The following is a 60,948-nucleotide window of genomic DNA, read 5'->3' as shown; positions in this document are numbered from 1 at the left end:
AAATTCATCATAAGCATTAGCATTGGGATCATACCTTGGCATCCTCCTTACCCATTTTCATTTGTTTTGGGAGAGATCACCAAGTACTTTGTGATTGTATCATATTTGTATTTTATCATTTTTACTAACCACAATATCAAAAAAAATGTATTTGTATTTGCTTAACTCTTTTGTAGGAAGGGCATGATCCCATTGATTCATCAAGTTCACATCTAGGGTTTGAGACCCTCATGAACAAAGAGCACAACCATTCGATTGATACAAGAATGGTTATGAGCATCATATATGAGTCCCAATGATTACTACATGTTATATTGATCAAGTTTTCTTCAATAGTTTGAGGGTGATTTGCATTGGAAACCCTAGTTTTACTGGGTATCTTGAGTAACTTCTCCAACAAGCTATCTCACCAATTGATCAAATTTATCAAGGTACACTTCAAATTTCATCATCTTATGCATATATGATCTACCATGAGCCTATAAAGTCAAGAGAATTGAATATTAGCAAGTTGGTTGATGGTGGTTGGCCAGATGAATTCATCTTATCAAAACTAGGTCTCCCTAGACTCTATCTCCTACAATTTTCACCATATGAAAATGATTCCAAGAGAAAACTTACTCTAAATGACATTCCAAACAACTTTCATGTTAAGACCTAGAGCTAGTTTTGCTTGGAAAATCATTTTCTATGTTGAAACATTATAGGTCATTTTGTCTAAACCCTAATTTGAAAATCAACTTCCCAAGGCCATAACTTGCTCAATTTTTATGAGATGAAAGATTTACAAGTTGCACAATCAAATTAAATGTGTCTACTTCAACTTTTATGTTTAAAGTGGGAGCTAATTCAACTTTTATGAGCATGTAATATGAGGTTACATTATAGGTCACTTTTGACCTATACCATTGATCAAGTGATTTTTCCAAACTTCAAAAATGCATAACTCTATCATTTCAAATCCAAATGACATTAAATTGGTGACCATTTTGAAGGTATTTGAGAGGGATACAACTTTGATGAAGACACTTTTCTCATTTGAAGCTCATATAAAAAGTTAACAAAGGTGGAATATTGAGACATATGTCTTGACACTTAGAAAAAATTTGATATGTCAAAATTTTCCAAACTTCCACCTCAAATTTCTTCAAGTTACAAACTCCAAATGGAAAAATGTTGAACATGAAAGTTATTCCTCTTGATCTCACCTTTCCAAAGAGCTCAAATTCATTCATCTTGGACAAGGAATGCATAGGCTGCGTATGGCATGAACATGGTGTCATCACTTGGCAAGGATCAAACTTCAAATCAAAATGTACAATTGCCTTGCAATCCAAGCTGAATTCAGACTATCTCACATTCATTTGTGGACTTATGGCAATGATTTTATGGGCCTATACACGCTCATGCACCCATGCATCATCAAAACCAAATTCGGAAAGTGGATTTCAAGTGTGCAAAAAGCAATGGATTTAGCTATAAATAGAGCCTCATATGCGCAACAATTGGGAGACATTGGCGCCAGCTTTGATCCTCTAACTCTAACCTTCATATTGCAAAGGATAAACCTGAGAAATTCACTTGAATTTGAGTTTGAATTTCCACTATTTTGAAATTCAAATCTCCAGGAATCCATAGCCTTTTGAGCATTCAATCCTTCCTCTGCAAGCATTTGGAGTGAGATCAAGCACGAGCAAGAACAAGATCAGTTGAATCCAGACCTCCATTGAAGGTATTTTCCAGAAATTTTGATCTCTTCGATTCTCTCTAATTCTTGCTCAATTCTATTGATTCTTTGGTTGTCTGAAGTCCTACCAATGTAGGCAAGAAGATTGAGTTGCTTAGAGGCCAAATCGAAGCAACTCAGTTCATGTACCTCAAATTTCAACTCCATGTATCTCTCCATATACTTGGAGTTAGAGTGAATTGAGGTCAGATTCGAACTCAGTGCCATTTTTACTTTGAAATCATGTCCTTGTTTTTAATTTTGATGATGGTTGAAGGTGGACCATTCCGGTGAGGTCCACCAGAGAAGAAGAGCGGAGCTACAGCTCCGGCCATGCACTGGCATGTCTCACAGCCACATGATCTTGTTATTTTGTTCTAATCTCACTCGTCCATTGTGATTACCAACTGTGTAACGCGCTGACTTGAGTCCATCGTGGATAGCGCGTTTCTGGCCACTTGATCTGCCACCTCAATTAATGAGGGAGATCAAGTGGTCCACGTTTTTTCTGATATTTTAATTTTCATTTTAATTGCTTTATTTTCAATAATTCATATTAAATTTAATATTGATCCAAAAAATATGGGACTTTCACCAAAAAAATTCAAATATTTTTCTCTTTCATATTCTGAATTAAAATTATTTTTTGGATCATTATTAATATTTTTCATGAATTAATTGATTTTGCATTTGTTTTTAATTGTTTAAAAATACTTTTAAGTGTTCAAAAATTATGAAATTTTTTTCTCCAAGGTCCCTTGACCTTGTTTGACCTATGATAAATCTCATGGTCATTTCTTTGGTGTTTTGATGAGATTTTAGGAATTGGACAAACCATAGTTAATTTAAATGCATTATTTTAGTATTTTAATTTGATAAATTCCAAATAAATTTGTTGACCAATTGTGATGACTTGTTTATGTTTGACTCTTGTTGTTGGGCCTTGGTCAAGGTTGATTTGACTATGTCAAATTAATATCATTGGATTTAGGGGATTGATGGGATGTACATTCCATCTCCCAAAATGAATGAATGATATTAATTTGGTAAAAGTCCTCCTTTGACCAATTTGTGATTTCATCCATTCCCCTCCCACTTCATCTTATTCCCCTTCTTCATTCATTCATCTCCTTTGGCCTATGATATCTCAAAGTCCTAATGCTAGTTGATTGAAAAATTAACATGAGTATGGATGAGATTAGGCCACACCTTTTGCATATTCTTTTTGTGTGTGGTATGTTTCATGAGCATAGTCCATTATATTATGTCTCTAACATGCATTAATACCAAAATTTTATTGCCCGGCCTCAAATAGTTGTGACTTCTACATAAGTCCAATTACGATTGCTTAACATAACGCTAAATTTGTGACATAAAAGGCATAAGCATTCTAGTTAGTGAGATTGTAAGTCTCCCATCTTTCATGATATTGTGTGGAAACTTGGCCTTTTTTCCTTCCTTTGGAAGATGTCTTGGTTCAAGGATCCATGCTTGTGATAAGTGGGTTGAGTGTTCTCCAAAGAATGACTTCAATTAAAAAGCAAAAACAAACACAACACTAACTTCTAATCAATTAACTACTAACTTTTATTTTCAAGTCATTTATTTTAATGTCATTTAATTCTTGTCTTTTATTCATTTGCCATTGTTTATATCATTCTAATTGTTTATGTTAATGCAATTTTCACTTTGTCCACTTGGACCATATTGTGTGATATATTTTGTTTGTGTATACTTTGCTTGTTTGTGTGGTCTTTGACCATTAATGTACATAATAATAACAAAAACCCTAAAAAACGTTTGTGTGAACTAGCTCACCGTTATACGCCTAAGCACACGAGCGGATCACACTCTCAATCCCTAAGAGAGAATAAATGTTTGTAAAATGTGAATGTATCCACTTTCAAGAAAGGTAAAGAATAGTAGTCACCCTATGATTTATTGACGATCTTTTTTGAAAAAATAATAATATTAATAGTGAACTTTAGATAGTCCAAATCACTGCATGTCATATCAAAATTAAACCTAAATCCACATCCTTACCCATACATAAACTCTCAAAAGCCTCGAACAAGTCTAAAACAACTAAATATAGTCATAATATACAAACAAGTGATCCACCGACTCAACATGCCCCAAACACAAAGTGCACCTCACTTAACCGATGATAACTAAAGTTATATGCCAAAAAAAGTTTTGTCTTGTTGGGATCCTATCTTGAAACATATGCATGGAGAAAGCAACCACTTTGGATGTCGTCCAAATTCTCTAGCCTCTATCCAGATCCTCAATCACTCGGTCAAACATATGTTCATCCCAACAACAAAATTTAAAAAAAAACTCATAAGCGGAACTCACCATAAAAACATATTGAGGTTCCAAACATAGGCATCCTCATTAACTAGTTTGACCACACTAGTGCAGGAACCAACTAAGCGATCCAAAATTTCTTCCTCTTATACAAACAAGTTATGCCACCACCTAAAATCCCAAACCCAATTGTTTTCAACTTCCAAGCACTAACCACTTGAGTTTTCTGCACAAAAATAAAAGACACCCTCTCAAAGGACACATTAAGCGAGCACATATATTTCTACACATCCTCCCAAAAACATGTTTGCACATCATTCTCCGCCACTATATAGGTGTTAATGTCAAGCCCATAATTTGGTTCCAACCTTGGATTTGAGAAGAGAAACATCTCTCCACCAGGGAGAAACCGTCCTAAGGCTCCCTTCACGACCACCCAGAGGGGACCTAACCATAGAGGATCCACACATAGCAGAATTAATATCACTCCACAAGGAAGGAATTTCGCAAGCATCCTCCAACTCCTCTTACTCATAAGGGTAAATTGTATTGTCTCAAATCCCTAACCCATAGTCCACCCAAAAAATTTCCTTGCACACATTCACCTACTTAACACAAGTTACTTTGACCCCTCATTTGTTACCTCTAAAGAAAAAGCCTTTGTAGCTATACAATCTTCTTCCACGCCATTATCAACATCTTCATGAAAGAGAGAAAGAAGCTTATATCAAGTCACTCTCTTAGCAAAAAATCTTAACCTAAGACTCTCGAGCTGCCTCCTCCTCGGATTTGCACCTACTGAAAGGCCTAACTGGTTAAAAGAAAAAGAATTCACTTTCTAATGTAGAAAATTCTCGGCCAACTCCAAAAAAGAACCGCCAACAATAATAACAAAATGACAACTCTTGAAAAAATCAGTTTTTAACATGATGTCACCTCAAAGCTTCTAAGGAATGACTTTATAGTTCAAAGATTCTTAACTAGCGCCTCACCCAAAAAGAACTGTATCATCAGGGTATTGAATGTGAGACACTATTAACCCTTCAGAGCCCACTTTGAATCCATAAAAGGCCTTAATCGTCACCGTCTTATTCAAAGTCACATTGAGCCCCTCTGCAACCAAAAGAAAAATAAAATGTGCCAAGGGGTCCCCTTGCATGAGATCGCGTTGAATATTAATCTCCTCAATCGTGCAGCCATTAACAAACACAAATAGGCTCCTCGAAAAAACACAAACTCCAATCAAAACCATCCACATCCTATCAAACTTAAACTTCCTTAGCATATAATCTAGGAACGGCCAACTAACTAAGTCGTAGGCCTTCTCAAAATTCACTTTGAAGATAAGACATTCCCACTTGGAACTCCTAGCTAAATAATGACTTTATTCCAATGTTGTCATATTAGGGTCATTCAGGCGCCATTGTGGATTGTGATTTCGAAAATTCAATATAGTATCATTGAAAAGTTGTAGTGTTGCGGATTTTGCATTGTGGGGGCCATGGCGGCCGCCACAAATTTAACGCTAAAGGCAGTATTGCGAAAATGGTAGGGTTTTTCTTAAATCGAAATATTTCTTGCCTGAGTATTTTTTTACCCGCCCCGTAGAATGTTAAGAAGAAGAATAATTATAATTAAATACTAATGATTTTATATATATATATATATATATATATATATATATATATATATATTATATATATATATATATATATATATATATATATATATATATATATATATATATATATAGAGAGAGAGAGAGAGAGAGAGAGAGATATTAATTGAAATACACTGACAGTGTAAAAGGATTTTACACCGTCAATTAATCATGGACGTTGGATATTAAAAGAAGTTTGACTTTTATTTTAAAAATCTATAAAGTAATACAAACGGGTGATGGTGATGAACCGACGGTATAAAACTTTTTACACTGACAATGCATAGTAATTAATCTTTATATATATATATATATATATATATATATATATATATATATATATATATATATATATATATATATATATATATGCTGCTAACATTTCTATTCTCCAAACTTTTTCTTTTTTTTCTTTTTTTTTCTGTTTATATTCTCTTTTGATGAATAGACTTTTCTTCTTCTCTTTGTATTTATTTTCTCTTCTCAAACAATTTTCAATTACTTTTCTTCTTAAGGGTTTTGTTTTTCTCTTGTCAAACAATTTTCAGTTATATTCTCTTTTATTTCTCCATGCTACTATATTTTTCTCTTTTTAAGGGTTTTGTTTTGAATTTATTTTCTACACTCTTTGTAGTTTTAGACAAACAGACAATGTCTAAAAATCAAGAAACCTGCATAACCTTTGGGGTTGGCGGTTATAAGAGAACTGACTTTGAATGAAAATATATGGAAATAGTACAGAGATACAGACTCCCCTTGCTGTATTTTTTGTTTATAGTTGATTAATGGAGGAATAATAAGAGACAATGATCATATAATGGGAAACAAGTCAAGCTTACACCAAATGTTCACTAGTGATTAAAGAAGAGACTATGGAGTCTACTTCAAGCAAAAGGAAGCAAAACAACATTGATGTTGATATGGCTATGATCACAAATATGGATTTTGGAAGCATTCAATATGATGATGAACCAAACGCTCCAAGAAGGATGAGAGTAAAAAGGGACCAATAGATCTATTTTTTAGAATGCTTAAGATATCAATTGGGAATAAAAGAAAGAGAAATTGAGACAAACGAGCACTAGAAAGTCTTGTGATAAAGAAGTTATAACTAGATTTCACCAATATATTGCTTGATTTTGGCGTCAAGCCAAATTATCACTGAACATTGTTAAGTTGAAGAGTTTTGGAGATATGATTCCAGCCATTGGTTATTATGGACCATATCTACCGGTTCCTATATATCATACTCTTAGAGTTCCACTCCTAAAGAATGAAGTGGAATATATTCACAAATTGATGAAAGGCATCATAAGGAGCAATGGAAGAATGGAAAAAGCATGGTTGTTCTATTATGTTAGATTTAAGGATTGATAGGAAACAATGATGCATTATTAAAATCTTGGTCAACTCCACTACTGGGACAATGTTTGTGAAGTCTGTAGATACCTCTGATTTTGTGAAAAAAATTATAAGACTTCAGAAATTCGAAAGCCTACAAAAACTACTAAACATCAAAGTAGGAAGAAAAAATTACAATTGCTAGAAGCACAAAGAAGAAAGTCAACCACAAACATCAATCTCTAAAGGAAAATGAAAGGAGGTTGTTAACGTGATTGATGAAAAAGAATTGTAATATATAAACGGTGATGATATAGCAACAAAACAAGAGGATGTGGAAGAATTTGCCAAAATAATGAAATTTGAAGATTCTGGAGAAGAGGGAGGACTAACCCCCACTTAATAATATTGTGTTGAAGTTAAAGAAGAGGATTGGAGATTTTATAACATCATACCCCCATCTATTATGTTTTTTATGACGTCTTTTATGAAGAAAAAAAACATTGTTACTATTTTTTGAGTATCTATTATGTTTTTTTGTTTGTTTTTTGATTTTTTTGGTGTTGTTATTATTATTTTTAGCATCTATTTTGTTTTTTGTTTGTCCTCCATGCATTTTCCGTTCTGCCATCCACCATAGCGAGATTTTTGCCATGCATTTTCTGTTCTGCCATCCACCATAGTCAGATTTTTGCCTCGCCTCCAACTTATACAGCAACCCAGGGAGAGAAATAAAACTAAAGTTCTCCAACTCCAAAGAAGAATCCACCTTCAGGATGAGATCAACAAAGAACAACGTGAAACTCATCAATAAAACTGCATTAAAAAAATTGATCAAACATAACATTCACCTCATTGTCGTTATTAAGTAAGCACAAACACCTCTTGCAAACAAAAATTGAACCCATCTGTCCCAGACTCTTCTATATTATGTTTAGTTTTGATAAGTATATGTTGTATTATCAATCTAATATAAATGCAAACATATCAATAGAAATAGAGGGCACAAAATATACACATCAAAAATTTGCAGAGATATACATTAAGCATACTTCGTGTAAATTATAAGATAGATATAATGTTACCATCGAAGTTAAATTATGCATGATCTTTGACATCAAAAGTATATTTGTCTACAATTACAGAGCTACAAAACTGTCATACAAGTTTCTAAGTGGCCTATGTATAATACAACCTCTATCCTAGAGCAATTACAACATCATCGTCGAAATAATATATACAACACATAGCAAATATAATTATACAATCACGGGTTACCAATATTTGCAACAAAAGGGACTAACTTCTTCTGGTCTTTTCTCTTGCCTAGTGCACTTCTGTCTAACACCCGACCAAGAAACAGACGAGTATTCTGTAAAGTTACCTCTCTCTGCGACTCGATTGACACACCCTGTCCTGGTGTAGAAACTGAGACCAGTGCTGAACTCATACCATATTGCAAGGGGCCGCTGCGAGCCTTGAATGAGGTCTGTGGAGCAAGAAACTTTTCTTCAGTTCCACTGATTCCATTTTCAAATGATACAATATCATGGGAGTGAGAACCAGTCAATGAGCTGCAACTTTGTAAAAGGGCTTCTAACACACTTAATGCCTCCCAACACAAAGTGCTTTCTACCAATTGGGATACAATTGCATAGATGTGTGGACTTTGGGCAGCATCCATTGGAGTGTGTTGGAGGAGAGCTTTAAGCATGAGCAGAATGACGCGTTGATACTCAACTGGTCCCTTTTCTAGTAGCTTTAACAAGTGCCCGAATGCTAAAGTCGAGTGTTTTGGAAACCATTCATTGCATAGCAGTGGTGAAACACATGCTAGAAAATTGTCGATGCTCTTGATCTCATCTCGAGAATAAATCATAAATACAGTAGCTAATTCATCCAAGGATTTTGCTCGGCACCAAATTGCAATATTAGCAGCAACAGAGCAGGCCTTTTGATATTGATGTTGGAGTGGAGAAACAGGACCTATCGCTGGGTCTTTGCTGAGTTGAAGACAGAGCCAAGGGAGTAACCCTATAATGTGCATCAGCAGTCTTGTCTCAGCATCACCAAATATAGAATCGCAAGAATGCACTGTGATACGGGAAAGGACATCGATAGAGACACTGTGACTGACATTCGACATAAGTCCTTTAAGAACAAGAGGCTGCACCCCTTCAAATACTGGCAAACTCCCCTCTTGTAGGGGTTCATAGCCACTTTTAGATTCTGTGCGTTGAAATTCTCCTATATAACTGGTGTCAAGTTCATCCCTAGGCATGCTTGAAAGGAGCACATTTTCTGTTGTGCGATCACGGAAAGATAAACGGTCAATCACTTGAGAGAAGAGCTCGAGAACCTGGCGGTAGACATGGACAAAATCTGTGTGCATCATAGCAACACACCCCCAAAATAGCTGAGGATAGAGTATCACCTTCTCTGGCTCCATATTCTCTACCATAACTTGCATTGTCATTAAAATTTCCATAACAAATCCTAAAACTTGGGGTACTGGATTTCCTAGGCATCTATGGAGACACCGAAGAAGGGATACACAAGCATCACTTGTTACACTTGGTCTAAGTGCTCGGTAGATCTGATGTGAACGACATGCAAGGTGTTTTGATGTGCACTCCATAGCCCATCTCAGTGCTTCTTCTCCCCAAGTCTCACGAAGGTCCCCTTGGAAGAAGATAGCATCCACCATGCTCTGAACTAGGGCAGATAGAAGTGCTGCACTTGGCAGCTCAGTTCTAACAACTGTTGGATCCTCATTTTCCCACATCATGCTTCCTCGCTTTGATTGTACATATTTAATCAGACTCACAACCTGTTGCTTGTTCTCCCTGTCGTTATTTTCCACCTCGTATTGCTCCAAGTGGCGGCCTGCGAGGGAATATAGCAGATTAACAAGCAAATGCTGACAATGCTCTAGGATAATGTCTTCTGAACTATCCATTGAAACAAAGATGACATGAAAGAGTAGAGGCAGGTATTGCCGAAAATCCTCATCATTCTCATACGCAATTTCAGCAAGGAGAATCAGCGCTATATCTGCATGTGTAAGTGAATGCTGCTGATGACCTTGTAAGGCTGACTGAAGTTCCTTAGCACTCACGCCATGCGCAGCACCCCCTGCAAGCAGTCCATCTTCACCAGAGTTTGGAGTATCAACAAAATAGTCTCCACTGTCCCGTGAAACGTGGCGGCTCCGCAAACTCCCTGTTGAGCTTCTAACACCCATCAAGGGTCCTGACATGTTAACCAAAGATGGAAGGAGCTGCCCTGATCGCGCAGTACTTACTGGAACAACATTTAACTCTGGAGGCATTGGACTTAATGGACCTGAGACACTTCGTCCAGTCATACCTGCTGTTCTCCAGCTCAAGCTCCCACTAACATTTCTTAGTGGACCCTCAAGAGAACCTCTTACAAGCAATGGAGACATGTGCGGTTGGTTATCCATAACTGATGTCATTTGGGCCATAGCAGGACCTTGTGAGAATTCTAAGACAAAATTTGCACTGACTTCACCCTTACTTGCACCTAGCCCAAGTGGCTCAATGCTGTCCTCTAATAGTCGCTGAGACAACTGGAAAACCAGGTGATCTATTGTTCGTTGAGGGCATATTCGTGCTAAATATAGACTTACCCGCTTTGCAACACTGAAGTATGTAGCAAATGCACCACTTATTTCAGTTGTTGTTGCACTTGAATCGCAGTCTTCAATTCCTTTTGTGATAAGGAAATCTAAAACGGGACTAATATTCCTATTTTTGCTAGCAATTGTGCTCCAAAGTTTCTCAATTTCATCCGGAAACTGGTCTCCATGTCGCCATGTTACATAGTAAAGACTTTTCAATAACCTATCACTCCAGCCTTCTTTGAGTTTCCAGAAATTAAGGTTCTCAATCCATGGAGCCATGCATGTTAAGACCTGATGCTGAGCAATGATATCAACAGCATCCAATTGCCTTTGCATAATCTCCTCACAAAGAAGCTGGCTTAGTTCAGGATGATCTTTTGCAAGTTTACAGGAAAGCTTGTACTGGAACTGTTGATAGGAATCAGGAAGGTTGCCAACAACAGCAGCTCGATAACCACCTGAGCCCTCAATGCCATCCTCAGCCCATTCCCGAACAGAAAGTGTCTCAAGCATCTGAAGGGCATCATCACGAATTTGTCTTGATGGGTCCACTACTTTATAAAGGATCAAACTCAATAGTCTTTGTACTTCACAGTTTGGTATCTCTTGTCGCATGTAGACCTCTGCCAGTACACTGAAATACCCATCGGCTACAGAAGAATTAGAGTAGTAGCACTGCAGAAAATAATAAAGAATTATAGTAGCACTGCAGAAAATAATTAAGAATTATAGTAGTAGCACTGCAGAAAATAATTAAGAATTAGAGTAGTAGCACTGCAGAAAATAATTAAGAATTATAGTAGCACTGGATAAGCATTAATGTCAATGAGAATAGGTAGAGCCACATAAGAAATAATACAAGGGAAGCAAGATCTGAAAATATAGGAAATTAATTGGTCAAAATTAATAGTATTACCAAGTGAAACATACCATCGGTTCGTAATCAACAGAAAGATATGGAGAGCTTGAATTGTGAGTTTATTTATTATATATTGGAGTAAAGAGACTGCTACTAATGCAGTCTTGAAATTCCCAACTTCAATTTAGGGATAAATACATTATCATGCTAAGCTAAGCACTCTGTAAAAAATACACTGACTTATGTTTTGCATTGTGATTTTCAGCAGAACTTCGAACCATGGACGATAAAATAGAAACTACCAAAATTTTAAATATAACAAAATTTAAGAATTAAGAATGATTGTGATCGAAATACAGTATTATAAACAAATTGATAAGTGAAAGCTCATGAATGACTTTTTCTATCATGTCCACAGATATTATTAGACAATTTACTTCTGATAATACCTTTTTTAAGATTGTAAAGTAGTATATAAACACCCACCCAGTGGATTTTAAACCGATACAACATTTCAATTTCTTCAGTAGGAGTCATACATAATAGGAAGTGAAATATTACCTGATCAATACATGCGGGAAATAGGTCCAAATTTGTAAGCAAAAGATTCTTCAAAGCCAATTTTGCTAGAGAAAGACGGTGATGGCCCCCCCTAACCCTATCTCGACCAGTTCCCCGGGCGCCTTCCCCTTGATATTTGGTATATGATGGAGTTCTTGGATCAGCTGGTGAGAAACCAAATGGAGCCCTCGGTGTAGGCTCCAAAAACAAAGCATTAATCCAAGATATCACACGGCCACTCATTTTCCTTGCATTGTCATCAAAACATGGTCCATATAAAAGTGATGCTATTGCATTCATGGATGCCCACTGGATTGCCTCAACCTGTTCATTTAATTCTTTGTCAAATGATATTTTATCCACAGAATCTTTTGACCGTGCATGTTGAGAAGATTTATAACGATCAACTTCACGTTTATAATCACTGACACCATCTTGAGCCCATGTACTGCCTGTGTCATCACACCAGGATAGAAGAAGATCAAATAGGCGTTTTCTAGTTCTAACGTCGAATTTCTCAGATTTTGAATCAACAAATTCAGGGGCCAAGGCTCTAATAACACAAGCATGTGCATAACGGAATGGTTGCATGTCTGAAAAGCTTTCAGGAGCTGTTGTAATAAGTCTGTTCGTCTCATCAATAAATTTAAGATAATGAAGGCGGAAAACTGGCTTGCGTGCAAGCATGCCAGGCCATATATTTTCTGCAACAGTGCGGTAAATATTTGCAATAGGGACACGGAGTTCTTCCCTGCGAGCCTTTTGACTCTGCATCCATATAATATACTAATCAGTGCCAAATTCCACTTTAAAAAATCAGAAAAGAAAAAAAACAATAATTAACAAAAGTTTTAATTAGATCATGCCTTTTAATTTGAAATATGATATAGTCTTTAACATGGTTCACTTATTATACGCTGAAAAGGTTTAAGACTTCAAAATTCTTTCATTGATTTCTTTTAATATAATATTAATCCCTATATCAATTAACATTACTCTATAAGTGTTCTATTGATTTCTTTTACAGATCTATAACAATACCTTCCACTTTGGTTTTCCTTCTGTCTCGGAAGAAACCTCGTCAATAAAAGAAGCCAGCTCGCTGAACATGATTTCACAAGCATCCAAGTGTGAACGGCCAAGAGCCATTGTGGCTGCATGCTGTACCATAAACCTCCTTAGTAATTAAATAGAGATCAAAAGTAGTGGGCAAATGATCGATAGCAAAAAATTTAAATGCCTTCACATCTATAAAACTGCAATAGTTAGTTATCAACCATCTGTCCACCAAATACCTTTCCCATTGAAGACAGGTGAAACAAGGATTAATATTTGATAGTGAGTAAAAAAGTTATTAAATTTGAGGGTACAACAAGTATATATTGTAAAATAAAGGAACACCGAGTAATGCAACATTTAGCATATAAAGTAACTCAATTATTTGAAATTTATTTTTTTAAGAGATTCAATTGGTTTTCTCGCCGTCCAATCAAAAATGGAACTAAAAATAGCTTTAATCACATGAAAGCAGGGTTAGAATACGGTAAAAAGAACAAAAGAACTCCCAGGTTGTCATATGCTTATTTAAGTTTGAAAATGTGGAAATAAAAACTAAACAACTTATCAATGATTGCATGCAACACTTCATCTTAAATACCTAGTAGTCATCCTGTGATGATAGACTTATAGATAAAGTCTAGTGAGTGAAGAGTACTTACAACATGTGCATCAGATCCAGATTTTAGTGACGGAAAAATAAGATGGTAAAGATCTTTGGTTGTGGCAGTTCCACTAGACTCTCGAACAACCGGTGGACATGAACAGACAAACATGGCATACATAAGCCACTGATCCAGTTTATTATCAACATCCTGTGACTGATGGCCTTTTCCACCCAATTCAACCGGCGTGATATGAGCAAGACGTTGCGTAACCTCTACCCTGCACAAAGTTTTAGTGATATTACAAAATTTTAGTTGGGACTAGAAACACTGAAGGGGACAGGGACGGGAGGCAGTATCAGTGAGTAACAATAAATATTTCTCCATAATAACCAAAAAAGCGCTCAAAGCAAGTCTTTTATAAAAGAAAAAAGAATGTACTTATCAGTACAAAAATAAAAACATCAGCTTAATAGTCAGTCTAGCACACTCAAGAACTTGATAGTTATACAACAATGAAGTATACAGGTAGAATGGAAATTTTAAAATTATATCAGAACCAGATCATTTTTCCCTCTAGGTAAAGTCGGCTACATGGATAAGTGATATTGTATTTTCTCATAAAGACATAAACCACCAAAATAAAAATATTACAAAATTAAAAAATCTAAGACAATATCCCTCGTGTTCATTACAGTAAAAGAAAGTAAGGCAACCTGCGTAGACACATACCGCAAGCAATTAAGGAAAAAGAGGGAATAAGTGTCTGGGATACTTTTCATGCCTTATTTCAACTTTATATTTGTCTCCGATTTGAATGGTAGTGGTAAGCTCTCAAGTAAATATTGGGAGGAACACATGGCAGGAGCTTGCTTGACAGAAGTTAACCCATATCTCTCATCTAACTTCAGTACATAGCTCTCTTATCACAATTTCAATAGCATTCGATATTATAATTTCCATGAAATTTCCACATTTCTCGTGATTTAAATGTCAGGAAAAGTTTTGAATTGGAGTGTTTTTGGGTTGCATTTATTCTTCTCATTTGACCCCATTTATAAACTGATAGGAATGTGAGGGAGGACTTGGGCCAATCATTGGTTAATGACGGGATGAGGCCCAGTTTACAATAGGAAACGTTACAAGGGAAGAAAAGTTGTTGATCTGACAAAGAACGTGGGTATGGCATGAGGAGTTAGATATATAGTGGGAAAGGGAGAGTGGGTGAGGTAGAAAATAACTTCTGTTATAGGAAGAGGGTGATCACCAAGATATTCCTGGTAAGGGAATAACACATTGTCACCCCCTCATATTTAAAGGATATTTCTTAGACAAAATTATTGATAGGAAACAAGATTCATTTATTGGTTTCATTTTGGTGCAAGGGTTCCTTTTTTTCCGGCTTAATTATTTTCCACTTTCGCTTCAGAGGATTATTGATCCTCCAGATTCTTTCTATTATTCTTCTCTTCAATTACTTAACTTTTTATTATGAAGAAAAGAGATGTATTTGAGGGTTGTGTTTTGTTACTTGTTAAGTTTCTATCCAATGTCAACGGATCTGACAAGTGTAACAAGATTATTGCTGAACGGTCAAACATATTGAAATTTAGTATCTCTTACTAGCCCTTTAACAGAAGACCAGCTTCCACTAAAATATATCTAGCTTTTCAGAGCTTAGGCTTCAGCAAAAGATGGAAAGAGAAACAAATACTTACTTTGCTTCCTGAACAGAACTTGGACAAAGCTCGGCAGCATATTTGACCAACTCACTGAGACACCGAGCCCACCTGTTTTTGTCAGGGCTCTCAAATATTATAGATTGGAGTGTCACTTCAGGAGGAATAGTATCAGGTTCTCGTTTGAAATCAAATGGTCGACCCGAGTCCCAGTAGCAGTTCTGAACAATCTCATCCTGTGTATATTTAAATTCTTACTCAAACCGAAAAATCTCAATATAGCATGATTGAACTTCAAAATAAATAAATGATAAAATGTAGCCCTAAGTAAAAGAAAATGAACATTCTAACAAAACTGGACCTTAACATGAAAAAAAAATATTAAGGCAAATGTATACCCCGTGTTCTTCTAGAACATCAATAATAAATATTGGTTCAGCTTCGAATTTCCAAGAATGATTTGGTTGCTCATGCATCCTCAGGTCCCTAATATCATTCCTCAATGCACGAACACAGCGCAACAATTCCAATGCTGTATGCCGAATTTGACTATCAACAGAACTAAGGAATATGAGGCCAACTGCATCAATTTCTGATGCACGGAATTCTATTGCTTCGCACGATTGTTGGAAGGAAGACTTTCTGAATCTCTCAGTTTCATGACCCAGAGATTTTGCATCTGCATCAAGTTGCATCCTATCATCTATCAGACAAGATCTCCAAAAGCGCATTAGTTCCAACAGGCGCCCTAAAGACGTTTGAATGAGAAGAGGAAATTCATCAGGAAGTCTTAATATGAAATTGGCCATTCCCTTCATTACTGCGAAACGACGGTGAGGTAGGTATTTCACAATCCGATTTAATACTTGAACAGCTTCCTCGCGAACACCTGGGTCAATACTTATGCCATGCTGTGGTATTATTTCAGTAATTTTATCATTTCTTCCAACTTCTTCTATTAGATATGGGATGCACTTTAGCACAGAGCGGAACAAATATCCTTGAGACTTTTCCTTTGTGACAGCATCTAAAAAATATCAATGTGTCACATGGCAGAAAACAATTCATAGATAGGGCAGATATAGACTATTCTAAGTAAATTCAACAACAAAAATTCAACCTAAAAGTAATTCCCGTATTATCAAACAAGTTCCACTTCCAATTTCTATCATTTTAATACAATGATTTTTGCAACAAGCATAATAAAAAAATGTTCTGAAAGGCAGACTTGGATAATTGAGATTTCCCTATAACTATTACTATAAATTTGTGTGAAAGAGTAATTACCCAAGACCACAAATAAATAAAAAATAAATTTCTTTAATCTATTTTATACATATATTTTTAGAATTAAGTATCAAATTTTCACTTTAAAAATTTTAAAAAGAAACCTATATTGAAAGTGGAAATGAAGTAATCTTTTCAAAGAAGAAATTTTATTTGCTCAATTTTTTTATATACATTTTTTGTTTGAAGAGGAGACGAAGCATAGACATAGTTAAGCTTGTGAGGAATGGGTGTCATTACGAAGAATATGATGACTACTTGCTTTTATGAAAGAATGTGGTACCAAGGTTTTAACTGAAACTGACAAGCTCCGCTTTTCATTCATAGATTCACTAATACCAACTACTTGATGACACAGACTTTCAAAACCATGTCAAGAAACCAACTCTCGTAAAAGTTTGACCTATTCAATCTCTGTTTTGTCATGAATATACTATTCGAATGCTAATTAAATAAACAAGGTCTTGAGGTCATAAACATATTTAAAAGTAAAATAATACATTTTGATTGAATTTATTTGATGAATCATATATTTTTGGATAATTATATTCATTACTTTCTGTCTCCACTTCTATATCACGGTTTTCATTCTTTGTATTGTATCCAATATCATCTCTAATTAATGCCTCCACTATCCTTTTATATATCCTTCAAAAGAAACTCATACGCAAACTTATCTGTATATAATAAAATAAAGAGAAAATGAAATAAACATGTTTTCCGCAACATAATTTGAAGTTTTCTGCAGTCTTTTTCTATTGCCATGCTTCTGCTTGGACTATAACTTCTATCGAACTAGCATATAATAGGAGAAGTGTTTACCTATTGTTGTACGTGACGATGTCAAAAGTGCTTGACTATAGGTTCTATGACATGACCTTAATATTGACTCGATTGCAGCTTTCACTTTTGGAATATAGTGGCCAATATCATGACCTGCTCATTCAACAAAATGTCAAGCTTTACTGCAGAGATAGACCACTAAACAATTATTTCTATTGAGTATAACTGTATAATTATTCTAGGCATATGACTAGCTGTACCTTTAAATATGTCCAAACCAAAATGCTGACTTGAAGGCAACATTACAATGGCAAGCAATGCACGAAGACCAATAACCTTTGCCTCACTGGGGCTATCTTGCTTTAGCAATTCTAGTATCATATGGTTCATGGTAAAATCAAGGTTATGTTCAGCTATAGTTACACAGAATTCAACAAGTTTATCATGCTGAACGTCCTGAGTAAGCAATCCTTTCCTTAGAACTGCTAAAAGTTGTAATGTTACGCTGTCTAGATAATCCCATATACGATTTTGGGCTTGATTTGCCGCATGGACACTCAAGTAAAACCTTAAAACTCGATGAAGACAATCCAAAGCCATGAAACGATGATTCTTATCCTGCATGATCCAACCAGGGAAAGAGTCTTCATATAATTAAAAAACATAATGGAGAGGTAATAAAGTGATTATGAATATGAACTTTAGTTGCATAATTATACAAATTAAGATCTTAAGACAAATTATATACAAGCTTTCAACAGGGGAAAGAAAAGGATAACTATACCCTTCTCCGCCTTGCCTGTTGAAAAGGATTATAACATATGGCCATTTTGGCCATTTCTTATTCCTATTTTTTTATCAAATCTTTTATAATTCATATTCCTATTTTATTTTTACTTTCATGTATCACAAATGCATTTAGTCCAGGGAAAAAGTATTATATCGTCTTGGCCATTTTGAAAGACTTGATACTTAAGTATCTGTTGACATCTCGGATGACTGTAAGCTTGTGAATATAGAAGAGTAGCTGTATACTTTGGTAGATGGTCTATACTTTTGATGACTTAAGATTAATTTTCATTAGTCGTCTCTCTTCTCCTTCTCCCCTTCTAAATCCTCCATCATACTCCCCTTCTAAATCCTCCATCAAACTAACTATTAAATGAACAAGAGGCCTTAATGCTGCTATATGTGAAGTAATTAATTCAAACCAAAATATTATGCAGTTATGCAACTAGGTGCAAACCTGGTTAGTTGTTTTTAGATGTCCTATAACGTTGAACTCTTTCTAGATGTCCAAGGAATCTTCGAATGATTCAACACTTAGCATAAAACATAGAAAGAAAATTTTCCTACGTGCAATCACCCAATTTAATTGCAATTTAAACAAAAATGGCAGCCCAATGCACGAGGCTTCTGCCGGGTGGGGTGGGGTCTAGGGAGGGTAGATATACATCACATTGAAAAAATAAAAGCAAAATTGTAGGGTTGACAAACGAAAGCATACAGTAAGGAAACAGATCAAGAGTAATTATGTTTTCTGTAAATCTATAATTTTTATTTTCTCTTGCAAAAATAAGTTTAACAATGATGAGTAATACTTACATAAAACGTGAGCATATATTTAACCATGCATACAATGTGAAATGATTTTTAATTGAAATTTTCAAGCTCAAATTTTATTTAACCTCCAACAAAGTAAACTAGGTAAAGTTTATTATTTGCAATGATTCAGATGTAAAGCTTATGGAAATTGAATTTAGCCTTACCCTAAGAAGTTTGTAAAGCTGCTCCATGTGAGGACTTAAGTTGTTGTGGAATATTTGAGGATCACCAAGACACAGAAGAAGAGTTACCAACGGGTACCCGACCTGGGTAACAACATGAAATAAAAATTTATCATACTTGACATTATAGTGGGCATGGGAAAATAACTAAGTTGACAAAGACCCGCTTACTGCAATGTGTTTGCTCTGTTTATCCATCCAATGCATGAGCTGAACTCTTATTCGGCCAACAGCTTCATACCATAAAGTAAGTGCAGGCTCTACACCAGAAGGTGGCCACTGGCTTTTCCCACTATCTGCAAGAGGTGCTAGGATATTTGACAACATATTACATAGGGCGTGGTGAAGCTCACTTTTCCGTTTATGAGGAGCGCGGTTTAAAGGATTTGCTTTTGCCACAAAGGAAGCAGATGCATTCAGACCACCCTCAGTTTTAACCTGTGAAGGAGCTTATAATTATACCAACATCATATAATGTTATCCAGTTTACACAAAACATTTAATTTGTATACATACCCCAAGCTTCAAGTAGCGCATTCCATTAATGATGCTAAGCGTTTCACTTCTAGCACCACTGGTGTCAATCCGACGGGTATTGAGTTCCATGAAAAACCGCTCAGTAACAGAACTAAACCTACAAATTTAAGATTGTAATGCCATGAAAAGAAAAAGACTCCGTAGCTGCAAGACAAAGCAACACAACAATGGCTCAACTTCATATTCTTGGCCATGACTAAACTGAACCATAATCAAAATAGGCACAAGCAGAAGCACCCCTTCCATTTTAAAAATTAATACTCACACAAACACACAAAAAGGTAGCCATGTAAAACTACAAAACTTCAATATTCAGGGAGAGCGTAATTGCAGCATTCATAAACGTACCAGTATGGGTGTAAATTTATGTGATTGTAGTATATGGTTAATAACTGTAGTACCAGAGAGCTTATTTTATGTTAGTTAAAAATCAGTTACTCCGAGCTTCTAAAGACTCAACCTCCAAATAATTCAACGGTGTACCTTACTGAAAGTTTAAGCGAATCATTTCATCAGTTTCACACAAAAGAGACTCTTATGTTTTGGCCTCTGGTTTATCATTCTCTCTCTTTCCTATACTTTTCTTCACTTTCCCTCAACCTAGCAGAACAGAGAGAAAACATGAATAACATCACATCACATCAGAACTGGAGAACTTATGAACACAATTCATTTCTTCTAAATTAGTAAATAAATGGATTTTATGTTCTAACCTAAAACAAAGGCAACCCACAACCTATACCAAACTTACCATTCTCCCTGGAACTGTTCTCCCCCTGCATACATTCTAGCTCCCTGTCCACCCCCAATTCTCAAATAGTCAAATCTACCGACTAATTCATCATATGACACCAGTCCACATTTTGTTGTTTTCATCCGTCTCCCTTCTAACAGACTCCCTCACTTCTGTAACCATTATCATTCTTTATTTTCCTCTCAATAACACACAGCCTCTTGTTGTTAGCTTGTCCTACTTTCTTCTTCAACTACATATGTGTCACACATAATGTGTGGCATTGGCGTCTCATAATCGCTCAGACATCTAGGTGTGACCTTACCAATACACTATTTCTTTCTTGTACAGATTCTATCACCATTTCTCCATTCATAATTGGCATTAATGAACCAACTACATAATCGGAGCAAACAAATAAAAATACCATGAACAGTACAGGCTATGATTTACCAATTGTCTGTACTACAATTCCCTTGAGGATAAATTATAAAAAAATTGAACTCCCCCTACAAAAAGTTAATTAAATGGTGAAAATACAGTACCTACCCTTAAAAAGTGAGATCATCAAACTTAAAAATTGTAAAGAAAACTGCATAATCAAAATAAATGTTTAAAACCAGAACAGTTCAATTTATAGTTCATCTAGAATTCAAAAATCACGGAAAAACTCTGCATGAGCATAAAAAACAAATGAATTTGATTAAAATGATTGTCTTAACAAATAAGTGTCAAGTACAATTCAGTGATAAAACAGATACCTGATACGAGATAAAGCACCCAAGAGTTGAGCAACTAAGTCCAGAAGAAGCCCCCTCAGATCAACCAGTGAGGGATATTCAATCTGACTAACAACCCTGCAACAAGAGTTCATTGTGTTAAAACCAAATTTTTATATAAGAATAAGATGATAAAAATAAAAAATAAAAAGCCAATGGAAATTTATAATGAATCATTATTTTCATTTCTGAAGCAACATAATCGAGTCTGAAATGTGACCAATAATTCTTTCAATTTAAATGGCATTTGTGGTAAGAACCAATATATTGAATTGGAAGAAAGATAGAAGCTTTTAGAATTTGGGTTTTAGGTCTTAGTCAGCCCCCAAAGCTAGCTTAAAAAGTGAAGATTGTCCAAGCCATATAGGGAGGGACTACATTGGCCATATATCTCTAGTCAATATAGGGATCTCAAGTTCTCCGCACATCCCCTCACGACTAAGACTGCTCGTCTGGCCTGGAGCATAGACTAATGCATGTGGAATGGAATAACTTATAACTCGTCCAATAATAGTTGTATCAATAATGAGTCTCTAATACCACCGTAGAGTTTGGGATTTAGTCTTAACTGAACCTCAAAAAATAGATCAAGAAGTGGGGATTCCCCAACTTTATAAGGAATGATTTGGCAATATCTCTAGTCGATATGGAACTTCAACAAAAGCCCTCAAAAGAAAATAGTGTATTACTAGTCCAATAGTAGTTCTAGGATAAACATTGAGCCTCTGATACCACCATAGAGTTTGGGATCTAGTCTTAACTAAACCTCAAAAAATAGATCAAGAAGTGGGGATTGCACAACTTCATAAGTAATGCTTTGGCAATATCCCTAGTCAATTTGGGATCTCAACAGAACACTCAAAAGAAAAACAGTGTATCACTGAAAAACTAAGCAAAAGATGGGAATAGAACTCACCCGAGGATTTTTCTTCATAAAGGACAAAATCAAATGTACAAAATGCCTCCTTATATTTATTTATTTTAAATACTCCCTCAAACTTAAGTTCCTCGACTGTTCTCTAACTGCCCCTATTTCCTAACAGAAACACATCCAATGTTGAGCACCCTAAAATCATACTTACAACGAGAGTCACTTTAGAGGATTATACAACTATTCAATAGTTGAATATTCCCGAGGTTATTTCAACTATGTTTAAGTTAGAGTACCGGGACAAATAGTTAAACTCCGTTGTTGTTCTTAAGTTGCAAGGGAGCCTTGTTATTGGATTTCAGCAACAAAAAAAAATGCAGTGGATCCGGACAACATTGTTTAAGTGTAAGATCCTTCGGAGCAGTATGCTTCTTTTTGAGCTTATGGTCTTATTAGCTACCTGCATTGAAATGCCAGTTTTTAATCACAATTTTCTTTCTTCGCATCTTTCATTGGAAGAAGTTGTCCTTTTGGGTTATACATGAAATTCAACTCGTGTATTTTTAAGGTGTTTATCCAATGCACGTATAGAAGAAAGCACGGCCTCTCAAAAGCATAGTTGACAACACATGGTGATTTTAGGCTAAGATAGCATTATTAGAGGGTTCTAGATTCTAGAGTGATTTTAACTATTAATAATTACTAATGCTAGGAAACTTCCCAGCAACTACTATTAACAGAGGTTTGTATTATTAGACTTTTCTTTCTTTCATATAGCTGAAGCAATCATTCTACTTGAAATTGAGTAACAATACAGAAGAAGTTTGGAACTGTTAATTGTTAATATTACAAAAAGAAGTAATCCAGACTGGTGACAAGTTTATGCAAGTAAGAACCTGACATTAATTTCCAAAGACTGAACTGTAAAAAGGTGAACCAGTGTTTGAACAGTGAATCAAAAAGACATAGGAATCAAAAAGACCAATTTCTCTATGACAGATTATAGTTTTTTCAGGAAAAACAAATATTTTTTTAATTATGAGCATGATACAGAATTTCCATTATCATCTACAAAAGGCTTAATTTACCTGTCAGCATTTATTAGCCAGTCAAAAACAAAATTTTCCAGTCCAGACCACAGCTTCTCTGCAGCATAGAACAAATGACAATTATAAGGGGACTAAAAACTAATGAAAAATGAACATAATGTATATATACAGTTAGAAACAAAGTACAAACCAGTAAGCCCCTCTTGTGGACAACACTCCACAAACCGAATGCAAGCTGAGCAAAAAATGCACTCCACTGCAAGCTGAATTCCACACACAAAAATGCTATCATATATCTTGGAATTAACTAACCAAGGCTTTGTAATCAAAACCAAAATTAGAAAACTTACGAGCATTTGAGATTTATTGAAAACACATTTTTATGCGCAAATGTTAATGTATATAAAAGGGAAGAAAAATGTGTAACCTTTCTTTGAAATGTAGATGCGTCGTTTGCACCCTTTGGAGATTCGCTACAATAGTTAAAAAGATTGTTATTATTTCACTACAGCAAACAGAAGACGTCCAGTTTCAAAATATAAGCTATGATTGGATTTAAAAGAGCGCATTTTCAGCTTTATTTAACATAAGCTATAAATGACGAAGCAGTCCAGTTTCAAAACAAAAGCTCTGGGTGCATTTGAAAGAACGCATTTTCAGCTTATTTAACATAAGCTATAAAGGACTGGGAGAGCTTAATAAATTTGCTTATCACATTAAGTCCAGTAGCTATGTTCAGCTTATATCAAAAAGCTCTTCCATATTGCTTATGAAAACAGCTTATTTCTCTTTTGATTATAGAAATAGCTTATTAAACACTTATAAGATAAGCACTTGATTTATTTGGGTATAGCTTAATTAAGCGCTTAAATATGTTATTTATTAATTATATTTCTATAATCAAAGAGTGAGTGTGGTTAAATTGTTTTCATATAGCTGCAAGCTATTTTTATGAACGGGATACAACTCAAAGATACAACATGACATAAATCATTTTAATAAGCTCTCCTGAAAACTTAAGTGATTGTGTCAAAAAATAAACCCAAATAAGATATAAATAAGTTCCTCCAAGCACACATACACTAGGCAATTAATTAAGCTATTTTCTTAAACGCGCGCTATATATTAAGTTATTTTTATAATCAAAAAGCGAGTGGGGTTAAACTGTTCTCATATAGTCGTTGTAAGTTGTTTTCATAAGTAAAGGTGTGGCTACATATATCTATAACTAATCCTCGAGACTTCTATCAAATTCTGACATGTATTGCACCTTATCTGATTGAGAAAATGAAACATTTTTACAACAACCGTAACAACAATGAAGCCTTATCCTTCTAAGTGGGATCGGCTACATAGGTCAAATTATACCATAATGTTCTATCAAAGACCATGTTTCTATCCAATTTGTTAATTTCGAGATTTCCTTAATAGTTTCTCTTATAATTTTTCTAGGTCTTCGTGTACCTGTAGTTGTTTGACTCCTCTCCATCTAATCTACTCTTCTAATAACATAATCTACAGGTCTACTCTCTACATGCCCAAACCACCTAAGCCTATTAAAATAGTTTTGTTTCAATAAAATAAAAGTTATTTTCGTAAGCTAAAGATAACTCCAGTGCCTATGTCATAAACTACTTTTGAAGATAGAATAAACTACTTTCATAAGCTCTTTATCAAACACCTGAGTGCCTGTGTCATAAAATAAGCCCAAATATGATGTAATAAGCTCTTCCAATTGCATATACATTAAGCACTTAATAATTAAGCTGTTTTCTCAAACACACCCAATAATATCCAAATTAAGTTAGTGACAATGACAATAACAATAACAATCATAAACGACTAATCGGTACCACCTGTGTTTCTTTTCAATTGTCTGCCAAGGTTAGTTCACTAATTAAGAGTATTATTAGCAAAACAATAGATAAACATTGCATTGAACTTTGATAACAATAATAAGCACAGTAGCACCGACTCCTCTGGAAAAATAGAAAAAATATGTGTCCATGTTAGAAACTGACACCGTCGCTCGTGATTAAGTTTAATTTACTCATTTTTTTAATTATTACTAATATCGACATGTCAGCGTCGATGTCAGCGTCGGTGTCGTGTTTCCGGTATCCGTGCTTGAAATATAATAAGTAAATAGTAACAAAGAGAACAAAAATCGTGAATAGGTTTAATGAGGAACCTCTCTCTCCATTTCAACAAAGATTCAAGAAGTGGAACAGGAGTGTGGCGTGCAACCATAGCAAGAGAATCGAGAACTTGCTCGTAGGCCGGATCAGATGGTCGCAGGTATTGCCCATCCTATCGTGAACCCGCAACAACAACAACAACAACAAATCAATAAATTGAAGAAATTAACCAGAAGAAGAAGAAGAATGATGAAGTGATAACGTACCTGAGCTTGAGCGGTTTCGATACGGCGTCGTGCGAGAGGGAGGAAGCGCTGAAGAAGAGCGTCGACGATCAACTTGGCAGCACTTCCTGCCTTCATTTCAATTTCAGAATTTATAAAACCATTCGATTTTTTATTATTCTCAAAACGATGACGAAATTTCAGTTTATTATTATCTTTTATTGTTTCAATTTGAAAAGAAAAATTGAATGAAGGTTTGATGAGGGTTTGGGAGTTGGAGAGTGGTGAAGAAAGAGGATCTAAATGGAAAGTAATTTTAAGCCTATTTTTTTTATTTTTCTTTCTTTCCAAATGGAAATTGGAAACCAGCTTCGGCTTTCAATCTACGTCTAAACTAAGTTAGTAATAATAAAATGAGGACTTTGTTTTCTACTAATAAAATTAGAATTTTGTTTTTTACTAAAACTAGTAACAAACCTATCATATCGTAGTAGGTTCGTCTAGCCTCGTCTGGATTCACATTACACGTATATATGTTAACTAAGAATGGATATTTAAGTTGGATTTCAAATGATAAGATAAAAAATGTTTACCAATTAACAAAGTGCTTCGAGCACCTTCTTGTACATAATATTTATACTAGTTGAATACGGTGCATTATCCTTGTCATGTATTAAGATTTCATACCATTTTTGTTCCTAACTCTTGAAATTGCAACATATAATTGGTTATGACTAAAAACAGAAGTAGGCCAATACAATCTGACATTATCAAGTGATTGACCTTGTGATTTATTAATTGTCACTGCGTATGAGACAATGATCGGAAATTGTCTCCTAATCAACTTGAATGACCCATATTAATCCATTTTGAGAATTCAACTACTACTGTAGAACTTGTATTTCATATTTCTTGTTGAAGTCTCATATTTTTTGTTAGTGTTAAAATTTAACAATAGTCTCATATATAAGATGAGCTAATTGGTGCATGGACAATATCTGAACGACCTGCTCTTAGAACAACAAATGAGGACACTTGACTTGGTTGAGGACAACCGTTTGTTCAATGAGGACACTTGACTTGGTTGAGGACAACCGTTTGTTCGCATGGATAGTGTGTTACACGCATTTGTCACCAGAGATAGTATAAACTTTTTAAAGGATATCAAATAAAAGTATTATCAAAGAAAACATATATTATAAAATGCATACATAGTATAAAATATTATTTTTAAAATGAAATATTAAATAAAGGGGAAAATTAAAATAACTTTATATAAATGATATTATTGAAAAGTATATGTTAAATTAGTTTACTGAAAAAATAATATAAAAATAACTTTATATAAATGATATTGTTTTTTTAATGCAATAATTTAAATGGGTATTTTATAAAACTAAGTATGACTATTGAAATTCAAAATTTTAATATTTAATGTAATGAAAACCAAATACTTAATATTTTATATTTTATAAAACCAAGTATGGCTGCAGCAAATCATTTCATGTTATATATTGGAAAAGTTCACATATGTTACACGTCTGACATTCCATTCCTTGTTTTCTTAAACCAACAGTCACAAGTAACTATAAATTCTTTGTCTTTCCAAAAAATTAGTAACAAAAAATTAACTTTATCAGTTGGGAGGTTGTTCCGAGCCTTTGACGACGGCGTTTTGTTTTCTTGTTGAATTACAGTTTCTTTTGCATGTTACTTCTGTCGCTACTTGGGTTAACGGCGTAACGAGTGAACTGGACGGACTGAACAAAACAACTGTCTTCCCAAAGAGGAGAAGGCAATATCAGGAGAGTCGCCACCGAATTTTATTTTATGTGGATCCATCGGAGAAGATGAGGGGAAATAATCGATAAAACCCTCAGAAAGATGAGTGCACGTGAAACGCTATAAAAAGGATAGGGTATCGGTCTCGCAACTGAGATTAGGGTTCGGGAGTTGGTTACGCAAGGGGAAGGTATTAGAACCCCTCGCGTCCATGGGAACCATTTGAGTTGTTTTTACGTACGTGGGTTTTATATGTCATTGTTTTATTCTTCAAAAGAATGTGTGAAAGAGGGGGTGTTTTTGTTATTATAGTGCTCGTCAAGGATTTTGCCCATTGTGCCTACGTATCACTCATTCGAGGATGAGGAATCAGAGCTTCGTAGTTCGGAGTAGAAAATATTTGTATGTTGGGTTGATTTTACCTTTGAGAAAAGGATTTTCGGAGTGGTGTTCCAAGGCACAAAAATAAGGTTTGATGAGTTGTGTTGATTTTACCTTGAACAAAGGTTTATGAAAAGGATTTGTGATTAGATTGCACTAAAATTTATGGTCAGAGGTGATTATTCTAGATAACAAGCCAAGTGTCTTGCATCCAGAATAATCAGAGTGAGGATAGGAACGCTTAATTCTCACTCATTATTCACCACTTAAGGCTCGTGACGCACAATATTAATCGTAGCTATTAAGTATTTTGAGTTTGATTATGAAAAAGTCGTTTGACGTTGGATCAAGGGTTTGTTTATTTGATTATGAAATTTGGATAATGCAACATGAATGCAAAGTAACCGACAAAGAAATAAAAGGTTATCATTGTAAGATAGCCCAAGAAAAAGTCTTGTGTGTGCAAGAGTGTGACGTATGTTAAACAAAGGACAATGGTCTTACAAACATGTCCCTTTAAGGTGGTGCCATGATGCCATTTTTACAACTGGAATGTAAGTTACATATGAAATCCAGGTGTTTTACAAAGTATCACAAAGAAAGTAATGAAAGGCCTCCAAGCTAAAGTCCTAAATGGGATCCTCTAAGTCCAAGTGATTAAGTGTTTTTGGTCTTTTAATTTTATCATGTTTTGGTAATTTTTGAATGATGACAATAATAAAGAGTAATAGTAAGTGTGTATGATAAATTTGTACAATGATAGTGATGATGGATACTTGAATGTAAATGACATAATAAGTAAAGAACAATAATAACAATGATAATAATAACAAAAGGTTAGTAGTGATCAGTATTAAAACAAGTCAAAGTTAAGGTTATGGACAAGTTTTGAGGATTATCTATCTCTAAGTCAATATATTCAAAATATGGTGCATCGAGGGATAACTTATCATTGATGCAAAGTAAGGAAGATGATCAATGGACCAATTTACCCTAAATTTGCAACAATGAAAGTTGTTCATCCTCAAGTCCATCTATCAATAGATTGACAAAGAGAAGACTATACAACTCAAAATTGAGGGATTAATTTTAGTTGTTAAGTTATATGAACCAGTTGAAATATTAACAAGATAAATGAACAGGGTATAATAGTAACAAGTTAGTGAACCAGATGAAATATTAACAAGTTAGATGGTTAATATAACCAAGTTAAAATGATAAATAAACAAAGTATAAAAGGGTTAGTGGGTTAGCATAAACAACCAAAGTGGTAAATGTATCAGATGAATTCATGAACATATGTATAAATAAGCCTCATCTATAAGTCAAATGACCCAAGTTAACTGGTATGGGGATAACCTATCCGTGATTCAAAGTCCCGTGGATGAACATTTGATCAACCATTAGGAGGTTTGAAACAAGGAAGGTTCAATCAACCCTCACAAAGCCAACATCATGACAAAAGAATGATTGCATTGGATCTTAACTTCAAGACCTCATAAATCCAAAAATAATTGCTCAAATGAAATAAATAAGGGCGCCATTAAATTCTAGAGGCAAAATCAAGGGGGGTTGATGTTCAATATTTTTCCAAAATAATAAAAATAAAAGGGTTAAAAAACAAATTAAAAGAGAAAAGTAAAAGGGAAAAATAAAATAAATAAAAATGACATAGAATGCAAAATAATGGTCAGGGTGCACTCCTCAGATTCGAACCCTTGACCTTGGGGTCATGGGGGAACCTAGCCCCTCACCCACTGGGTTAATGGCTCAGTTATGTCAACAATGCGTTTCCAACAAATAAATAATAAAAATGATAAATAAATGGGACACACGCGCAAACCAGCCAACCACAGTGTGACATGGATTCCATTTGAATTCAAAAAAACGTGTGAGGCAACGACCATTGTCGTCTTCAACTTCGGTCCATCAGAAATCAAAACTCCAAATTATGAGTTTTAAACCAATTTTAAGGGTCAAGACAGGTTGCATAAACATAAATAAAATGTTCTCCCCACTCAAGAGCCATTGATAGGCTCTGAATGGGGAGATTCGAACCCAAAAAAAGAAGAACTCAGTTAACCTAAAAATTAAATTAAATTCCAGAAACCAAACAATCAAAGCCAAAATGTAGGGGAAATGTTCTATGGATGGTTTCAAAGGGGTTAGGAACTTGTTTCAAAAGTGGGGATAAGTATTTTTACCTGATCAGAGTTTGCTCAGATGAGGATTACGATAACTGAGCTCAGGTCAGTTGAGGCTCAAGGAGGGTTGGTGGAGTGTTTGGAAAGTTCAAGTGAAGTGTGTATTGTGTTTCTATGTAAATATTTATGGTTGAAAAGCTTTGAAATAAAAAACCTGAAGGTTTGTTAATGGTGATTCAGCTCAAATGTTCAGAGTATGATGGAGGCCTTTTTCAGCATGCCTCAACATTGGGACACATTCACCTATTTATAGGGAAGGTGTCTGGATGGTTTTGGGGGGAAATGTTGGAGGTTTGAGCAGAATGGACATGTGAGTGGAAAGTGGCTTGGAGTTGACTTAGGGAACATTGAAACAACTATGTTATGTGGCAATTTACACTGTAAGCAGGTTGTCTTGGTCCCTAGCATGGATTTGGAACAAGCAAGAGCAAAGAATTGGCCTGCTGCAAAAGTTGCCTTTTACCATTTTGAGAAAATTATGTTTTTGCACATGGGTCGGGTTTGGCTTTGTGAGGAGTTTTTGCTTGCATTCTGACTTTGATTCATGCCTCAATATCATTTATGACATGTTTGTGGATCAAAGGGACCAAAAGAAATAAGTTTGGGGACTTGGCATGTTGAATTGCACATTCTGACTGGTATGGTCTACCATTGCACATCAGGATGAACCTCCATGTTTAGACCAAGGCCAAATGAAATTGGTTCGTGCACTTTGCTTCAATTTTGGGCCATTTGTTCTTTGCCATGAGCTTGATTTAATTCAAAAAGAACCAGGTCAAAAGTGTTTGTGGTTTGTAAATGACAACATGCCAAAGTAGGGGTCATGACATGATTTCGGGGCATGGTAGGCATGTTAGACCAGCTTGGCCAATAGAAAAATTAACCTCATTCCTCGACGAATTAAGTCTTGGAACTTAAAACAAAGTTAGAGAGGAAGTTATTTAGGATATTTTTCTGGAAGTGGAATTCAAAAATCTTGAAAAATGAAGAAGTTATGATCTTTAGAACTTCCCATAGGCCATTCTTACCAAAATATGACCAACCAACATGACCTAGTTTTAGGTTTTTTGTGTTTTCTTGATTTTCAAGCCACAATGATGAATGTTTTGACCTTAAATGATCATATCATGATGGGAAATGAAGTTTGGGCCTTTGTGGAATGGTTTTAGGTCAAATTGGTGGGTGGATCAAGTCATGGAAAGTTGAAAAATCAAGTGTGAACCAACTACTTACAACATGGATAGAATGTATGTTTAAATGGTTGTTTGGATTTAAATGGACATGAAATTATGTTTAATTAATGTTAGGGTGATTGGATGACCAAAAATGATCAAGCTCAAAGGTCAAGAAGCCCCAAAATTAGGGTTTCTTAAGCCACAAGTTTCACCAAGATCCACAGTCAGATGAATTAGGGTTTGAGTTGTAGGGGTCCAATTGAGATGTTAAAGGTCATGGGGCATGAAGAAACTTTGTATTTTAGGGGTATTTAATGGAGTGGCCAAGATCTATGGTGAATCATAACTTATGCAAGCCAAAAGGTATGTTTAGGGCTAGGGTTTGGTCCTTGGGTGACCAAATGAATCTTGAGGTTTCTTCTAAGGGGACTCACCACCCAAATTGGACTTGGGGGGTGAATGAGATGTATTTAATGATCATCTATGCTTTGTGGGATGCTTGAGGATGATATTAGGGTTAAGGTAGTTTGGCCACACCTCAACATGGCCAAATGATCCTAGGGCCTTGCAGATGACTCTCATGCCTTAGGTGTATGGAGTTTTGTGACCATTAAATATGGATACATATGAGATGATGTATGGGATGTATGCTTAGGTTTTAAGGCTTAATAAAATTATACGGGGTAGGGAAAATATGAGGGTATGATAACTTCTTAGCTTTGTTTGTTGATTTACAGTTTCTTTTGCATGTTGCTTCTTAGCTTTGCGAGTTGATTTGTTCATAACAATAAACCATCAATTTTTCGAGTTAATTTAGGTTTTCTCAGTTTTGCATGTTGATTTACCCATTGTTTTGATTGTTGTTTCATTTTTCCAGATCAGCTTCCAACATGGAAAAAGACGACGCATGGAGAAGATTTATGATGGATCTTGATTATTTGGAGTATGGGAAGACACATAAGTTGAATAAGATTAAGAAGAGAGAATGATGGGTTGAAGAAGTCAATGTTGGTAAAGGGAAAGGTAAAGTCACAGATTCATCACTTGGTGTAGCGAGGGATAAATCTGCTATTGTGGGAATGCATGCACCAACGGCTGATGAAGATAGTGGAAAAGGAAAAATCACGGAATCTGCTGATGTTGTTGGTGCGGTGTTAAAACCTAATGTTGAAAACCAATAATTGGATGGCACACGAGCAATCATTGTTCATCGGAAAAGTGATGAAATTATTATTCACACGTGAGCGTTGATGAGTGTGGTGTAGAATGCTCCATAATAAGTAGTTGTGGTCTCTCATCACATCTATCATATAAAAAACATTAACATATGCCTCATCACTATTTCTCTTACCTCTTGAAACCACAATTGTAGATTTGAAATGGAAAAGACTGGAATCCTTCTACACTCAACCATGATATACTATTTCTCAATTGTTAAACTGTCGACATAAGTAGGTAAATTATTTTAAGGTTAAAAATTGTCATGTTTTGACTCAATATACTATTTTAGGAATCATAAATTAACGTCTAAAAATCTCATTGAGCTGTAGTAATTTGCTGAAATTGAGCATTCTTTTATTGATCAATTTGAAAACGAGATAAAAAAACATGGACCATATGGAGTACCATAGCAGATTTTTCTTCCAAAAAGAGATATATGCTTTTGAAATTACTCTGACCCCTATAAGCATGGCAGCACATGAAGAGATATATTTTGGAGTTAGCACTTCATACGCCCCACACATCTAAGCAGTCTAAAAGTATATATGGATGACATATTATCCCTTATTTTACACATACAACAATAGTTATATAAAGTTATATTGATTAACCAAACATGCTCTGTAACATCCAGTTGACAGAAATTGAAACAGATAATAATAAGTAGCTATAAGCATGATAAAGATTAAAGGCATTCCATTAACGAAAAAAAATGAACTTGTTTTTAAAATAGATATATGGATCTAAAGTTACAAAACTAAAACTTGACATAAGCAATGGACTTCTTTGAATGAAAAGCTATGCGTAACTAAATAACTTTAAATTTATGGCTAACTAAAGAATCCAAAAGGAATTGTTATGCTTATTTTTCCTTTTGGACGTCTTTTGTTAAGTTGGTTGAAGATAGTTGAACACTTTCAAGATCTTCTACTGCATCAGCTAAAGGTCGCTTCGACGTAGTCAAACCTACATTTTCAAGAGCAGGATCATAGTATGCAGATGTAGACAGAGGTTATTATATTAAGATTTTTAAAAATCATCATTAATTAGAGTATACAACACTAACTGCAGTACTTATTGTGCTAATAGATAGAAGAATAGACTTACATAAAAACTGGTAACTTCTTCTTGTGGCAAAGGCTCGGATATTTGGAGTTTCGATGTATGCTACCAAGAAAATATGAAAGTAGGATTGGTTATGCCAACACAATTTAGTATATTGTTAATTGCGGTAAAGCAACAAGAAAAAGTAAGTATTTTTATTTTTATCGTCTCCACAGGGATTAGTGTGATATCAATATCGTTCAACGGTATCTACGATTTTAAGTTCGGGTCTGCAAAGTTTATTTTAAAAGCTAAACTATGTAAAACGAAAGAATAAATAAATAAAGTTTCGGAGAGATCTGAGAGATTTACATAATTGAATTTCATCCACCATACGAACATGTAATTTACCAACCGGTTTTGCATAATATAAACATTCATCAATATCATCATGTATCGCTCACAACAGGATTCATGTCTAAACTTTCGTTGAGAATTCTATCGTATTGTTTAATCAACGATCTCTCAACCTATCAAACAATACGGGGCATTAAGATTCGATACTCACGTGAATGTTAAATCTAAATCTATGTCTATAGTTTATTGTCTAACAGATGATTATCCTAGATCTAGATTCGAATAATATTTCTCAATAACGGTTCAAATCAATAGATAAACAAGTAAACAAGGATAACATCGATATAGATTCATGAATAGATTATACATAACGACATGATTAATAAAAATACATACTATAAAAGTTAACTTACGTACAATCCCAACAAGAAAGAGATTGCAAAGAAGAATGAAGATGAACAAACATCCATCGCGATTTCCCAACGATAGAGGCAAATCCAATTTCGGATCTTCAAGAAGCACCTTCACTTGTTGTTTTCTAAGTATCTACCTCTCCTAACTAAAAAATGGTAGCTGATGGGAATGAGGTTAATAGTTTTAAAAACCATACCTAAAAATCTGATTTGGTCATATTTATACAAATTTGGGAATTTACTGTCTCACCAGGTGAAAGTCACTTTAAGTGCCTTTTATCTGGCAGAAACGCAGCAAACCGCCTTCAACAAAATATCTTCACTCGTCCGACGACCAAGCCCTCGCCCGGAAAACTCAAAATCACAAGCTCTCGTCGAACGACCAAGGCAAGATTTTCCCCTGGATTTCATTTATTTGGCCTCGCCATAACTTACCCGGCGAGCCCATTTTTCCTTCGCCAGCTCTCGCCCGGCGAGCATGCTTAAACTTCCCATCTTGATTTTGTTCTTGTTCTTTTTCTTGTGTTTTTTCTATATATTCATACAACAATTACTGCACACTAACACACGTATCAAGGATACTAAAGCCAATTGCAATTTATATGACCTTTTTGGAAAACATAGGAAATTTATCAACGAAATCGCAAAATAGTTCGAAAAATGCCAAGTTTTTATATATTAATTATAACCCAATTTGGCACTAATCAAACTCTCCCCAACTTAAAACTTTATTTGTCCTCAAACAATGGTCAACCAAACCTAAAGAAACAAGAGCAAATACCATGAAATCATGATCAATAAGCTTTTAGAAACGAAAACAAATGTATGGTTCAAACTTTCAAAAAGTACAAGCAAAGTGATGCTTTCCACAATACTACAGTGACACCATGATTATGAAACAAATTCTAAGTATAAAACACATGTCAAAATTCTAATGCAACACAATTTCAAAAATAAATCACGCCTAATACACAACTTCATCGATGGATGAAGAACAAACATGAGGGACTTGACTCACACACAATAATTTTACTGACATCTAGATCAAATTATGCATTCATCCAAAAAAAATCATATCGAAAGCATAAAACACAAATCACAAGGACTTTCAAGGATTGTAATGTGGCTTGGTTAACAAAGAAAGGTCATATCTAAAATTAATTGAAACAAAAATATTGCTTAATCATATGAGAGATATCACTTCCCAAATTCTCAAGCATTCACAATTTCATTTATCTTTTTCTCTTTTCTCAATTGTTACACCATTACACGCAACTTATTAGCATAGTTTCTTTGCTTTTTTTCTTTTTCACGACTTTTTCTTTCTTTTTTCAAATTTTCCTTTTTCTTTTTCAACCTCATAACAACCAACCTTTTCTCCCCAACTTGAATGCAACCAATCATTGTAATGGGAACGCTCTCAAACTTTCTAAGGTAAGGGTAAAAATTCAAACCATAATTTATGGTTGAGGGCTCAAGAAAAAAGTTTAAAATTCAATCTAAAATCAATAATGAACTAATTAGTTATATACAAGTTCTAAAACTTAACATCAAAATGGATCCCGACACAAGTCTCAAAGAAGGTAAGCAAATTCTCACGCACTCACAAGGTAAGCTACTTTTTGGTCAAGTGGTTGTGCTCAAAATCAAACAAAATGCCTTGATGATTTTCATGTTTTCATACAATTCAACACAAATGAAAGATTAAACATAATAAAACCGATTTAAAACAAATATTGTTGGTATCCAGTGCATATAGTAAATAATGGTAGTTTCCTCACCTTTGGTTATGATCTAAAGTGATTCAAAGATGAACATGTATTGCAAAAGAATGAATGTCATGATATTTGTATAAATTACAAGTTTCATATTCATGTTATGTTCTAGAAAGTATTAAACATGTACCTTGACAATGTATCAAATTTTTAGCTCATATCATTATCATACAAAGGCAGGTTGAAACACTCAAACTTGAAATAATCACTCAATGCTTTTTCAAGCCATTCAAAAATAAACTTCGAGAACAAACACAAAAATTTCTAAAACTATTGAAATTAAACTAAACTACTATACTATCTACTTGAAACAAATTAAACTAAACAAGTATAAAGCAAGTATCTATACAATATAGACAAGTTTCTACAGAAGTATATATACACTATACATAAATGCATAAAGCTTAAAAAAGATAGAAACTATTGTGATGCTTTCAATATCTAAACATCAATCCCCGACAACAGTGTCATTTCATTTATTGCGGTAAAGCAGTAAGCAAAAGTAAGTATTTTGATTTTTATCGTCTCCTTAGGGATTGTGCGATATCAATGTCGTTCAACGGTCCTTATGATTTTAAGCTTGGGTTCGCAAAGTTTATTTTAAAAGCTAAACTATGTAAAACGAATGAATAAATAAATAAAGCTTCAGAGATATCTAAGAGGTTTACAGGATTGAACTCCATCCACCATACGAAGATGTAATTTACCAACCAGTTATGCACAATCTAAACATTCATCAATATCATCACGTATTGCTCACAACACGGTTCATTTCTAAACTTCCGTCGAGAGTTCTACCGTATTGTTTATTCGACGATCTCTCAGCCTATCAAACAATACAGAGCATTAAGATTCGATACTCACATGAATGTTAAATCTAAATCTATGTCTAGAGTTTAGCGTCTAACAAATAATTATCCTAGATCTATATTCGAAGAGTATTTCTCAATAACGATTCAAATTAATAGATAAACAAGTAAACAAGGATACCATCAATATAGATTCATGAATATATTATACATAACACCATGATTAATAAAAATACATATTATAAAAGTGAACTTACATATAATCCCAACAAGAAATAGATTACAAGAAGAAGAATGAAGATGCACAAACATCCACCGTGATTTTCCAACGATAGAGGCAAATCCAACTCCGGATCTTCAAGAAGTACTATCACTTGTTGTTTTCTAAGTATCTATCTCTCATAACTAAAAAATGGTAGCTGATGGAAATGAGGTCAAAAGTTCCCAAAACCATACCTTAAATTATGATATGGATCTATTTATACAAATTTGGGAATTTACTGTCTTTCCCGACGAAAGTCATATTAAGTGTCTTCCATCTGGCAAAAATGCAGCAAACCGCCTTCAGCAAAATATCTTCACTCGCCCAGCGATCAAGACCTCTCCCGACGAACTCAAAATCATAAGCCATCATCGAAGACCAAGGCAATATTTTCCCCTGTATTTCATTTATTTGGCCTCGCCGTAGCTCACCCGGCAAGCTCGTTTTTCCTTCGCCAGCTCTCGCCCGACAAGCATGTTGAAACTTCCCATATTGGCTTTATTCCTTGTTCTTTGTCTTGTGTCTTTTTCTATGGATTCATACAACAATTCCCGCACACTAACACACATATTAAGGATACCAAAGTCAATTGCAATTTATATGACATTTGTGGCAAATATAGGGAAATTAATCAACAAAACCGCATAATAGTTCAAAAAATTCCAAGTTTTATATATCAATTATAACCCAATTTGGAACTCATCATATATGATGTTATAAAACTAATAAGTCCACAAAGATTACCTCTTCACATTTGAAGTTGTCCCTTATTTTCCTACGTGATTCTTCATCGTCTTTGATGCCAATAACAGAAAGACTGCCATATTTTGGATGAAAAACAACTATAACTAGCAACTCTTTTATCAATATTGCATCAAGTTCATAAGGGAATTCCAGGGGATTATCTTCATCACGCTGAATTAATACTAACACCTTAATAAAAATTCAGATATAAATAGTACGTGTTGAACAAACAAAACAAACTACGTCTATCAACTCCCTTTTCATTTCAATGGAAAATTTTCCAATTAACATCACACAATTGTTGTCCTAAAATAAGAACTTGGCCTTGAGTTTTCCGCCCACAACCAATACTTCAATCAACTCCCTTTTCATTGAACAAACAGAATAAACTACGTCTATCAGAATAAAGTACGTGTTAAACAAACAGAATAAACTACGTCTATCAACTCCCTTTTCATTTCAATGGAAAATTTTCCAATTAACATCACACAATTGTTGTCCCAAAAGAAGTGATAACATGAAATAATATCACATTTTTGGACTCGATTTAATTAAATTATATTATTATTCACTTCAATTTATTTCATTTTATTCGATACTACTTGGTATTTTTCCTTCTATTTATCTCAGGTAGCTTATTTGAATGCACAAGTGAAAAAGGAAGAAAAGGAGGTGCAAAAAGAAATGAAGAGAAGCAATTTCACCAAACCAAAGCCCAGCCCAAAAGTACTAGCGCTGAGCCTGTGACGAGCGCCACACATGGTGTGACGAGCGTCACGCCCTGCTGCCTTGTGTTACGAGCGTAACACATGGTGTGACGGACGTCACACTATTCTCCTATATTTTTGGCTTCAGAAGCGCAACAGAGGCACGTTGAAGCCTATTGTTACGCTTGACCCTTGGAAACGTGAAGACCACTTTTACGAAAGGAGTTTTGGAAACCGTTACAAATTGGGATAATATAAATAGAGCCAAGGAGCAAACCCTGCAGCTCTCTCTTCTTGGTCCCTTTTTCTCTTCCGGCCGTGCAAGCATACTTTACAGCATTACCTTTTTACAGTTTTTACTTTATTTGCAATTTTTATTTCCTTTTCCAGCAAATCTTTTAACACTTAATTAATTTTTCACACAATAGTTTCTACACCGGAAACTATTGTGTATCTTTTACTGGATCTAACCTTACATTAGACTCTAGATTTTTATTCTTTCACTTTTATTTTCCTGTCCGATTGAAGAATTCAAGAACAAATCCAACCGGTCTGTGGTGGAGTGTTCAAGATTGCCATTAATTATTCAGGTTCTTTAATTATTGTTTTTTTTTATATATGCCCTGCATTATTGTTTATTTATATTGTTTGCCTGAGATGGATTTATTTAAGCATGACGATTGTTTAGATCTGTTTAGCATGTCCGACTAATTTATTTAGGTATCGGTATGTAAAGTAAGCGGAATGAAGGAATCGAAACTAAGTTGGCTTAATTACGTTTAAAAATAAAATCACTCTTTTTATGGTCTCAATTTACAGGTTTAATACCAAGGTTTTTGTACGAAAGTAAAAGACTAAAGAAGTTAAAATCAATAGAACGAAAGTTTGAATTTTTAACTGGACAGTGTAAATTGGACATTAATTCTAGATCAGGGCGAAAGCAGTTTTTAGAGTTAATCAAATTCTAACCTTTTTCAAAAAGTATTTTTAAAAGTTAAATGTGAGAACGAGAGTTAAGCATTTGAATTTAATTATATAATCTAAGTCAATAGAGCGAGAGTTTGAGACGAGGGTGTTTAAACGATTAGTATTTTCTTAAAAAGAGTTTCTATAAATTCTATTGTTTTCAAAAAGTGATTTTGGACTTAACTAATAAGTGACAACTACGTTAATTTAAAGTCATGGTCTATTCAACAGAGCAAGAGTTTGAGAAAAGGCTTTTAGTCAATAGTGTCTACTGAAAAGATTTATCTTAAAACCAAGAAACCAACGAAGACTTGATTTCCTAATTACAACGAACTACATACCGATATCCGCTTAATTAATATTTAATCTAGACCTTATTTTAGTTTTAACTTTTCCCCCAAATCACCATAGTATCATCCGCCTTAGCTTTACGAAGTAACCTTAGAAAACGGTATATTGATTCATAAGTCCCTGTGGGATCGATATCTTTTAAAACTACGCGATAGAACTGTGCACTTGCAGTTTGTACCCCAATTCGACTCATAAAGTCGCGATCAAGAAGAACTTGAATTTTCCGCCCACAACCAATACTTCAAGCTTGTATCTACATCAAATGTGGTTAATAAAATATGCATCCAGAAATGACATAATGGTTATAATTGTTCAATTAGTAATAAGAACATTTTGCTTTGCACCATACCTTGGGACCAGTTCAACTATTACGTGATTTACATAACACTTCAACTTTCCATCTTTAAGGGCAACACTTTTTGTACACTCACCACAGACATCAAAATATCTCCCTGTTTGGCCAACTTCAAATTTCTCCAACTTAGCAACGGTTACACAGGTTGTCTCATATGGTAGATTTAATCGAACCAAAGTTCAAACAGACGAAATTGATGCATAAAGTAACGATAAATAAAAAGTTGTCTTACATGTTGAAGACTCATGATTTCAACAAGACTTAGAATTTTAGCTTTCCATATAAACTTATCAAACTCATAATATTGTGAGTTTTGGGTCATTTCAACTTGCAGGCTAAACGAAGATAACAAAGGTAATTCCTCTCGAAGACTGTGATGTATAACAAAGAGAAAAATCATTAAAAGAGTTGGCACAAATTCGATTTTAACTGTAATCACACATATGGGATCATACAGTCTTACAAATAGACTACCTTTCTTTTAGATTCTAATATCAACTATGTTAATATTGTTGATAGTTAACTTAGTACTATTCCATGCGTTGGATATATTCAAGGAAAAACCTCCTTCAATATATGTACATTAGAAAATCATAGTTAATAATATATTGATAAATCTTTGCATGGGAAAATGACATACTATAGTAAATAATACAAATATCAAACAATAATACCTTGAGCCCCTTTATTCTTCCATTTTGCAAAAGTCCAATAACATTACCATCTTCCTTGTGACTTATAATAATTGTAAAATTGTAAAGCAAGCTAAACCCAAAGAGTACATTGAACCAAATATTTGTTGCAGCCAAAGACATGAGCAATCACATAATAAAGTAAATATATAATCAGAAATCAATCAAACTAAATAATTTGATTGTAACCATATAAAAACTAACAACACACCTCATATCAGTTACGGTAAAAGCAACATTATGTTTGTTGTTATCAGCATTCACTTGGGTCTGACTTATATCAGTAACTCCTCCAACAATATCTAACAAAAATAATATTCTAAAGTTGTGTAAGAATCAAAGACAGGTGTAGAATATATATAAAAAATAACATTAATTTGACGACTAACTTACCAACTAACAAATTATATTGAAATCTACCCTCAACTATGGATGCCAAACCAAGTATGTTGAGATGGTTTATAGGGATGTCGGGAAATTATGTTTTCTTTATTGAAGTTGATCCTTAAAATACCAACTTGAAAATATGAGTGGTTGATTTAAAAAAAAAATCATTATTGGAAACCTTGAAATTCTGCATGATGTAGGCATTTCCAACAACAAGTTCACACTTGTACTTCAAAACCAAATGTAGTGGGACAATCACTTGAATCATGTCGTGCTAAAAAATGAAATATAATACGTGACATTAGAGACTAAGACGTTTTGAATGCAACAAACAACTTTAATAAATGTATTAAAACTGACATATTATTAATACCTTTGCATCAAGCAAAACCTTCTCCAAGTGTTCTTTGTTGGATGCACTTGTAACAGACCATAAATCTTTACACATAACAACTATCGTTCATAAATCTTTTGAGTTGTTGATAACCCTGACAGCTTCTATTGGGCGAGCCATTAGATTGTTTTGTATGCTGAAACAACAAAAGGTATGTCCAAATGTTAAATAAAGATTGAAATAACAAAGAAACATGATTTAATCAAAGCAAGTATATAAGAAATAAATGTGGTCTATTGATGGTGTTAAAGAAGAAGGCGTCAACAAGTATAGAGTATAGAAGACGAAGGGTTTAGGGAAAGAAGAAGGAAGGCAAAGGGTTTACGGAAAGAAGAAAGAAGTAGTGTGTTGAAGATTTAAACATTGGTATGCATGGTGATGAATTAGAAGTATTGAAAGTTGCGTGACTCTTCAGTTTTTAAGTTACTTCAAATTAACCATTTTGTTGTTTCCCAAAGCTATATGAACAATGTCTTTTCAACTAACCAAATAATATAATTGATTCACAAATTGACACTTCAGCTGTCATAAATGCTAAATGCATAGGATTTTAGCAAGCATGTAATGAGACACTAATACCCTTGGATTAATGAAAAAATAGGCATGCAATGTTGAATTTGGAATTTACTGATACTTTAGTTTTTATAGATATATAATAGAATAATGGGATATTTGTCGCATGGGTATTAATGTGGTAAACACATTTTTTTCATAGATATAAAAAGTTGTTATTTTGTTAAAGTTGTACTAAAATAATTATATTTAGAAAATTAACGTCATTTAAATCAGCAATATATTTTTTCCGTATATAAATATCAATTTTGTTTAACATCCTTTATAAAAATATTTTAATCAATAATAAATTTATATCAACGATATATTTTGTCAGTTTATAAAAATATATGTATCAACAATATAACTTTTTCATTTATAAAAATATTTGTATCAATAATAAAATATTTCTCATTTATAAAAATAATTGTATCAACGATACATTTTTTCTATTTATAAAAATATTTGTATGAATAATACATCTTTTCCATTTATAAAATTGCTTATAATTTAAAAATAAAAACTAAACCCAAATTAGAAAGCATTTTATAGATGACAATGTGATAAAGTTGAAATTTATCACAATGTTTTATAAAATCGCTTATAATTTAAGATGAATTAAAAAATTATGCAAGTCTTTTAGAATAAAAACTCAAAAAATTATTAAACAATATTAAGGATGTATAATTACAAAAATAAATAGGGAACAAAAATAGAAATAATAAATATTTATGATACATCATATTAAAAAAAATTAGTTGCTCATGCGATCAATCATATATAGAGATATTAAAACCAATTAAATAATTCAAATCAAACCAAATAAAAAATTAATTATTTATGGTTTGATTCCAAAATCGAACCAAATAAATGTTGTGTTTCTTTTGTTAAACTTTCAAATTCATTCCCAAACTTCCAATTTCAAGTGTCAATTTTAATATTTATATCTAACTTATTTCATGGTGCAATTATGTCACTATTTACTATGGATGGAATAAAAAAATTATGTCATTCTTTTAGAATAAAACTTCAATAATTAGTTAGACGTGCCAAGGTTAACAACATTAACTAAAATACATTAAAAATATATATAAAATTTTATCTTTTAAAATTATGTTGGATTCAATCTTTAAATAATCAAATCAAAATTAATTTCAAATTTATAATAGTGTTGAAATCAAAATCTTTAAATAATAACGATTTGAAGGAAATTAATACAATTAAAAATTCAATAATATGAAAGACAATAATATAATATAAGAGGCAGTCTATTCAATTGGAAATAGAATATTTCAAGGTGCAATTAAAAATTGAAAACAAAAACAATAATACTATTTTAATTAAAAATTAATACAATTTAAAGTGTCATTATAGGAAAAACAATCATCTACATAGTTTATATGGAAGACAATCAACGCAATTTGATTTGAAATCGATTCAATTTAAGGTGCAATAAATACAAACATAAAATATTATATTTTAAGTGTTCCTATATAATATTTAATACTAATAAACAATATTTATTTTTTCTTATGAATAATTATACTATTAAATATATTAATATTAATTACATAATAATTGGTAGATATTTTAAAAAAATTAAAGATACTTTTATGTATATTATATTGGTAGATGAAAATTATTTGAATACGTTGTTATTTTTATTTATAATCCCCTTAAAAAATTGTCCTTAAATATAAATTGATAACACTATTTTGTTTTTAAATAAAAAAAAGCCAGTAATAAATATATTTAAACATAAATGATTATTTAATAATTTATTAATTACGCTATTTATTTGTTTAAAATATAAATGAAAAATGACATCTCCATTATTACATATTAAAAGGTGCAATTGTAACACCAAACCTAAATTAATGGAATTAATTATAAGAATTTCAACTTCTGTGAAAAGATGAGATCTCTTTATTTTTATATTAAAGATCATATTAAATTGCACCAATAAAAATATAATAACTAAAGGTACAACAAATAGAATAATGAAAGTTGCATTAACATAAAGAATAAATTTGTTATTTGCATTAATATTAATATGATATTGATTACAATCTAATAATTTTCAAATTCAAAAAGCTTAGCATTTTGAAAATTAAATTAAATCTTAAAAATGAAATCTAACTAAAATTACAATCTAAAATAGAAAAATATTTCATCCCTAAAATTGAAATTCAAAATTATAGCCTAATCTTCCCTAACAATTTTAAAGATTGAATTTGATTGGGTCAATCTTTTAAAATTGATAGTGAGTCAAAACTGGAGTAAAATAAAAAAATTAGATTAAAACTTCAAAAACCATTTGAACCAAAAAATCGAAGTCGATTTTATAAAAACCACCAAGTTCAAAAAATGTATCTAGTTTACCATTTTTTAATAATTTTTTTTTAAAATTTAATATGTCAATCTCAAAACTTAACATTTATTCTCCAATCACAAAAAAGAATTATGTGTTTTTTTAACCATACAAATTTCTAAGTTTTGTCAAACTCAATATGACGTATTCTCGAATTCACTTTTTGTTGTTTAATTAAGTATATTGTATCGTTTATTTTTAGTACTCTATCTTATTTAATTTAAATATTCTTAATTATTTGAATTTTATTTTAGTTACTATGTTCTATTTTTTAAATTTTTGTTTGAATTAGTTTAACTTATTTTATTGTAATTCTTTAACTTATTTAAATTATACTTAAATGAATGTTGAAATAAAGTATACAACTATGTATTATCGATATTGTTGTATTAAGTTTGTAAATGATTTTTAAAATATTTATTTTATTAAGTTGTGAATATATGATTATGTGTAACGTATCTATGAAATTTAATTTCATATTATTATTTTACTGGGTTTTACTCCACTCTAATTTAAATATGTTAATATACAGATCAGATTCATCAATTTGCTCCACTTTAAGATGGATCTTTTTCGGATTGATGTTTAGTTGCTTACTGAAAATAATTTTTTAGTACTATTGAATTTTGATATAATTTTAAGATGAATCAACTTTCAAAATATTTATAAAAAAGTAATTATTATTGACAAATCTTTATTATATTATCTTTTAAAAAAAGATTGAGATTCTATAGTTGCTAAAACAAATATAAATTGATTTTTATATATAGATTTATTCAACAAATAACTCATTGGGTTGGCTACCCAAGACTTTCTAATGTAGAAAAATACAAACTTATTTTAAATATGGGCGAAAAACCACATCATCTATAACACAAAAGCTGAATAATCAAAAACTGAATAAGGTGAAATTTGAAAGAAGAAGATGGTGAAATATGAAAAAACACAAAAGATGAAGAATCAAAAACTATAACATCAAAGTTTTAGCATTGCACACACACATATTTTGCTCATTGTTTTACCTTGAACACAATAAAATCGAAAATAGAAAGCATAACTTGTAACACAACAAAACATATAAAATAACAATGACAAGAGTGAATAAAGAAACCTGATAAATAGGAAGAAGATGAATGTTGATTTAAAATTCTATGATTTTCATATCAGATCCGGTGATTTCAATTTCAGATATGGTGATTTTGATTTCAGATTTGATGGTTTTGGTGGTTTCTATTTCAACGTGATTTTGATTTCAAATTTGATGGTTTTGGTGGTTTCTATTTCAGATCACAGTAACACAATCCAAAAAAAAAATATTAAAGTCAGCAAATAAATATTAATGAAATGGAACAAAGAACTTAATGATTTTCTTCTTACATGGTTTTGATGGAACAAACACACTAAAGGTTGAGGTTTTGATTTTACATGCTCTCATTTCATATCTGAAATTTTTTATTTCATCTCATTATAGTTTAGATCTATAAAAATCAATAAATAAATATTAATGAAATAAATAAAAAAAAGTTCACAAAACAAATACATTAAAGAGTGTATTTTAGAGTTTTTTTTTTAATATCCAGGTTTTTTAAAAAAATTTCAAAAATAAATATTTTTTCAAAAAAATTATAAAATTGGGCAATTTTTGCCCTAATTTTGTACATAGGCGCCACCCTAGTTGGCGCCTACCCTTAAAGGGTAGGGCAAGTCGCCACTAGGAGTGGCGCCTACACTCTATTTTTTTTTTATTTTTTTTGTTAATATTTTTTTTTTAATTTTTTTTAATTTATTAATTTAGATTTATTATAAATTATATAAATTTATATTAATACATATATATAAATAAAATTATTTACAAGATATATATATATATATATATATATATATATATATATATTAATTTATATATATATATTAATTAAATTTATAAGTAATTAATATTATTTATAAATTTTTAGGAAAATGAGGGTTAATCATGTTAAGGTTAATTTATCAAGTGCGACACTAATTAGGGTTAAGTAGATTGGTGTACAACCCAGATCTTTTCCTATAAATAAAGTGTTATTTCCTTGCATTTTCTTCACCACTGTTTCCTATCACTTTCTCTATCAAGTTGAGTTCATGGCATCCCCAAGACCGTCTTCATGGCAGCGAACATCATCAAGGCGCCCGGATCCTGAACAAGTAATCTTAAAAAGGGATGGGCATGTTATTTTCTCGCATTTGAAACCCCCAATGGAGATGAAATTTTGGAACATCCGTTCGTTGGACCAACTAAAAAGGTCCTTGATGTCTTGGTTAGAGGGAGATTACCAACCTGGTGAAGTCATCAGAAGGATTCAGAGGCTTAGAACAAGGTTCTCATTTGAAACTGGAGAAACGATACGTTGGTGGGTTGAAGTTGAAAGCGACATTGATTGCATCCAAATGATGCATGGATCAGACGACATAGTGTTAACTGTTGTAATTTCTTAGATTTTAATGGTTGTTTGTCATGTTGTTGTTGTATTTGTTATTGTTCTAGTACTTGTTCTTGTTTTAGTACTTGTTTTTGTTCCAGTATTTGTTTTTGTTTTAGTAATTGGTGTTGTAATGTTAGATGTTTGTGTTTGTTGTTCAAGTGTCATCTTCTATTTGGAATAAAAAGTAAACTTTAATGATAAATAGCATTGATACACAGATTTATGAATATGAAAACTAAGTTGTGGAACTAGATCCACGATATGGACATTTGTTCTTATTATGCCCTAGTTGTCTACATATGCTACACTTCCTCTGCATTTTCTCTGCGACGTCCATTTCAGTTCTAATGCACCTGCTATTTGGGCGACCACTTTTATTCCGCCGCATTGATTCGTTGTGCCAAACAATTTCCCCGTCATACTCTGGCCAATACGCCTCCAATGCTACCACTGGAAAGGGATTGTCGTATACATTGAGCAATGTTGCAACTTTGTAGATGGGAGACACTAGCGATAATGCATCGAAGTGGCTGTGTGAACACGCTGCAATGACATGGGAACAAGGCATACGATAGGCCTGAAATTGACCACAGTCGCACCAACGGTCTGGTATTAGGACCCTATACTCTTGTCTGGGCAGCCCTTGGTTGTGGTCAATTGTTTCCTTGACACTAAAAGTGTGGCCATGGCGGTCGAATTCCGTAACCCGATGGCTGCTGGCTTTGGCAGATTCCTGCCTCATAAACTTCATGCAGGCATCACTATATACCTGACTCGTCTGCAACACTTCATGCCAGCGCTTACCTCTTGTTACGAACAACGTTGCCATCCGAAAATAGGTCGCACTCACCAATGCGGTTACCGGGAGGTTACGTATGCCCTTAAAGACGCCATTCATTGATTCCTCCAGATTTGTTGTCATGTGGCCCCACCTCACCCCATCGTTGTATGATCTAGTCCACTTCGCTCTGTCGATATTATCGATCCACCTCCCTGCATTAGAATTTGCCAACACTATTTCCCGGCGGTAGTATTGGAATCCAGGTTGGTTTAATGCATACCCCGCGTTTATTAAATGTTGCTTCAAGAAGTTATCCTTGAACTCCCGCATAAAATTTTGAGCAATATGCCTAATGCAGTAGACATGGGTAGACGGGGGGTCATGCCAACCATTTGCTGGATTATTGTATGCACTGTCTATAGAAGCGTGCCTGTCAGAAATAACACAGATGTCAGCTTGTGGAGTCACGTGCGTTCGGAGATTCTTAAGGAAGAAACTCCAAGCAGTAGCCGTTTCTCCTTCTACCAATGCAAAGGCTATTGGGAAAATATTAGAATTTCCATCTTGTGCGACCGCCATCAGTAACGATCCTTTGTATTTCCCATACAGCCAAGTTCCATCGACTTGAACAAGTGGTTTGCAGAATGTAAAACTGATGATGCAGGGACGGAATGCCCAGAAAAGTCTATGGAATATTCCATTACCTTCTAGACGAGTTCCGTCAGGGGATTGTGCCGGCAAGGTCTCCATTATAGAAACCGTCCCAGGTGAATACAATCGTAGTGCAGCCAGGTAGCGTGGTAGTTGTTTGTATGACTCCTCCCAGTTACCGTATACCAGTTCAATTGCCTTGGTTTTTGCTAACCAAGCCTTTCTGTATGACGGTGTATATTTGAAAACAGCCACGCAATGGGAGATAATTGTTTTGACCTTCAGTGACGGGTCAGCCTCAACTAGAGGTAATATGGAATGGCAGATCATATCATGGCTAAGTTTGCGATGATCCTGTGCCATGTTGGTGTTGACGCAAATGTGAGCTTGAGAAATGGACCCTATCACCCACGCATTATGTTTCTTCTTGTACGATGCCATCAACCTATACCCACACTCCGGATTTTTGCATACAATAACGTATCTTTCCGGATTTGATTTGATAACATCGTAGTCAACACAGTTTTTCAAGTGCCAGTTCTTTATTGCTAACAGACACTCTTCCTTGGTCCGAAATTGGTCACCCTTCTTTAAGTCCTCATCAGACCTCATATATGGGTTGTAGAACATATCTGATGAGGGCTCATCCTCGCCCAAGTTAAGTGTTGTGAAGTGCGCAGGCAGTGAGTAGCGTTGCGCTATAGGTATTTGAACTTGGTCTTCGTCTTCAGAATCACGGTTCACCAAGTCATCAACCACGTCTTCAGCATCATCAACCACATCGTCTTCAACGTGGTGCTCAACATCTTGTTCGTCATCAATCACAGGATCAATAACCTGTGACTGAATATTCTGAGTTGGTTGAAATTGTTCCAACACAATGTACAACACTATGTATTCGTAACCAGAATACTCATGGTTACGAAACATGTATTTTGTCTCCATGTCATTTTGAATCAATGACTTATAAAACTTGACAGAGTTGTTTTCTGAAAAAAAAGGTTGTTGATAAAAAATTTGGGACACGGGTTGTCTTAGTTTGGACTCAATCTTTTTCTTCAGATAAGAGAAGTCAGCTTCTCTATTTAGACAAAAACGAGTGCATTCAGTGTTTCTAAATAGGAAGCCAAACATATCACATTCATAAGTCTCACCATTGACGTGAGCTTTGATTTTGTATTGTGATGAAGATGCCATGTTTTGTGAAGGTTTTGTGAAGATATTGTGATGGTTTTGTGAAGATATTGTGAAGGTTTTGTGATGATATTGTGAAGGTTTTGTGAAGGTTTTGTGATGATATTGTGAAGGTTTTGTGAAGATTGCTGTGAAGATATTGTGAATACCTTTGTGAAAATGTGTGTGAATATTTATACTGCAAGATTCCGACACATCTTTGCATGCATGTCTTCAACCAAGCCTTCCCCAAGAGCAACGCATGCAAAACTTGGACACGTGTAAAGCATGCAAGAACTTGCAGGCAACGTGGAGCTGCATGCATGTAATAATTTTGCCACGTCTACTGCCTATTCATCAAATGTATTCTCCACATAGTCTGAACTTAGTCTCAGCTTTAGCTTTGCTTCCACCAAATCTTCCCCAAGACAAGATTCTCACGCATGCCTTCCACGTGTCACACCTTTGCATCATCAGATTCCACCAAGTCTTCCCCAAGACAAGACAACTCCCACCTAGTCTGCACCAATGCATGCCAACACTACCACCTAGCCTGCACCTATTCTGCAAGATTCTCACGCATGCCTTCCACGTGTCACACCTTTGCATCATCAGATTCCACCAAGTCTTCCCCAAGACAAGACAACTCCCACCTAGTCTGCACCAATGCATGCCAACACTACCACCTAGCCTGCACCTATTCTGCAAGATTCCCACGCATGCCTTCCACGTGTCACACCTTTGCATCATCAGATTCCACCAAGTCTTCCCCAAGACAAGACAACTCCCACCTAGTCTGCACCAATGCATGCCAACACTACCACCTAGCCTGCACCTATTCTGCAAGATTCTCACGCATGCCTTCCACGTGTCACACATTTGCATCATCAGATTCCACCAAGTCTTCCCCAAGACAAGACAACTCCCACCTAGTCTGCACCAATGCATGCCAACATTACCACCTATTCTGCAAGATTCCCACGCATGCCTTACACTTGTCACATTTTTGCATCATCAGATTCCACCAAGTCTTCCCCAAAACAAGACAACTCCCACCTAGTCTGCACCAATGCATGCCAACACTACCACCTAGCCTGCACCTATTCTGCAAGATTCCTACGCATGCCTTACACTTTTATTCAGAGAACTCCGGCGAAACTTCTCATCCACCAAGCTTCGTTCTACATTGCAGTCATGTCTCTTCTTACCATGGGCCAAGAACACAGAGGCACTAGGGCAAACATTGCCTCATTCGTAAGTTTTTCTTGAACATTGCCTCTTTCGTATGTTTGTAATTAGTTTTTTAAAAGTCCAATCTAATGATTGTTTATATTGTTTGTTTTTAAAGGATCCCAAGAAATTTCGTCAACGTTCACACCCAATGCCTTATCCAGACCCATGGTGCGTACCTTACATAGAGCGTGCGGGTTTCGGTCATGTTATGCATGTCGTAAATGCCACAATTGATGTCAAATTCATTTTGGCTCTGTGTGAACGTTGGAGACCTGAGACACACACTTTTCACCTACCAACTGGTGAATGTACCGTCACATTAGAGGACATGTACATGCTTTTGGGTCTTAGAATAGATGGTAAGCCTGTGACCGGAAATGTTCAACAGCCTAACCAAATATGTGTTCAAATGTTGGGGGTAGATCTGGTCGAGGGTGAGGGGTCTGCCAAAGCAAGGGGTCAGGGTATTAAATTATCTAGCCTACAATTGTACCACGACTCCATAACTTTGACTGAGGAATCCTCCGAACAAGAAAAAGTCATAAAAACCCGGGTTTACATTATGCTATTGTTTGGGAACTTGCTATTTCCCGAAGGGACGGGAAATAGCATAAACTTTATGTACTTGAGTTTGCTCGGGGACATTGATAGAATAAGCACATATAGTTGGGGTTCTGCAGTATTAGCATTCCTATATAGCTCTTTGTGTAAAAATGCACAAAATGAGCATTGTACATTTTCTGGATGTGCTTTTTTGCTCCAAACATGGGGGTGGTGGAGATTGCCGAGGCTAGCCCCAGAAAATCCTAATGTCTACTCCTTCCCCTACGCAACTAGGTAAATTTATGATGTTATTTCATTTTGTATATTTATTCTATAAATATTTGTAAATAATATTATTTATCTTTTTTTGTTTAGGTTCATTACAACCGGACTGGATTACAGTCTTACCCCCAAAAATAAAATTATATTTTATCGTCAACTCTTGGATCGTCTCCGAGCACAAGATGTATTACCACTAAATCACTCAGCTTCTAACTGATTTATTAATATCATGCATTCTCGATAAATAACATATTTACTTTTTTCTTTGCAGTTTATTTGGAGGTCATATTTGGGATTGGAACATCAACCCAACCCCGAAGATGCAGCTGTTTGGACAGCAAAAACGGCCATAATGCGGTTCACCACTGTGGAGATGCACCAAAGTGACCGTGTCAAGCTTCAATTCGAAATGCATCAAGAAATCCCAGGTCCCCCAATGTCTATGGAACCTTGGCATCTAAAAAAAGTCAGCCACCAGTGGTATGCCCAAAATTGGAAGGAATTTGCTAAGGAGTTTCGTAAAATGTGGAAAGACCGTGCCCACTATGTTCTACAATTTCCGGTGGCGCCCAACGAAATGAAGCCAACAAGGGAATATGTGGATTGGTATAGAGCAAATACAAATCCAGAAATGATTGTGTCTGACCCGTTCTATTTGGACGATCCCCGGATGCAACAACCATATTTCCAACAACAACAACCACCACAGTATTCCCAACAACAACAACCACCACCTTATTACCAACAACAACCACCACCACCATTTTACCAACAACAACCACCACCACCTTATTACCAACAACAACCACCACCACCATATTACCAACAACAACCACCACAACACATGTTCACCCCCCAACCAAATCAATAATACATACCACAAACTCAACCCCAATACCATGAAGACTACCAACAACAAACTCAACATTCCCACCACCATCAACAGTCCCAACACCTACCACAATATCAATCCCCCCACTTCCACCAATCCCAACACTTCCATCACGACAATGTCCCGAGCTCTTCCAGTCCTCCACCTAGCCCCGACACGGGTATACAAGAGGACTACCAACAGGACTACTACACACCACAACAAACATTGTACTTTGGCCAACCCGATTCAACCATAAACTACCAAAGACCACAATTCGAGGGCGCACCCAGCAGTAGTCAGTTTGTCCCACCGAGACAAAGCTTTGAGGGCGCAGAGGGGACCCGTCTTTCCTACAGCACTGAAGGGACTTCGACCCAACCACAACGGCAAACGACAAGGGGACGTGTTAGGGCAAGGGGTGGTAATAGGGAAGCACCACCACCACGTGAACCGTCTAGGCGAGTAATTAGACCTCCCTCGTGCGGATCGTACCAGGGACCGCATCATATGTGATTAATCATATCTTTGTAATATTTGTCTTGTCTATTATTTAAATAAAAATATTTTCTGTTTATTATCTTTATATCTTTATCTTTATCTTTAAAGATATTGTCTATCATATCTTTATATATATATATATATATATATATATATATATATATATATATATATATATATATATATATATATATATATATATATATATATATATATATATATATATTAATTTACATGTGTATAAATATTTATTTACACGTATATAAATTAATTTTTTTTCCAAAAATTTACAAATAATATTAATTACTTATAAATTAAATTAATATATATATATAAATTAATATATATATATATATCTTGTAAATAATTTTATTTATATATATGTGCTAATATAAATTAATATAATTAATAAAAAATATAAATTTATAAATTAAAAAAAATAAAAAAAAAATATAACATATATAAAAAAAAAAAAAAAGGGAATGGGGGTAGGCGCCACTCCTAGTGGCGACTTGCCCTACCCATTAAGGGTAGGCGCCAACTAGGGTGGCGCCTAGGTGTAAATTATGGCCAAAAATGGTCATTTGTGTAATTATTTTGAAAAATAATGTATTTTTGAATTTTCTTTTAAATTTTTGAATATTTAAAAAAAAAATTCTGTATTTTAAAGAAGCTGAATAAAGAAGCTGTATTTTTGGTGTACCTGAATTTTGAAAATAACATATAGTTTTAGATATTTCTTGGATTTTTCAAAATTTCTGATATTTTTTTTTTCAAATAATTATCGAAATTTTTAAAATTTTCAGTATTACAGTTTAGAAAACGGTCAACTTGCATAGATTTTTTTTTTAAGAATATACCGAATTTTCTTATATTTTTGGTATAAGTGTAATTTTTTCACAAAATGCAAAAAAAACATTTTGTCTTAACTACCGAAAAATTTGAAAATTAGAACTTAGAAAAAAATAAAAATTATTGATTAATTATAATTTTTGATTGGTAATTAAAATTAATATTTTTGTTAATATGCAAATATGTGGGGTGATCGGTTAAATTCTTGTGTTAAACTAGTTATGGAAGGAAAAAAATATAATGCTAATGCTCATGGGACAAAAGGCACATCAAAAGTAAACTAAGACATGATAATCGACATTTTTTAATCTTTAAAAGGAATATTTTTTATTTTTAAAAATTAATTTTAACAATATTATAATTTTTTTATATTTATTTTTTCTAAATTAAAAGATTATTTTTGATATCATATTGTGGAAGGAAAAAAAATACAATGCTCATGCTCATCGGATAAAAGACAGGCAGTGAAAAGTAAACTAAGGCATCATAATTGACATTTTTTTTATCTTTAAAAAAGTAAAACTTTTATTTTTAAAAATTAATTTTATAAAATTAATTTTCACAATATTATAATTTTTTTATATTTATTTTTTCTAAATTAAAAGATTAATTTTGATATCATGTAACATAAATCTATATTATTGAAGATCAAAACATAGTTGCAATTTTAAAAAAAATTGTATATAATAAATATTTAGCTTAAATGCACTTTTGATTATCTAATTTAAACATTTTAAATAATTGAACCCTTTTATTATAAATCAGTTATTTTGATCTATTAATTTTAAATAATTGAACACTTTTAATCTTGGAATTTTTGAGATCCTCTATCCGATTTTACTTATGAATGAAGATGACAGCTTGTCCTTGGATTAGTGTAAAAACTATTCAATATTTTAATTTTTACAAAATATTTAAACCATTATTTTATTAAAAAAATACATTTAATAATTATTTTTATTATATTGAAGAATTTATGTAAGATGAATAAAATATACAATTGCCTGAGAAATGTCTCCAGAACTTTTCATCTTGTTCTTCAACCTGTTCTTTGTCTTACATAGCTATAGTATTAGCATATACTAGTATTATATTCCACCATTAATATATAGCATAGCATATGCAGATTCACAAACAATCATGATGAGATTTATAATTAATCAATTCTCTGTAGTAGTGATATTACTTGCTATACGTTTGTTTTTTCTCATATAACCACCAAGAGAAACATCAAGCAAAGATCGAACCAATATAATGGATTGAATTTAGAATATTTTTTAAAACTCGTTTAAGAAAAACATAACTGATTTTATAATTAATTTTTAAATAATTAAGGATAATGCTAACTTGTGTCCTAAAGACACAAGTTAATAGATAAATATAGTAAAAAATTATTGGAAATTATTCCTTAAACTTAATACAATTTTATAATTAATGATTTTATTATTTTTTTTATACGGATTTTCTATTTGTGGAATTTTTAACATAGGGCCATGGAGCACAAGTTAACATTAATCTAATTATTAGATCATTCAAAATTTATAATACACTCAATTAGCAAATTATTAAGGTGAAAATAAATAAATTAAAAATTATTTAATTAAACTTGTTTTATTTAAAAGTTTAACGACAAAACAAATCAAAAATTATAGAGACATCGTCGCTTCCGGTTTAAAAAAGTTATTTTAATTATATATATTTTTAAAACTGATTTGCATAAAAAAATATTTATAGAAAGTAGAAAATATTATGAAATTCAATTGCTATAAATTAAAAAATAATTTTGATTTAGTAATCTAGATATTTATTATTAGAAATTAATTATTATCAATGTAAAAAATTTTATACTATTTAAATTATTTTATAAATGATTAAAATAAACGTCAAATTTTTCATAACACATTTATAATTAATTGACGGTATAAAATCTTTTTATATCATATGTACATTTCAATTAAATTCTTATTATTAAACATTTAACATAATAAAAGCTATATTTAAAAATATTTTTTATTAAATCATTACTAAAAGCTGAAACAAATTTCTAAAATTAATTAAAATTATATTCTTTTAATATTTTTTTCACAAATAAATAATTAACCCTAAACTATCTATAGGGACAAAATTGTTGCATCATCCGGATTAAGTTTGGCTATTATCCGTGAAAAAAAACAATGAAACATCTATTAATAGTTTATTTTAACTGTAATTATTAAGGCCACGTTTATATTGAAAGTTATTGACTGAAAATTATAATTTAAATCAATTTACATGTGAAAAAAAATAATGAAACATCTATTAATAGTTTATTTTAAATATAATTATTAAGGCCACGTTTATATTGAAAGTTATTGACTGAAAATTATAATTTAAAATCAATTTACATCAATTTTGATGTTAAAATGAAATGAATCAGCAAAAATTTAATTATGGATAAATTTTTTTAAACAGATTATAAAACTATATCTCTCCTCATTTTCATCAATCTTAATAGAGGAAAGTACCTGGGCCGGAACTTGGTAACAAGTTGTTCCGAAGTTGTAATTGATTTAGCTAGTAGCGACCGGAACCATAACATCACCTTATCTTTTAGAGAAAACGAGAATAATCGCAATCTGAGACCATCTTTGCAGAGTCTATCAATACGGTATTGGATGAATATGAGTCTTAGATAAAACTCCTCCTTTTTCGGTCAACTTTGATTATATTTCTAGGATACGGGATGATTTATGAATTAGTGAAGATGATAAACAAATTTTAGATGAACAAAAGGGGATTAGGATTCTTAAAGAGACATGAAAGTAAACCGGGAGATGTAAATGAAAAGGGTTTTCTTTTTATTTCTAGAATTTAATAACCTTACATAAATTAATAAATATAAAAAAAATATATATTTTAAATAAAATAATGATTTTTTTAAAAAAAAGACTTATTGACATGGCACCATAGTCAAACTATCACATTCATAAATGAAGAGGATTCATAAGCAAAATTGAAAAAGAGACCACAATATTCAAAACATTTTAAAAATAACTATTCAAAACAAATTTTTATTTAAAACTTTTATAAATTTTTTTACATAAAATTATGTTACACTATAAAAATCCTATAAAAATCATTTAAAAAAAAAAAAATTCAAACAAACTGGTCCAATATAAATTCAATAGAATTGAACTATCTCTAAACTTTTGTTACACCTCGGGTAAAATCTCAAGAAAACCCTATGCAGACACGTGAATTTTGCATGCAACCAATATGCTCTGCAAGATGCACTTAGACAGTGCTTTTGTTATCTCTATTTAGCACAAGTAACCAAACCACTTTATCAACTCCTATGTTCGATACTATTTAGATGCTCTACAAACAAGTCATTCCATGTATCTGTAATTCCAGGTAAACACCAGTGCATGCAATCATCATGCTTTTTTCCACCAGCAGAAGCAGGGTGAGCATCAGCCCTTAACTCACTCAAGTAAGTGATGTTCAAAATAACAAAACTCGATCCCTTAAGAGCCTTATTGAGGTGTTCATTCACCAACCGAACCTCCACATTTGTCCCGTTATTCTTCACAGAGAAAAGTTCTTCTACCTAAAGAGGCAATCAAATTCTATGGTTAGCTTGTTCAACAATTTAGCAACAAAAAAACTATAGAACAGTCACATTTACAAGAAGAATTGCGTTTGTCGGTCATAGATAACGGTTCTAGTCAGAGAAATACTTGAGAAAAAGATTAATAGCAAATTAGACTCACCTGTTCTGCCGATAAAGGTCGATCTCTTTGACAGGAACCACCTTGATCCCAGTCTCCTCCTTCAAAATGCCTGGGCGATTGAGTACGAAAAAATTTGACTGCACCTGGTCGTGCTTTTTCCTCCACATATGATTTCTGTAAAGAAATTCCTTATATTAAAATACGCAGAAAGCAGATCAATGACCAATCACATAAATACTTGACTATATATGTAATTTCATAGCCAGCATTGGATGCATCAAATTTATGTTTTGGGAGAATCATTAAATAATCATGGTCAGTTGAAGAGAGAAAAATTGCTGCCTCATATTTAGAGTACTGATGCTCCAAGCAATCTCATATTTAATTTTCGTAATCTCATATTTAGAGTAATGATTTTATCTGAACAGTTTCAGAATACTGATGTTCCAAGCAATCTCATATTTAATTTACACCCCTGGTGTGTGATGATTATTATTTTCATACATTGCAAGGAAAAAGTTTATAATGGAACCAAATGTGCAAAATTCAGTAGATGCAAAAACTATCAGGTCAATCAGCATGATACCTAGGTAATTGTTAATCTATCAACTCTCAGGTTACCTTTAGAACTGGTGGTAACAATTTATAAGTTCCAAGTAGTTCCTTTTAAGAGGAATAGAAAGAAAAGACATTACCATGTGCTCTAAAACCATATCCAGGCCTTCATCTGGACGTAATGGGGGGATTACTGGCTGACCATTCTTGAAGAAAAGCATAGGTGAATTCACAGGGTCGAATTTCGAAGGGGCCCACCACCTGTTAATATGACCCAAACAGAATCAGAAAAACCAAATAATGTTATTCTCGTAAATTTTCTCAAAATATTGCAACAAACAGCTACAAACATCAACTTATATTACACTAATATAAATGACAAGCAAGCAGTAAAGATATTATCTGTATAGTTAAACCAAATCAGCATACTTCTAAAGTTTTCTCAAATTGTTGAATGACAACTCTAACATCAGCTCAACTCAAATAAAGGAAAAAAATAAGCAAGCAGAGCAATGAAAGACATTATTTGCTTTGGTTGTAATAAATAAGAACAATCAACGGGATCAATGAAACCAGATAGGGATCGAAATTTAGCCTACAGGCCTTTAAGGAAACTCAAATGTTCATGTAAACACACACAGGAAGACATTCCAATCAAACACTCCAGTATTACCTACCAGTGCCCAGTGTTAAAAATTAGAATGTCGTGGAAATTTGCAGCTTGTGCCCATGTACTATCTGGAACATCAACATCTACTCTATAGCCCTCTTTGAATCCAAGAGTTTCTAAGGCACCACCATTCTCACTAGCCGACCATCTGCAATCAAATCAAACAGAGGAAAAAGAACCACAACTAAGCTAACATTGTGTAACAAACACCACCATTGTATAGTCCAATAATAGTAGTGCATAACATAAGAGAATGCAAACCATGAAATCTTCATAAATAGTAACAACTAACAACTAGAAAAGAAGCCTAGAAAGCCTACATATACAGCTGCTAACTTTAAATTGAATTTGGCTCCTATAAAGTGAGTAAAGTGTAAAGTGAGAAATCAAGGATTGTCATCTCAACAAACTCATGATTTGTTATGATATACTTACAATATCCACCTTTGATTTGTTAATCAATGGTCTAAAATACTCACTTTACTCTCTAAAGTGACTTCCTCACTCTAGAGAAGAAGCCCTCTAAATCATATACATAGCAGAAAAAGTTCATAAAATGGATGAAAGTTCTGAAATCATATAGTAACTAAAAGTATAATGCATACAACAGTCTTAAATTACTATTCGCAACGAAATTGCAGCCGAAATATAAAGTTTGGGAGGACTTCGAGAATCATATTTACAATTGCAACCACATGAATCAGAAATTCTCTGCATTGTCCACAATACATATATACATACGGGACGAAAATCACAAAATTGATGAAAGTTCTGCAATCACATACTCTACTCACTATTATAAGCAAGAGAATGCTTCAAATTTTGGTTACTATCATAAGAAAAAGTTAACTACTTTTAAATTATTTAATTTTATTATTCCTACTACCCCCTTCATTTAATTCAAAAACATTTAATCTGGGTCGTTGAGGGAGTTTTTCCATTAAATAACGAAAATGACAATTTAGTAAATTTGACTTATGTTCTGCTCAGAAAACTAATTTCATTTAACTGAATTTCTTAAGCATTGTGAAAGTAGTTTTTTGTTTTCCTTATAATAATGACCTCCGGAGGTAGTAGTAACTAAGAGCTACGTGAATACAACATAATTTTAAACTGTTGTTTGCAGCCACGATTATTGCAGCAATGTGAGGGTTTAGGAGGCCCTCAAGAATTATTGTGATTCACATTTGTGACTCCACTAATCAGCAATTTCCACAACATCCATAATCACAATGTAATAGCAATTTGAAACCAAACATCAACGGAAAGAAATCCCACAAGTGAATTAGCACAACCGAAAGCAATCTCGGATTAGCTTACCTACCATAACGTGCAAGAAGATTAGTACGGTGATAAGCAATAGTGAGATTGTAAGTCAGAAACGTGAATCCACGGTCAGCACCAGCAGGTCTCCACTTCTTAACCTGTCCATCAGAGATACTACTCCTAAGAGTGCAGAAAAGTGACACAAACATGTTCCTATTGAGTGAATCCCCAACAAAACCTGCATTACTGGAACACATCCATTATCAAGAATACCAAAAAGCACACAACTTTGATTTTAATTTCAACCTATGAAGCACAAATACAAACACACGGCACAAAATCAATACTGACACACCAACACCGATGATAAATTAAAAGAAGAGTATATCAATATCAACATATTTGTAAAATCAAGGTTGTCAAAATCGAGATTTTGCATAAGATCGAAAGGGGATGGTAAGATCGCAACTAAGATCGGATGATCCTACTCAATTATGTTTGTAAGATCAAGAGGGGATAGCCAAGATCGCAAACTCAAAACATAAGATCGTAACAAAAATCGTAACATACTACTTAAATGGAAAATAATACTACATATTTGAATTATTTCTACAAGATATTTTCGTAGGCAAGTGTATTCGCGGGAAAATGGACGCCGACGAACCGAAATTGTTGTGCCTTTGTATCTTGTCATCCCTCTCGGTTTGTAATGGTGGTGGCTGGAAAATGGCCGATTGTGGTCGGAATTGGCCAATCGCACATAATCATTGGTTTACCTTTTTTTCACAATTTGACAACAACACACGATTCTACCTAAGATCTAGA

At 33.5% G+C, this 60,948-nt stretch overlaps 2 protein-coding genes across 4 annotated transcripts in view; both read right to left on the bottom strand.

Moving 5' to 3' along the window:
• Positions 1 to 8,075: 8,075 nt before the first annotated feature.
• LOC127120864 (cell morphogenesis protein PAG1) lies at positions 8,076 to 26,021 on the bottom strand. 2 transcript variants are annotated; one of them, XM_051051447.1, is made up of 17 exons: positions 25,674 to 26,021; positions 25,461 to 25,579; positions 23,697 to 23,742; positions 23,460 to 23,532; positions 23,309 to 23,366; positions 21,332 to 21,427; positions 19,817 to 19,934; positions 19,472 to 19,738; positions 19,283 to 19,384; positions 17,774 to 18,131; positions 17,553 to 17,666; positions 15,842 to 16,470; positions 15,483 to 15,679; positions 13,822 to 14,044; positions 13,145 to 13,264; positions 12,104 to 12,871; positions 8,076 to 11,358 (listed from the first exon to the last, which is right to left on the bottom strand). In XM_051051447.1, exons 1-17 carry the CDS (start codon positions 25,767 to 25,769, stop codon positions 8,305 to 8,307), a joined length of 6,438 nt encoding a protein of 2,145 aa, XP_050907404.1. In that variant the 5' UTR covers positions 25,770 to 26,021; the 3' UTR covers positions 8,076 to 8,304. The 2 variants fall into 2 exon arrangements, with proteins under 2 accessions (XP_050907404.1, XP_050907413.1); XM_051051456.1 differs by lacking the exons at positions 21,332 to 21,427; positions 23,309 to 23,366; positions 23,460 to 23,532; ... (1 more) ...; positions 25,461 to 25,579; positions 25,674 to 26,021 and adding exons at positions 20,321 to 20,437; positions 20,589 to 20,997.
• Positions 26,022 to 57,064: 31,043 nt separating this feature from the next.
• Positions 57,065 to 60,948, bottom strand: part of LOC127120850 (protein trichome birefringence-like 13) — a 5,095-nt gene continuing 1,211 nt past the window's right edge. The window contains exons 2-6 of one of the 2 annotated variants that reach the window (XM_051051427.1): positions 60,178 to 60,361; positions 58,865 to 59,005; positions 58,328 to 58,448; positions 57,672 to 57,806; positions 57,065 to 57,508 (exon numbers count right to left, since the gene is read on the bottom strand). In XM_051051427.1, the coding sequence (XP_050907384.1) occupies positions 57,245 to 57,508; positions 57,672 to 57,806; positions 58,328 to 58,448; positions 58,865 to 59,005; positions 60,178 to 60,361 (845 nt within the window). In that variant the 3' untranslated portion in view covers positions 57,065 to 57,244. Of the gene's footprint in view, positions 57,509 to 57,671; positions 57,807 to 58,327; positions 58,449 to 58,864; positions 59,006 to 60,177; positions 60,370 to 60,948 lie in introns of both variants that reach the window. The other variant, XM_051051435.1, reaches the window with a different exon arrangement.

The sequence above is a fragment of the Lathyrus oleraceus genome, chromosome 1 (genome assembly GCF_024323335.1).
Source record: "Lathyrus oleraceus cultivar Zhongwan6 chromosome 1, CAAS_Psat_ZW6_1.0, whole genome shotgun sequence".
Taxonomy (NCBI): Eukaryota; Viridiplantae; Streptophyta; class Magnoliopsida; order Fabales; family Fabaceae; genus Lathyrus; species Lathyrus oleraceus.
The sequence above is the reverse complement of the archived record's forward strand: the minus strand, read 5'-3'. Positions and strand labels throughout refer to the sequence as shown.

Excerpts from the sequence above, each read along its gene's own strand:
- LOC127120864 (XM_051051447.1), bottom strand. The coding sequence starts at position 25,769 with ATGAAGGCAGGAAGTGCTGCCAAGTTGATCGTCGACGCTCTTCTTCAG. Across the intron at positions 25,580-25,673 it reads TCGAAACCGCTCAAGCTCAG|GATGGGCAATACCTGCGACC; the intron begins GTACGTTATCAC and ends GGTTCACGATAG. Across the intron at positions 23,743-25,460 it reads TTGTTGAAATGGAGAGAGAG|CGAATCTCCAAAGGGTGCAA; the intron begins GTTCCTCATTAA and ends TAACTATTGTAG.